We start from the raw sequence: 72,089 nt of genomic DNA, 5'->3' as shown, positions 1-72,089 counted from the left end.
AAATAGTTGTAATTAGTTTAATTATAGCTTATCCTATTTGAAGAAAATGGCGCCTCCCACGGTGAAATTCAAGACGGAGTTTTCAATCCATTTTCATGACGGACTTTGAAGTTGAAGCTTCAAGATGAAGTCGGGCCATACTAGATCACATTTATCTTATGCATGCTTTAAGTTATTTATTGCTTTAAATATGTCTTAATTATGCATGAGATTGTGGCTTGATTATGTTGCATGATTAAGGATTTCAGTTCACTTAAAATCTAACCAACATAGTAAGAGCCTTAAGTTCCAAACTTAAAAATTGAGTTAAAAGGTGTCATGCCAAAATAAACACTTACTTGGATATCATTTACATCAATCTAGTAATAGTTTTCGCTCAGCAAGGTGTTACTTATTGGTCCTAAAGGGGTAAGGTACACAAATAATTGTGAGTACATGTTAGTTTTGGTAAAACTCAACGATATAAGTAAGGAGTCCTTTTATGTCGTGGAAAAATCGATAGGTTTACCTAATAAGTTCTTAGACGTACCTATCAACCAAGAGTAGTTTCTAGACTATTAGCAAAAGGCTTTTGCTTACCTAAAAGATTTTAGAATTGAGTCTAAATACATAATGTGCTTAATTCTTCAATGGATTTTAGGGTCTTGGAATCATTTTATTCACACCTGCCGGAACAATAAATTCGAATAAAATGCTAATAACTTGTTTGAATTGCATGATTGCTTTAGTTTTCAAGTTATTACTCATGATAAATGTTTAGAATTTTCCTGCTTCAATGTATGTTTTAATTATTGTTTATAATTAAAAATCTTGCACTGCAGTAAACCCTTTTAGAAAGGTAACAGTAAATTTCCTCGATTGGTGATGAATCCAAGAACGATTCACGGAAATGAGAGAAAATGAGCAATTTAAAATGTACGTTTCTTTTAGCAACTTTTATGGTTGTTTTCGAATATCAAAATCGAATGGCTAACCGATTTGTGCTTGTGGATTCAAAAATACAATGTAGTTTTGAGATCATAAAGCATTGAGTTTAAACGCTCAGCTTTACCAATGGTTAACAACCTAATATCTTTGTCCATTTAATTCTCGAATGAGTCTAGTCCCTAGACATTCGAATAGATCGATGCTTAGAGAACTTTAGAAGCTTCTGGTAAGATCATCTAGTTGAAACAAAATATTCAACATAAATTAAAATGGTAAGGAACCTTGTTGGTGACATTGGACATGTCTAACAAAGTATAAAAGTCAACACTAAAGAATTCAATTCTTAAGACTATAAGAAAGGGTACAAGAAATAGGACAACAAGGAACAAATGAAATGAATTTACGATTCCGTTTCTACCTATAAGTTTATGTTTAAAGAGAAGTGACCTAGCCATCAAACTTCCTTGGTATCATATACCGCTTGAGGTTCTTACTTCGGTAATAACTCAAACAATGGAACTAGGCTACACTAATGGCCTACAAGTGGGAAATGAAGCATGGAAATTTTGTAGGGGTCATCTAGTTTGTTTTAAGTCCTTTCAAAGGCTGGAACTTAATGGATATTTTGTGCCATAATCAACATACCTAAATTTCTGTTTTCAAACACAGAAAGACTCACATTCAAGAAAAACAAAAACAATGTTTGTTTGTTTATTTGAATGAAATGGTCAAGTACGGGTTGAGTCAATATGCTATTAAAACAAACAACTCTTTAACAATAAGAACTTTACTAGGTTCAAATCAACCCCTTGATTTGAGTTCCACTAATCTTTGGCATTGTTGCTTAGACCATATCAACAAGTTAACATTCAAAAGCTCTATTTTGATGGACTTTTGAAAGTTCATTGATTTCTAGATCAATTTAAGACAACTAGTCTTACTTGTTGAAAGTAACAAAAGATATGAACTATTGTTAGAACGCCTAGACGATAGAGTTCAAAGCTAAAGAAAGGTTTTATGACTTTATTATTTCACGTAGATTTGAGTGAATATAGGTTTATTTACTCAATGTGATATAAGGTTGAATCTGTTTGGCTAGTTCAAAGATTCAGAAGTATAAATCCCACTTGGCAAGAAATCATAAAGATCTAGGTTAGATCATGTTGATGATTACTTAAGTCAAGAATGATCATCAATGATTGTGTGTAGTAAATTCACAATCTAGCTCCATAAGATATGGCATATCGAAGTTGGAATGATCGAAGTCAATTAGTACTTGATTCGATCAATGATGAATCATAAAGAATTTTCCTATAATTTCTAAACAAAATGCTCAACTACCACCAAACTAAACCAAATTCGTCAAAGCTATTGAAAAGTAATTTCAGGATATCTTTTCAATTATATATATCTAAAGAGTTGCTAAACTCAGTGGGAGCTTAGTGTTTGTTATTCAACAAACTAAGGCCCGAGTCTAGATATATGTTTCATTGTGATTTATTCAAATGAGACACAAGGGTATTGTTTCTACCACGAATTTTTGAGAACATAATGTTTGTTTGCTCGAAATAATGTCCTTTTGGAGATTCGTTTCCAAAATGACAAGTGGGAGAAAATAGACCTCGAAAGTCTTCGAGGCGAACAACAAACATAAACGGACATTCCGGAGGCTTTTCGAAGTGCTTCAGAAAATCCGAACTTATTCTTTAAGGACTTTAGAAGTGGCTTTAAAGAATAGACATCTGTTAGAAGGCTTTACAAGTGCTTCAAGGAGAACGGAATATTCAAAGGACTTTCAAGTGGATATTGATATTCTATTGTTTGATATTCTATACCCAAGTAGGCATAGAGTTCAAGTCACTGAAACTATGCAATTCTTCTATTAGATAGTAAAGAAACCTACAACTTGCAGTCAAACTATTATCATGTAGATTAATGAGTTTGTGACCTATAAGAAAGCTATGACGAAACCCAGATTCCCTAAAATGGTTAGAGGCCATATATAGACTCAAATGTTTTAAATGGTTAGAGGCCATAAAACATACTAAATGTTTTGATGACAAAATTGAAATTTTGTTTATTTGCAAGAATAGTTTCACACCTATTGGTTGCAAGTTTGTTTTAAGGATAAAAACCATCAAACATGGAATTATGTTCACACACAAAGCTAGATTAGTTGCTAAAGGTTACAAGCAAATTCACGGCGTGGATTGTGTTGAAGCCTCATGCAAAATCGTAATGCTTAAGTCTATAATTCAAGCAATGATTGCATATTGGTACATATGGCAATTGGATGACAAAATGTATTCCTCAATCAAATGTTGGAAGAAAACTATGTACATGGCATGTCATAGGATTTGTGGATCCAAATAAATGCTTGAAAAAGAAAAGATAGCTTATGAAATCTAAGTACAGAATTTAAGCAAGCAATTGGGAATTGGAAATGTATTTTAGTGAAACTAATAAGTATTTTAGTTTCATAAAATGTACATGATTCTTATAGATATATAAGAAGTTTAGTGGGAGTAAAACTCAATTGGTCCTATGTGTATCACACACATATCTCTCTATTGTGAAATAACATTCAAATGCTAATGACTTAGATTTGAAATTATTCTTCAATGATGGACCATGGCGAAACTTAGTACATATTGGGTATTAAGATCTATTTACAAAGATCTTATAATATTGTTTTAGATTAAGTAATAGCATTTACTAAATCAAACACGAAAGACTCCATTGGAGATATTCGATCCATATGAATAAATCTAAATAAAGGATGTTTGAACTATGTATAAGCATTTACTAAGTTAAACATCAAAGAGTCTAAATGAGATTCTTAAACCTATATTATATGTCATAGAATTTAGCTAGATTCTGTTAGGTTATGATACATATGATATTACATAAATCATGCGGAAACAACCATTAACCCAGGATTACATATTATTTACACATAATCATATAGCATAATTTAGATGCATACTCTTTGTTGCGTGCCCTCCCTAGCTGCGCCCGAACCGAGCAAGAACAAGTCTTTTTTGACTCCAAATGTCGTCCCTCCGTAGATAGTCCACAGCACGTCCGGATCCGCCTTAAGATTGACCAACTAGAATCGCCCTTAAGGTACTAGAATTTTCGGCACTTTTGAGCAAGATGTGTGGCTGAATTTTTCTCTCAAAAACTCACTTTGAATACTTTTTTTAAACTCGTTATAAATTGTGAACCCAGGCCACATATTTATAGGGTTATGGAAAGGGAATTGGAATCCTATTCAGATACAAATTAATTAAACCTAGAATCCTACAAGAACTCTAATTTAATTATTTTATCAAATAGAATTAGGAATTTAATCATTAACCGAACTCTGCACGTTTTAGGAAACGTGCACGAACACAAACACTTACGCACACACACACGGCAGCCTCGATGGGCCGCCCATGCGTGCGTGCGAGCAGCAGCCCACGCAGCGAGGCCTGCGCGAGCCACAAGCCCACGCAAGCACCCGCGCGCGCTGCGCGCGCTGTGCGCGCTGCCACGGCCTGCTGGGCCTGGCCTTGCGCTGGGCCTGGCGTGGCTGTTTGTGTGGCGCGCTTGGCTTGCTGGGCGATGGCCTGGCTTCGTGCTGGGCCCTCGTCCGGCAGGCCTCGTCCGATGCTTATTCGTACGATACGCTTCCGATTAAATTTCCGATTCCGGAATTCATTTCCGATACGAACAATATTTAACATTTCCGATTCCGGAATTAATTTCCGTTTCGAACAAATATTTAATATTTCCGTTTCCGGAATTATTTTCCGATTCCGGTAATATTTCCGATTCTGACAATATTTCCGTTTCCGGCAATATTTCCGATTCTGGTAATATTTCCATTTCCGATAATATTTTCCGATACGTACCATGTTTCCGTTTCCGGCAACATCTACGACTTGGATAATATTTATATTTCCGATACGATCCATATTTCCGTTTCCGGTAATATCATCGTTTCCGGAGTATTCATTTCTTGCCTGTGACGATCTCAGCTCCCACTGAAACCAAGATCCGTCGATTCCGAATATCCATAGATAGAGTATTTAATGCCATTAAATACTTGATCCGTTTACGTACTATTTGTGTGACCCTACGGGTTCAGTCAAGAGTAAGCTGTGGATTAATATCATTAATTCCACTTGAACTGAAGCGGCCTCTAGCTAGGCATTCAGCTCACTTGATCTCACTGAATTATTAACTTGTTAATTAATACTGAACCGCATTTATTAGACTTATCATAGAATGCATACTTGGACCAAGGGCATTATTTCCTTCAGATTCAGTATCTGCTAAAATTGAATGAGCTAAAGTTACATGAATAGAATTCAATTGAGAATAATTCTGCAAAAGAATTTATTATGTATGATATAATATGAGGATCGCCAAAAACGTATCGTATGACTTTAGGCATAACGAACATATACCAATCTCTATTGATCTAAGTAAAGATCTACTAGATTGAGATCAAGAAAAACTTATGGTACTTGAAAAGGTACATAGGAATAGTTCTTGATTCAAGGAAATAAAGATATGCTAAATATTGATGCTACACGCATAAACACTGGAAAAGGATCAAGCAAGATTCCTTTGGAGTTAACCATTGACAAAGACGAGCTAAAGAGCATCGTGTTTTGAAATGGCAACATGGATCGGAGAACATGAGTTGTTACGTGGGAAATTAAATATTAATGTTCTAAGATACAGCTGGAAAGCCTTCCACATATCTGTGAACTGCTTGGATAAGTACACTACTACAAAATAGGCTTATAGCAACGCCTATAAACAGTTACCATAGATCAATTAACCGTTGTAATAGGCCTATAGCAACGGTTTAAAAACCGTTACCAATAGGGGGTGTTGCTATAAGTCTATGGCAACAGTTTCTCGGATTTAGGCAACAGTTACGATAAACTGTTGCCATAATTAACTATGGCAACGCTTTTTATAGGCAACACTTTTAACCTAAGGCAACAGTTATTCAACAAATTAAGCCAACATTTACAGATTTAAGGCAACAGTTTTCGCCAACTTAAGGCAACAATTACTAGTTGGTTGTTGGTTGAAGTTTAAAACTAATGCAACACTTTCTTACACTTATGGTAACACATCTAATTGTATCTATAGCAACGTTTTCTATTGAGATTATGGCAACACTTTCAGTTTTGATTATAGCAACGCTTTTAATAGAGTTTATATATGGCAACGCTTTAAATTGAGCTTATGACAATGCTTTCAATTGATCTATAGCTACATTCTCAAACAGATTTAGTTATTCATACACATGTAATAAATAAGAACTATATATAATAAGATTTTTTTTTTTGAGGGAACATATAATAAGATTTTCATAACAAATAAGTTAAAAAAATGTAAACATCTCAGAGAACTTAAATTCATAAGCATAATATATATCTATTACAATTGTCTGAATAGTTCAAAGAAAATATTGGTTCTAAAACTAGCTCCATTAAAATAAAAAAATCCTGCAATAATCATTAGGAAAATTTGGTAATATTAATCCAACCTTTGGCCGATTTTCTTTTATTAATCCCACCTACGACATATTTTTTTAATAATCCCACCTTTACTACCCGACGACTTTTATTGGGCTTAAGTGGCCGGTAATCGGTGAAAAAGTCAACGAGATGGTGATGAATTGATGATGATGACTGAATATATCGAGAGAGAGTACTGCCATGTAGAGAAATAATGCCGCTTACAACAGTTTTATGACCTGTTGGGCCCAATAAAAGTTGTTGGGTAATAAAGGTGGGATTATTAAAAAATATGTCGTAGGTGGGCTTAATAAAAGAAAATCGGTCAAAGGTTGGATTAATATTACCAAATTTTCCTAATCATTATATGATAGCTTTATTTTTTAAAACCTATCTAGTTATATGCCAAAAGCCCTATAAATCTCCACATATTTAAAGTAGCTCGTACTTCTTGACTATATGCACCATCCTGCACAACAAACAAATCAAGTATAACATTTTAGTAAGAAATTCATTATCAATGAATAAAATCCAAATACTTAAGAAAAAAGAAGCTTAACATGAATGACAAAAGATAAACTTTAAAAATAAAAATAAGGAATATGAACTTGTTAACCAAATATGTTTACAACAGCAGCCTATGATATACAACAAACTAAGATTTTTGAAAAACAAAAAAAAATATCAACTTCATGCGGTCCTTAAAACTAGTTCTATATGCCATTTCACAAACACAGTAGGAACCAATCAACACCCCTCTTCCATCCACAAACCAGCAATATTAGTTAAAGATTTCAGTTGGCCATAAGAACATCAATACTTGCTATATGCTATGTTGTCCTTATATGCTATATGCTATGTTAACTATGTTCTTATACCTCCATAGGAACAAAATGAGAATGTGGTTAGCTCCATAGTTAACATAGCATATAGCATATAAGGATAATAAAATGCGCTCCATTTCAGTTGGGAGAGGCCCAGTAAAGCGCTCCATTTCCAAGGTTGTTCCTCTAAGGGAGGAACCCATATCCGTCCACCAGGATGTTTACTATAGAACTAAACCAACAGATTTATGAGGGGAGAGCTTCTAGCAGTCTAGGCTTCAAGTTCTGCATCAATAATCAAGTATAAGGTTTTGAGCGATACTTGACCATTTTTGTTTTGGATAAACTAATTCATGATAGCTTGAGGGCACGGTTTTATTGTCCTTGGCCCTATTTTCGTAAATGGGTGATTCTTCTACTATGCATTGGTTATTGTGCAATGCAACAGAAATAAGGGGGATGCAAATGAAAGCTGACTGAGAAAGTACCTATTGTATTTCTGTCACCCAATACCAAAAATGGTGTTTCCACTACAGAAGACTAAACTATATAAATCTCTTCCAAGAACAAGCGAACAAAGCACCAAGGTGAGCTACCAAAAATCCAAAATATCTTAAACCACACAAGTAAGACAACTTCAACAAAACTTTGCCTTTGTAGTTAAACTGTATCAAACAAGCCTTAGGCGGATATAATAGAGGCAATAAGCTATCGTGTGCTGAATATTAAGGAGAAAAAGGCATGCTACCTACAAGATACCGTAGATGCTCAAGTGTGAAGCCTTTCGTAGTATTAATATGGTCCATAAGCCTTCCAGGAGTTGCTACCAGTATATCTACTGCACTTCGTGATCTGTTTGTATAATCTTCAGGATCATAGCAGAGCCAGCCTCAAGTCTTGGCACTTTAATTAGTGTTGAAATTTCATCGCAAGTGAAGACTGTCTGACAGCCAAACCAACAGATAAGCCAATGGCTGGAGCAATGTCATCAAAGACTTTTTTGACCTGATATTTAGAAACAAAAAAGTGTGTTATAGCATGCCTTAAGTGTTATTTAAATCCATATACAAAAACATGATTCACTGCAGTAGTCTCTAATATCATGATGTTATCCTAGAATTTCAAGCAACGTCGCCATGGAAAAACGATTATTTAACACATCTATATCCTCTACTTTTAATCCAGCTTCACATCAGCGAGAAAGCAACCTCTATAATTCCATGCCACTTTAGTTGTGTTTTACGTTTCTCCTTTTTAGTGGTTATTTAACTTTTGAATGACCTCAAAAATGTTATGTACTTAATCTTGCAATTCAGATCTAGAATCATAACAAGAAACAATGAAACATTCTTCATTTTCTGTTCTTTTACAAGTGTGGGTTTTTTTTTTCCTTTTTGTTACAATTAATCTGATAATAAATAAACTGAATATATTGTTTGGAATTCGAAGATGAATGTTCACTATGGAGGTATAATGAGAACAAACCATGTTAACTATAGCCATATAGGAACATACCAGTAGGTAAGGAGAAGGAATAAAATGAATTAGAAAACATACCAGTAGGTAAGAAACCTATATGCTATGGACCATTTGAAGAGTCTCCATTACCCAATCTTGAGATTCGGGTAGAAGGATGTACTTGCTCTAAAATACTGGCGTTTTTTGTTATAAATCAAAATATAACAAATAACACAAAAAGGAAAGAATTAAAGTGGAAGATCGAGCTAGTAAAGTAAGACAATAATGCTTACATTCACGAATTCCCATATTTTATCCTTGTTTGGAACTGATTGCCAATTTGTATAAGTCAAGGGAGCCCAATTGTAATCATGATCAATGGTTCCTAAGAATGTGGTTAGCTCTTTCCTCGCCTTTTCAGGTCCAACTGGTTGTCCTTTCTCATTACAATAAAGAGCAATACGTTCTTCCCATTTGCGAACATGGACATCAAACAAATTTGTCGGGCAGCGACCTTTCTTTTTAGGACCTGCCATTAGTATATAAAACAAAGGAAATTTGCAAGAAACATGAGTAAAGGGGGAAACTTTGCAAGAAACATGAGTAAATGGACTGAAACAAGTCTGAACTGAAGTACTCTTGTGTCATTTTTAGAGTCTTCGTATTTGTTCTTGACGATAACGTTTATTGAGAATTTTGTTTCTGTCACAATTTTTTTTCAATCAATCTGACATTTTTCATCTCCATATCAAGCAAGACAAATACCAAGTAATAACAAAACAAATGATCAGTATAACCCAATTCTTCCACACATCACATATTAGTATAACCCAATTAAACTAGCATTACGAAAATCCAAATTGAATTATTAATTCTCAAAAGATGTAAGCCCAAAATTACCAATTAATTAAGAACGCATGTCAAGTTTTACAAGTTTTACCCATTAATTGATTGTGTATGTCAAGTCTTACAATAAAAAATTGATAACAATATAGAGTTGAAAAAAATACTCTGCACCCAATACACCAGAGAGCTATTTCTGTTGAACTGCAAAGTCTTTTAGATGACTCGGCTTGTTCAAACTTAGAGGGATTGAACCACTGAGTTGATTATCATCTAAACAGATCTCTTCAAGGTGAGGGAGGGAACCAAGAGAGTTGGGATGGAGAGTGTAAAAGAGTTCTTAGAGAGGCTGAGGCGGCGAAGGAGAATCAGATTAGAGAGGGATTCAGGCAATGAGCCTGATAAAGAGTTGCCTGACAGGTCAAGTGTGTGGAGGTAAGGGAGTAACCATGTTATGTTAGTGAGTGAACCTGAGTAACCGGCGCCGTCAAGGGAGATCTCAGTGACTCGACTCAATCCTGCAAGACTGAAATCACACCTTATTCCACATGTAAAATTTGGACCGAAAATGTGATCACAGGGATCAACTGAAAAATCCCATGAAAAAACTCTCGTACCAAATCCATTTTAATAAACAAAACCAAACAAGATCAAGCATCCCTCTGCAACAAGGAAACTGAGAGATCCTTAGTTTTTGGTTTGACTTGGAAGTTATTAATTAGTATCCTTAATTACAAAATCTGTTGATTTACTATGAAAGTACTTATAATTTAGTGGTAATGTTGGCTTAAGATGTCATTTGATGATAGCCAAGTGAGAACTTTTTCTTTTGGTTAGTAAGTAATATATTAACAAGGGAACAAAAAATAATGTATAAAGAAAAGCCACCCCAACTTACAAGACAAAAACAAACCAAAAAACACTCACCACAACCCAACTAACAGCAAGCAAACTCACAACAAGAACACATCCAAACTAGTCAACTCATGCCAAGTTGACCAAACAAACAAGAGTTAAGTTAGCAGACCCAACAGCTACATCAGAACCAGACCCAACAGCAGCGGAACGTCAGACCCATACCCAGACCCAGACCCAGACCCAACAACTACACCCAACCAGCTGCAAAACACACACAACCTAGCGGCAACAACACGTGCAAGAGTAACACAGTCTGCAGAAGCAGAAGATGCCCAACCAACTACACAAAATGCACCCATTAGCCTACCACTCCATCAGACTATGCCAACAGCAACACATCACCAAAGAGCTAGCAGCCAACACCTAAACAGAACGAAACCAGCAGCCACACACCAACTAGCAGCATCATATGTGAAGTTGTTTTCTCGTGGCATTAATAATAAGGTTTGTGACTCTATAAAGGTAAACAACGAATTTGAAGCATACTGCAGTAGAATTTAGTATTAGAAATTTTAGACTAAGAACTCAAAGGAAACAAACTTTCATTTAGAAGAGAAATAGATGCAGCTGCAAATATTTTGTTGTACATAGAAGTAAGAACTCAGAGGAAGAACAAGCTCAGAAACCGAAGAAGGGGAAATTAAAGAACAAATAAATTGCAGCGGAATAAAGTACCAAAATTCAGAATAAAATCATCCAAAATAAAATCATTCAAATTTTGTAAATAAATCATACACACTTTTGTAAATAAATCATACACACATACATGAATAAGAATCAACACAATTCCCGAATTAAGAAACCTAATTTAGTAACTCAAAACCATACACAAAAATTCCAATTGTAATCGGTTTATAAACTAGCGTAATTGTGAAACTTAAGACCAAATTCGATGAAATATATACCAACTTACCTTATCCTCCTCGCCAATTCAGAAACGCGATTTGCGAAGTTCTACTTTTCTCCAATGCAAAAACCCATTGCTAATTCAGAAACGCCTATCTCCAATATGCCTTGCTTCGGGAACGATGATGGAGAGGATCGACAAGAACGAAGAAGATGAAAGAGAAGAACAGAGAAGAAGAACGCAATGAAAGAGACGAAGGGTTTGGGGTGAAACAGAAGGGTTTTGGGACATCGGGGGTGAAAGAAAAGGGTTTGAAAGGAGGGAAACCAAAAAAAATTATCCCATATGTTTTAGTTTTAGTTTTAGTTTTAATTTTAATTTTTTATTTTTTTAAATACTTGATAAAAAACCGTTGCAATATTAAATATTTCATCAAAATATTATATAAATAAAAAAAACTGTTGCAATAAAATAATCAATTTATACAATTGTTGCCATAGTTTTTATATAGTAACGCTTTTCCAAAGTCAAAGTCTACTCAAATTAATAATTATTTAACTGTTGCAATAACCATGATATAGCAACGCCTGTGAAACTGTTGCATAAAAGGGCGTTGCTATAACCCTTTTTTCTTGTAGTGGTAAATCCAAACAAAGCATCACTAGAAACCTAAACAGTTGAAGTAAAAGTACTTATTGCCTAAGAAGTAATAAAACAGAGTTGTTTATATTAATGAGTTCTTCATTGAACTTGGGAAGATCACATGTATGTTGACTTAATGGTTCTTCATTGCAAAATGCGTAGAACCACTAATGTAGCAAGAAAGACTAGATCACAAAATAAACAAACTCAAAAGATCTTATCATCATATCTCGAAGACATTCAATGAAAAGGATATTAAGATTGGCAAAGCGTGATAACTAAACCTATGCAACAAGTGAGAAACAACACTCACATTGTGGCACTGGAAATCAAGCATAGCTTTGAATTTCATGAACTGTTTTAAAGATGGGTTTGAGGCCCATGGTTATAAAATATTAGGGTTAAAACATTTATCATATATGAAATGTATTTTCATATTCCATTTAATCTTGGTTTAGTATTAAATGATGAGTCCCTTCAATTTGACGATATATTCAAGATAGACTGTCAGGACCAGTCTTGTGACTAAGAAATGTCTATCAAGTGACCTTGAATGTCAAAAGTTGAAAAAGGTCCCTGGTCGCAGTTTTCTATAAAGATGGACGCATAGAAAACGTTAGACGACTAGAATGCAAGATGACTAGTAGTTCTGTTTCTTGAACTATGTGGACATGGCAATGTCGTAATCATTTGCATAGATACTTACTTTGGGAAGACTAGTATCGGACAGACCTATGAAACTTTACTGTAAGAGATGAAAATCTGTCATAAGTAAATTTCATTAAAATTATTAGACACTAAATCCTCAATACCTGAGTGATTTGAGATTACTTGTTTGAGAACTGGTTGCTTTGACGTTGACCAACCGTCGCACCGTAAAAGGAGGCTATAAAGGCAACGCTCAGGTAATCACCTATCAAACGAAGTCTAGTCTCAAGATCACAAGATTGGGATTGTCCTCCCATAAATCGGGATGAGATGCTTAAAAGTTGTACAAGGCCACTCGGAGAGCTAGAAACTGTAAAATGCATGGCCGTGCTCAGATGAATCATAGGCTATGATTATCTGTTTTATTTGATCAGTTGAACTCTAAAACCGAGAAACACCTCTGGACATAATAAGGATGACAACTCTTACCTTATGTTCAAGAGCAAGCATCGAGCGACGAAGGAATTAGGAAATGCACACTTGTCCCTAAGGACAAGTGGGAGACTGAAGGAAATAGTGCCCTTGGTCCAAGTATGTATATAATATTAAGTCTAATAAATGCGGTTCAGTATTAATTAACAAGTTTATAATTCAGTGAGATCAAGTGAGCTGAATGCCTAGCTAGAGGCCGCTTCAGTTCAAGTGGAATTAATGATATTAATCCACAGCTTACTCTTGACTGAACCCGTAGGGTCACACAAATAGTACGTAAACGTATCAAGTATTTAATGGCATTAAATACTCCATCTATGGATATTCGGAATCGACGGATCTTGGTTTCAGTGGGAGCTGAGATCGTCACAAGCAAGAAATGAATACTCCGGAAACGATGATATTGCCGGAAACGGAAATATGGATCGTATCGGAAATATAAATATTATCCAAGTCGTAGATGTTGCCGGAAACGGAAACATGGTACGTATCGGAAAATATTTTTGGAAATGGAAATATTACCGGAATCGGAAATATTGCCGGAAACGGAAATATTGTCAGAATCGGAAATATTATCGGAATCGGAAAATAATTCCGGAAACGGAAATATTAAATATTTGTTCGAAACGGAAATTAATTCCGGAATCGGAAATATTAAATATTGTTCGTATCGGAAATGAATTCCGGAACCGGGAATTTAATCGGAAGCGCATCGTACGAATTAGCATCGGACGAGGCTTGCTAGACGAAGGCCCAGCACGAAGCCAGGCCCGCGCCCAGCAAGCCAAGCGCCCAACAAGAAAGGCCACAGCCTCGCCAGGCCCAGCGCAAGGCCAGGCCCAGCAAGGCTGCAGGCGCGCGCGGGCTGTATGCTCGTGGGCTGCGAGGCAGCGCGGGCTGCATGCTCGTGGGCTGCGAGGCAGCGCTCACGCGTGTGGGCCGCAAGGCCTGCGCGGTGCGTGCTTCCCTCATAGTCGTGCAACGCTCGTGTTCGTAACAAATCCTAATCCTATTGGAATTCGTGCATTGATTAAATCCTAATCCTAAAAGATTAAATTTATTATTTAGAGTTCTAATAGGATTTTAATTAATAAATCCATATCCTAGTAGGATTATAATTCATTTCCATAAACTCTATAAATATAGGCCTAGGGTCACATATTTAACAGGAGAAATTGAAGTATTCTAAAGGTAAGATTTTGAAGCAAAAATCAGCCAAACACTTGCAACCTATTAGCCGAAAATCCTAGCAACCTTAAGGGCGATTCTAGTTGGTCAAGCTTAAGGCGGATCCGGACGTGCTGTGGGCTATCTACGGAGGGACGACACTTGGAGTCTTAAAGACTTGTTCTTGTTCGGTTCGGGCGCAACTAGGGAGGGCACGCAACAAAGTGTATGCATCTGAATTATGCTAAATGATTATGTGTGAATAATATGTTTCCTGGCTTTATGGTTTTTCCCCATGATTTATGTTTTGTCATATGTATCATAACCTAACAAGATTAGCACAGATCACAACACTGGTATCATAAGCTTCATGTTTTAAAGCATGTTTTAATGTATTTTCATGAATTATTTTTGTCGAACTTTTCTGGTATTCTTTCGGAACTTTTTCGGATTATTGGATGAATCGGTGAAAAAGTTGTTGTTTCGAAAAAGGTTAGATTTTGACATTTCCTTAGTGTATTTTGGGTGGAAACAGATCTCTAAACATGAAAGAATCCCCCCAGAATTCCAAAATTCTGCCTCTATGTTGGACTTTTTGAGGATTTTGCCGGTTCGAAATAATTAAAAATAAATTACTGTTATTCAAGGATTAATTATTTATTTATTTTATTCAAGGATTGGAAACGGATGCTATTCAAGGATTAATTAAAAAATTTAATTAATTAATGAATAGCATCCTTGAATAAAATAAATATAAATTAAAAATAAATTACTGTATGGATTAATATTAATAATTAATAATTAATAATTAATAATTGATAACTGATAATTAATTATTAATATTAATCCATACAGTAATTTATTTTTAATTTATATTTATTTTATTTGTTATTACGTTTTACTTCGTACATAGTACAAAGTATTTAGTTAAAAATGAATAAAAACCATTAAATGTCCTTAAATGTCATTTTATATAGCTACAGGCAAAAGCCAACAACTGATTTTACCAAACATATTTGTAAACAATCAATAGTAAAACAACCAACAAAGACAGTCAACTTAAACAACCAGTCACCGACAACCAACAGCCAACAACCAATTGCCAGACATGGCCTATATGTGTAAAAAGCTCATGAAATGGGCGGGCTTGTATCAGGTTCTTGAAACATTTCCTTTGAGGCCTACCTAGTAGGGTTGTTAGGATTAATGTCTTCATTACATTGTACTTTTGGGTTTTGCTGTTTTAGCATGGTACTCACATTGGTTTTTTTTTTTATAGCACAAAAAACAAACAATCACACAATTATGCCCTTTCTTGCGTTGGTCGCAAGGGTATGGGCTGGGATTACGACCGACCTATCAACTTTTACACACACTACGTAGTCTAGGGAGGATGCCAAGGATACAATGTCCTATATTGTCCTATCACATGATGAATCTGATTATTCGCCGACTTCGGGTTCGAAAGAGCTTGAATGTCTTCATTACAGTGTACTTTTGGGTTTTGCTGTTTTATCAGATGTCTCCAAAGAGACGGGTTTTGCTGTTTTAGCATTGTACTCACATTGATTAATAAAACAAATATTGACCCAAAAAAAAGTTTAGCAACTTAACTGAAAAAAACCGAAAATAAAAGAAATAAAAAGAATAGGGCCTCCAGTTCACATCCAATAGCCCAATAACTTCATTAACCAGCCCGAAACACAACCACAACCATATTCTTCGTATATGAAAAAACTCCCCATAAACCCTTCTTTAAAGTGAGCCATTTCTGTTCTAGGGTTTCCAGTATCCCACATTCGCCGTCGTCACAGCAACCAGCACCTCAAGAAGCGCAGAGATGGGTAAGCCCACGATTTCCCTATTCTCTCCTCCATTTTCGATGAATTCAAGGTTTTCAAAGTAAAACAACTGATTCAATCTTACATTTTGTTGTGTAGCTAGAATCAAACCCCATGAGTTGAGGCAGAAGCCCAAGGCTGATCTCTTGACTCAGCTCAAGGATCTCAAGGCTGAGCTAGCTCTCCTCCGTGTTGCTAAGGTTACCGGTGGTGCTCCTAACAAGCTCTCCAAGATGTAAAATTTCTCTCCCCTCCTGCATTTTCTAGGGTTGTTTCTCTGTTGCATTTTTAGGGTTTTCCTTTAGAATTGAATTAATGGTTTTTTTTCTTCTGGTGTGGTAATTTTGCAGTAAGGTGGTGAGATTAGGGATTGCACAAGTTTTGACGGTGATGTCACAGAAGCAGAAGTCTGCATTGAGGGAAGCTTACAGTAAGAAGAAGTTTTTGCCTCTTGATCTTCGTCCCAAGAAGACCCGTGCAATTCGTCGTCGCCTCACTAAGCATCAGGTATTGTTTTATCTCTCCTGGTGTTACCACCTCGCTTAAATATTTAGCTCATTTGTTAATTATGATGTATATTGTGATATTGCGAGGTTCTGAATCTGAAGTAACTATTTACTTTGTATTGGGCTTTTACAGAGTTTATTGAAAGAAATCATGCATTCTAAATTATAGGGACGGGGATTTTTGAATTTGAGGCTTAAGTAATGAAGACTATTTCGATATTTGATATGTTTTTATTCTGAACTTTGTGTTCTTGGTATGATGATTAATTTTGCACCTTGTATATATTTGGTATCCATTAATTGAATACAATAATGGGGGCCTTTGATCTAAGGTGCGTAAAAAAATAGCTGAATTTGTTGTTTTTGATGAAAATCAAATCAACAAAAGGCAGCAGCGGCCAGACAACCGTAGAGATGGATCCACAGATGGGGTAGCTCATTATTGCTCCTTGTCTACTAAATCCTTCTCACATTTTTTCCTAAAAGATTTTATTGTTTTTGTTTGGAAAAATTTTAATTTTATTATTTAAAATTTGTGGAGCAACAAATCGATTAAAATAGTTTTATTGGTGATACGAGTTTATTATAGTGTTCGATTCTCATAATCCCAACTTCATAATTGGGGTCATACCATGTATGACATTTACCTCTATGACAAAATATGGACGTGTAAATCCTGACTGTTTACAGAGAGTAGGGTGGGAATGTAGTGTGAAGAAATTTAGCTGCTGCATTCTAGTGTTCTTCAGATAATTTAGGCTGGCCTCTAATGAATTTTAAGTAGTTTGGTACGGAGTATTTCAAAGGTGCTCAGCCTGTTTATGAATTGCCACTCGATCGATGATTAGCTCATTTACAACTTGATATAGAGTGGGTTTTGTGTTGTTATTGTTAAATAATGGAATTGTTACTCTTTGGGTTTTTAGCCAGAGATCCTGTAGGACTAAATACCTGTTTTATTCAGGTTGTTTTTACCTCTTCATATTATCTCTTTATAATGTGAATCCATGACCATGAAGTTGTATGGCTTACGAAAGAAGGGAAGTGATTTGAAGGGATTGGAGGGAAGTGGTTCAATGTAGTGCTGATAAGTGCAGCGATCCATCACTTCTTTTCTTTTTGGTGGTCTTAGTCACAGCACTGATAATGAGTGTTCAAAATGAGTTTAGTATGTAATATGCATTTAACCATATTGTATTAATTGACAACTAGTATGATCAAGTAACACTTTCAAAAGTGGAATGTTGTGACAGTACTGGAGTCAAATTTTTTCTTTTTTTGGCAAGAGACTATAATTTTGGTCCTTTTCAAGTGTTTTAGGCAGGGTATTTCTGATGTTAATTATCCTGCTTGTGCATTACCATTGATCTCTTTCGGGTAAAAAATTGCATATGTTTGTAGTGTTACCTGCAGCTCATTAGTGATTTCTTCCCAAATTTGATTAGCTGTCAAAAATGCTGACATATCAAAGTTTTAGTGATCTACTCAAAGCACTATCTTTTATTGGGTGGCAGAGATGTGTTATAAACATGTTTGGTCTTTCATATTATAACCAAAATTTGTTTCTCCAGGCATCCTTGAAGACTGAAAGGGAGAAGAAGAGGGAAATGTACTATCCCATGAGGAAGTATGCCATCAAGGTCTAGGCTAGTTAATCCACTGAAATTTTGTTCAAACGTTTGTTAAACATCTAAAAGTTGAGCTTCAGCTTATGACATTAGTCAGTTTTTTTCAAATGTATTGCGACCATTTTGTATTCTTGAGAACTGTGGTTGAGATCTATGAAGACATTTTTAAAGAAAGGTAGTAGATGGTTTTAACGTCTGCTTGTGGAGTAGGTTTTGCTATACTTTTACAGTTGTTGTAGAAGTGTTTATTTTGCGATAGATCATATGGTAACGATAAGCCTAGTGTTTATTCCGGAATTGTTCCATCCTTGTTTATTGAGGTGTTGTGCAAAACAGAATGAACCTTGCAAACTCAGCCTGATTTTTATTCTTTATTTTCTGTCCCGACTCCTGAGAATTTCATGTACTTCGTATAATTGTCTATTGTACTATAGACATAATTGCTACTCCCTCCGTCCCTTAATACTCGACCTGTTTTGACTTTTTACACTATTCACATAATTCACTTTGACCCTATTTTATTTCTAGTATATGAAAACACATGTTAGTATATAATATATTGTTGGCTTCATCTTAATATGTATTTTCAAAATATTAATATTTTTATAAGTTTTTATAATATATAGTTAAAGAAATCGGTGGTCAAAGTTGTGTATTGGCAAACGTGTTCGGTCAAAACAGGTCGAGTATTAAGGGACAGAGGGAGTAACATATAACGGTTTGTCTATTTCTTTCCTAGATATGATCTCACTTAACTCTCAAGAATGGTTGTAGAAGCACTAAAGACAATATGAACATGAAATGGAATCATAATCATGCCGTAGAATCCATTACTCTTTGAGAATTGAGACAACTTCATATAAGTCAAAAGCTTATTGCATGTGATTCTACAATTATGGTTATGATCCTCTCCATTTCGATGTGAATGCATAGAGGGAAAAAAGATAGAAATTGATGGGAAGAAATGGAGAGAATACTTACACTTGTTCAAAGACAAATATTTAACAAAAAAAATCAAATTTATATTTGTATTCCATTTTGGGAATGCTCAAGTAAACCATCAAGTACATATTTGTGTTTAGTTTTGAGTTGACTCAAGGTGCTTTAAGATTTAGGATAAGCATATTCAAAACTGATCATTAGTATATTTTTTTTATTAATCTGATGATAAATTGATAGTTGAGCATATTTGATTCAATTTACTGTTGGATTCTAGAGAATGAATTAATTTAGGTCTACCTCGACAAATGGATAGAATTTAAGACGGGGGAGGAAGAATTGAAATCGATTCATTCTATTCTGATCATTTAAGGTCTAATCCGGGTTAGACATATTCCAGTTAGTCAAGTTTCAGAACCAGATCAATAATAATTAGGGGTCAGAAATAAAAATAAAATTAAATAACATTAAATCTAGTTACTACTTTAAGAAAATTTCGTTTCATTTTAGATTCCATGTTGCTTCCAGCCTTTCAGGTCTTAAATCGGGTTATTTAGGCCAGAGCATCCAGTAACGAGAGACTCTTATTTTGATGGCTCTTACGCCTCTTAGTCTCATATTTCTCACCTAAGATTTAGCTATTAATTTTTTATTCTCCTTAAAAGTCACATAAGACTATAAGAGCAACTCCAATTGTGAGCTACAAGATGTTGTGGCTAAGTTTGCCATATCAAATTTCTAACTACAATTGATTAAAATTACAAATTATTACATTGGTGGGCTACAATATTTTGTAGCTCCCTATATAGGAAATACTTCCTTATTCTATTTTATTATTGTTTTAAGTTATAAGTTTGTTAGAAAGTGGTTACAATTCAGTTACACTTTTAGCTGATGTGGCACAATTACATTGTATAAAATTCTGTTTGCGTTGTATATAAGCTGATGATCAGCACTCAGTATTTTGTGAGCTCATAATACAATATTTGGAATCAGTTGATTTCTTCTAAATTCTCTCAAATTGATTTGAGTTTCTTCATGGTATCAGAGCAATAATCTCTGATTTGACATTGAGGTTTGCTCATTTTGAGATAAATTCGATCTGTTTTTCAAATCAAAGCTGGGAGTATCTGTTAACAGGAATTTTATTGCGAAATTTTCTTGCAATTCACGAGTGTGATTGCGAAATTTCTTGCGATAGTTGAGATCTTCTTCGACAATTGTTCAAGACTCTTTGTTTGTTCGAGTGATTTGATCATCAGAAATGGCAATTCAAGATTCTGAAAGCAATAATTCACATAACAACAACAACAATGGAGGTAACACTGATAATTGTGATCCGTTTTTCATTGCTAATTCAGATAATCCTACCTCTTCATTAGTTGTTGCTGTGTTTACTGGTACGAATTTTATGAGATGGAGTAGAAATGTTAAACGTGCTTTAGTAGCTAAGAACAAAGAAGGATTTGTCAATGGTGAGATAACAAAACCTGCTGTAAATCATAAAGACTACATGAAATGGAAACGTGCTGATTTCATGGTGGTTAGTTGGATTTTAAGCTCTATGAATCATGAATTAGCAGATGATTTTGGTTATATTGACACTGCTGCTGATTTGCGGAGAGAATTGAATGAGAGGTTTGGACAGTCCAATGGTCCACTGATTTATCAATTGAAGAAAGAAATTGAAAGTTTAACTCAGCAAAACATGACAATTGTTACTTACTATGGGAAACTGAAGAAACTGTGGGATGAAATGCAAAATTTGAGAGCATTTCCTAGCTGCACATGTGGTGTTATGATGCAATATAGCTGTCAGTTTCTGAAGAAGATTGCTGAGTTTGAAGAAGAAGATAAAATGATGAAGTTTCTTCTTGGACTGAATGGTGGATTTGATAGCACTGTAACTAATGTTCTTTCCATGGATCCCTTACCTAGCAATAATAGAGTATTCTCAATTACTCAGCAAATAGAAAAACAGAAAGAATTGAGTGTAGCAGCTGTGGAATCCAATGCTATGACCAGTAGTGCTATGGCTACTCAAGCTTATAGAGGAGGACAAAATCAATCTCAGGAGTATGCTGCTGGAACAGGAAAGAAAGACTGGAAAGAAATCAAGAAGGAGAAAATGAATAGGTTTTGTAATCATTGCAAAGGCAAAGGTCACACTGCTGATCAGTGTTTCAAGCTTATTGGCTATCCTGATTGGTATAATTCCATCAAGGCTTCTAAAGGAACTGGCTTCACTGGAAATAGGCTTGCAGCAAATGTTGGCTACACTGCTGATGATGCTGATGAACCTTTGGGAAATACTGACAATGATAAGGTGAACAATGAAATGCTGAATGCTATCTGTCAAGAAGTTATGAAAGTGATGAAAGGCAAACAATCTCAAGTGACTGAAACCAGTGGTTCTCATTCCTCTTTTGCAAGTTATGCAGGTATAATCTCTCATTCTTTCAACTGTGCTGTAACTAAACTGCATGATGCTTGCTTATGGATAGTTGACCCAGGAGCTTGTGATCATATGACCTATGATGAAACCATCTTGACCAATATCAGAACTCTGTCCAACCCTATTAAAGTTGGTCTACCAGATGGTTCTCAACTGACAATAGATACCATTGGTGATACTTCTTTGACCAACAAATTGGTGTTACACAATGTTCTGTTGGTCAAGGGTTTCAAACATAATTTGTTATCTGTTGGTAGACTGATTGAACATACTGGTTTACAAGTCTTATTCAATGGCACTGGATATGTTTTCCAGGACCCTACTAATTCTGAATTGCTTGGTGCTGGAAAAAGAACAAATGGTTTGTATTACTATGTTCTGCCTTCTCTTGCTGGTTCCATCAAAGGTATTGATTCACACAATTCCAGTTGCAATAATATAGATATTGTGCCTGATGATAATGTGGATATTCTGCCAAATAAGACTGCTACCAGTGCTGTCTGCTGAACATTTGGCAAAAAATCCTGTTTTTCATGATAAAACAAAGCATTTGAAGAGAGATATGCATTATGTAAGGGAGCAAGTGGAGGCTGGTTTCATTCAGACTGCTCATGTTTCCAGCAATCAGCAACTTGCAGACATTCTTACTAAACCATTGGCTTCATCTCAACATCAATCACTTTCTTCCAAGCTTGGACTTATTTCCAAGGTCCAGCTTGAAGGGGGAGTATAGGAAATACTTCCTTATTCTATTTTATTATTGTTTTAAGTTATAAGTTTGTTAGAAAGTGGTTACAATTCAGTTACACTTTTAGCTGATGTGGCACAATTACATTGTATAAAATTCTGTTTGTGTTGTATATAAGCTGATGATCAGCTCTCAGTATTTTGTGAGCTCATAATACAATATTTGGAATCAGTTGATTTCTTCTAAATTCTGAGTTTCTTCACCCTATAATATTTAATTCAAATAATTTATTTATTTGAGCTACGTAGCCCAAAATAGTTACAAAGTTTTAACAGCTGCTTATGTCATTGTTATACCAATTGTGGACTACTTGCTCACATGTTCATTTTTTTTTGTGAGCAGGTCCTTTTGTAACTATTGAAGTTGCTCTAAGAGTCTGCATTTGAATGGGTCACCGGTCGAAGTTCGGTAATTTTTTTTTTTTTTTTTATAATTTTTAAAAAAGTGTATTTTATGAGGACTGCAACTGCAACCAAACCGTTGCCAATAGGGGTAATGTTAGAAACTGATTCGTAGGTGAGTTCGATAGAATACAAAGCCACAACGGAAATAGTGGTGCACACCCCCCAACTTACACGACTCGTGTAGGAAACCCCCTCCCCTGACGCTCAACGTGTATTTGCGCAACTGACTTGAATCATATTTTTTTTCCAGTTACAATTTTACACCACCTCTTTCCGCCATTAATTCTCTCTCCTTCCTTCACTTTGATCTTAATCTCTGCAACATATTCCAGCATTAAATTATAGAATACAGAAATATCCCATCAAATTAACTGACCCCACCCTCTTTTCTCTCTCCTTTTCCGCCATTAATCCTGTCCTTCCTTCACTTTGATCTTTGTCTTTGCAGTATTAATTACACAAGGGATAAACATAGGACTATCATAGTATTCCTAGAAAAAAGTGACGTCACCTCGTCTTTTCAGTCTCTTCTTCGATAAATCTGCCGCAATTTTAATGGGTGTTCTTCAAATGTGTTGAAACACCTTTCGATTTCTTCAGTTTGCAGGATTCCTTGACGAAACATTTCTTTTGGGTATAAGCTAAATTCGGTTTTTGTAAGTTTTCTCCATACCAGTTTCTCTTACTCACTTAGTTCCCTTCGGTTTGCAATTCAGCCGATTTTTTTGTTCCATTTTTATTGTTGAAGGTGCAGCTTTTGATATTTTTGGGTGAATTTCAATATATTGAGTTTGATTGATTGTAAGGCGAAACGTTTCTTTTGGCCATTTTCATGTTGGGTGTTAAGCTTGAAAACATCATTTCAATGGCGCCAAAATCCATATAGAAAGTTTTTGTGGGGTAGCCCAGATGGAGGAAGACCATCTTCTGCCATTGTTAAGGAAGCAAGTACCTCCACCACCTTTAACTTTGTCCTCTCTTCCTGAATATGAAGAGCTTTCACTCGCTTTAACTCCTTCTGAGTTCAAAGATCGACTCATTTTTGGCTCTTTTCCGTCCTCACCTAAAGACCCCTCAATCACAATTCAATCCCCATCCTCTTCTTCTTTCTTGGAAGCCCTGTCGCTTTCGGCTTCGCCTTTGCCATCTCCGCGTCCGTCTTCTGAATACCATCATCTGTCTTTTCTATTTGACCCACAATTGTCTCAGCAATGTCTAGAATTCCAACACCAACACCAGCACCAGCAGCCGCAGCCGCCTCAGTCGCTGCTGCAGCAGCAACATCAGCAGTGGTTGATTGATCCAAATTACCATGGGAAGAAAACCAATCTGCACAGGTCAAAAACTGCTCCAGCTATGGCTGTTTTAAATAGAGGGGATCAAAAGAAAGGAAGTGATAATAAACCACAACCTAGTTCTCAGTCAGTTGTTATACAAGCTTTTGTGTTGCTTGTGATATATTTGTCATTTGGGGTTCTTATATATTGGTTCAATAGAAGACAGTTTTCGGTTACGGAAACTCATCCAGTAATTGATGCATTGTATTTTTGCATTGTGACTATGTGCACTATTGGGTATGGGGATATAACCCCCAATTCTACTACAACTAAGTTGTTCTCGGTTTTGTTTGTGTTGGTTGGGTTTGGATTTATTGATATTTTGCTAAGTGGGATGGTTACTTATGTGTTAGACTTGCAAGAGAATTATCTACTTAAGACTGTTAAGGCCGGGAAACAAGAGAAACAGGCAAAGTCGGTGCTAATTGATGTCAAGAAAGGGAGGATGAGGATTAGAATGAAGGTGGCATTGGCATTAGGTGTAGTGGTTCTATGTATTGGAGTTGGGGTGGGTGTTATGCATTTCGTTGAGAAACTTGGTTGGGTGGATTCCCTTTATCTCTCTGTCATGTCAGTAACCACGGTGGGTTATGGTGATAGGGCGTTCACATCGATGTCTGGTCGTGGATTTGCATCTGTTTGGTTGCTTGTATCCACACTTGCTGTAGCCCGTGCTTTTCTTTACTTGGCCGAGGCTAGAATAGACAAGCGGAATAGGCTGTTGGCAAAACGGGTGCTTGGTCAGGACATGACCATCTCACAGTTTCTTGCTGCTGATATGGACAATAATGGTTTTGTGAGGTAACAACCTGGTCTTTGCCACTTGTTAAGTTGTTATTATGTTTATGTTTTTTCTTACAATTTGAAGTTAATTTGCCATTTGCATGTTAAACTTGTTATTGTTCTGGTGAAGATTGTTAGCATAAATCCTACTGTAGACACATTTGGATAGTTTTTATGTACTGCTAATGATTATTGTTGACTGTACCTCATGCTTTTGGAGCAAAGTGAGAGGTTGAAATTATTTCTCACCTGCTAGGCATATTGATGAAATTACAAATATTTACTTGTATAATTGCCAATTACTTTCTAAATTTGTGGCTTAGAAACATTCAATAAACCTGTTCTTCAAATAGTTGATATAATGATATTAATGTTGATGTACTTATTAGTAAAAGCCTTCTCATTGCGATACAGAACTTGATTTCTCAGCCACCAAATGCAAAATGGTTGTATTTCCATCGGGCAATTTGAACTTTTCGTTTTCCTTACTTCAACTCCATCACTGCTTTCATGGAACCGACACTTGATTTGCAAATGCTGCACACTTCCTTGCTGATCACAAAAGATGCATTCATCTTTCTGTGACAGCCCTATTAAGCAGTCTGTAAATAAAAACCAGTTAGGCATTAAACAATGGGTGGTATAACCTCCCTATATTGACACTCTCCCTCCACCCAAAGTGCCTCATCCTTCTCACAATTCCATGGACTTTACCTATCAGATAGAGTCTCTCCAAGGGCTCTTCTCCTATGGCCAAACCTTTCTTTTACATAATAACATAGTCATTAAACTCAAAGGTTTCAGCCAAACCATTGAAACTTCTCCTTTAGTTCTTACCTATTACTTCCTCCGTTTCACAATAGATGCATCATTTTGACTTTCTATAATATTTATATGCTAACTTTGACCATCAATATCTTAAATACATACTTCCTCCGTTTAAAAATGGGTGCACCCCTTTTGGCTTTGTGCACTATTCATATATTAACTTTGACTCTTTTTTTTTTGGTAAAATAGTAATATATAAACCAAAGCAATAAGCTCAAAGGTCATACAAACAACAGCTAGTCAAAAGACAACAACAAACAAACCTCGACTCTCTTTTTACAAATATATAAAAAATAAATGTTCTCATATTAAAAAATTGTTGGATTAAGTGTCGATGTCTACTTTTCAAAATATCAAAAAAAAGTATTTTTATTAAAAGATAATTAAAGATATTAACGGTCAAAGTTGTGCATTGACAAACGCGAAAGTGGTGCAATTATTTCTAAACGGAGGAAGTATTAATAAAAGTTAGATAATTTGAAATATGTATTGAGATTAACCCAATAACAATTAAAAAACATAAAATTTGTCTTCAAGTATCAATAATAAATATGGTCAAAGTTAGTAAATGAATTGTGTAAAAAGTCAAAATGATGTATATATTGTGAAACGGAGAAGCATTATGGTTTTATCCATTTATTTCAAAAGAGTAACACTTAACTCTTACCTGTTGACAAAACCATTCTGTTTGTCTGTGAATTAATGTTGCACATTCAATGTTAATTTTTTTGAAATAAACTGCAGTTTCTTGGGTGAGTGATGCATGTGCAATAAAAAATTTGGGGTTTATTTTAGGTTGAAGGTTTTTGACCCAGAGAAGATAAAAGGTAGGAACTTAGTCTAATTGCAGTTATTCGGGGGTAAGCGGTTGTTTCAACTTCTTTATACCTCATCAACGGGGCATGCTTTGCTTTCTATATGGGTGAACGTTGTCCTTCAGTCCTGATTAAAATAGTCGTTGCAATTGTGGATCATTTTCACAAGCCCTAGGATTGATTTTGAAGATGGTGATTCTACTGCTTTATAAAGGCAACCAAATTAGACCCAAGGCCTTGGCAACCTAGCTTCATGCTGTCTTAGTTCTTGGTTGGCAATCATATGATGCTGTCTCTTGATGTCGTGTGTCTTCTTTGACTCTCTATGGTTCTGTGTGAGAGATTTAGTAAATAAACAAATGTTTCTGAGCTATAATCTTCTAAAGCAGCCTTGAGATTGTTGAGAAGCGTTTCCTGCTTTTCACAGGAATTTAGAAAAATACTTGTGTAATTTAGAGTCAACTTGAGGGCTGGATGCCCTTCTATTTAGCAGATTCTTGTTGTCTTAACATAAACACGTAGTTAAGAGCTCACTTCAACTGGTGAAGCCGACGTTAGATCGTGGGATAAGATAAAGGCTCTATGGTTATTATCTCCTTAGATGTGGCATTGGAGGTCTTGCCACTTCCCTTTTTACTTGCAGAGTGTACAATTTGTTATTGGTTGAAGTGAGTCCACAGGGTGCACTCTGATGTCTTTCGTTCTCTTATTAGATCTTTTTATTGGAATTGGGGGACACTCACATGCTTTGGGTAAGCTAGCAGTGAATAAGAGTCTAATTTTATGCTCCACAATAAAATTGCACCTGAAACAAATTAACCCCAAAACATGACGTTTTGGTGTTTTTGTCAGATTAAGGAGCTTGCGACAAAACAGGGTTTTTTGTTGTTTTTGTCAGGTGTTGCATTTTTTGTGTGCTTTCTAGTGGGATGAGGTGGAAGGGGGAGTGTAATTTTGTGCATGGCAAATAACCTATATTTTTTTTTCTGTACAACTCATCTTTTTGTTCACCGTAGAAGAATTTATTGGACTATTCTTGGATTATTTTACCTTATCCTTGATGACCAAGAAGAACAGTATATATTAGTACATCTACTCTTTCTAAAAGATTGAAATAAAGTGTATAGATGCAAAGTTATTTTTTTCAATTTATGGGGCTCTCTTATGGAACATGAATTCTTTCTTTACCTTGTTTAGCACTGGATGTTTTTGTGATTGACTAAGTTTCAGAATCAAGTTCACTGAATTATTCCAAAATTTGCAACTCATTTATTAGAGAAAGTATGGTAAGCTTTCCAAGCAGCCGGGAGTAAGAAAGTTGTAACAGATATGTTCTGAATAGCATCATACTATAACTGAGTAGTTCTATTAAAATGTTACTTCCTGGAAAGTACTGTTTTTTTACCTACTGATAATTTGGAAACTATCGTCACCGAAATCTGGTAATGAAAACTGCACGTTAAATCAGTAATTGATTTTTTTTCAAATGATGTATGTAATTTAACGTTCTTTCCCATTCTACATTATTCACCCTCATTCGATACTGATGATTCACCAGGGGCCTGTAATTTAATTGTGCACCCACAAAAGTCCTAAATGTCTATCTGTAAAGGGGGTGAGACCACATTATGTGAGAATCATTAGGAAAATTATACTCTTTCAAGTGTTTGCTCATGTTGCTCTGTCAAAGTTTAGCGGTTAGCTTGTCTTTTATTACCTTCTTGTCTGCCACTTTTGGCAGCAATTTATTTGAATGGTGGTTAATTTCTGGCAACAAATAGTACCAATACTGAGACTTAACTTCGTTGTATCAGACATAAGCTGATGTCAGTGGCCCATTCCCAGTGAATGGTTTCATGAACACTGAAATAGGAATATTGTCTTAGGCTTCATTTGTTTTGGAGGAAAACACTTTCCTGAAAAATGATTTTCCCATTTTCTTTTGTTTCTTTTGTTAAGAGTGGAAAACAGTTTTTCCAAAGGAAGAAAACTTTCCCTAGGGGAAAAAAATTCTTTACTTTTAAAAAGAAGGAATACCACATTTGCCTCTCCAATCCCTTACATTTCTTTTCTTTTTCTCTCCTCCCATCCATCTCTCTTTTCCACTTCTATATTCTTTTCTTTATAACTTTTCTTATAGGAAACAAACAAAGAAACAGTGTCTGGTTTTGCTGCACTTGCGATTATTCTTCAAGTCAAAATGCTCTAAACTGTAAATAGGTCATCGGTTAGGGGTAATGTAATAGGTCTTGGACTCTTGGTTGCTGTAATTTCCAATTGTTCTTTGGTATTTCTTTAATTGGGAGTAGAAATTCTCATGCACAATAGATAGAGTGTTTACTATACATAACTCTGGTTTTCTATTTGAGTAATATTGGCTTTCTGTCTCTGATCTTCTGGCACAGTTTTGTCCCATTTTCCCCAGTGCCACTTTAACATACTACAGGATTGCATTGATACCTTACGTGTTTATTTGTTGAGCAAAGTATGGGAAGCATGTTTAATTAATTAGCCACCCTACAAATATATCGTATATATAATAATATATATGTATGCCTTACAGTTTCGCCAATGACGAGTGGCATAATGTTGAGTGGTATAAATAAAAAAGCCGTGAGCTCCAACATCGTGGAATAGCATATCTTTAGAGGGGTCATATATTTACGCTGGGAACTGTCAAGATTATTCCTTCCAATATGAACGTGAGAACTTGCCTTTTTGGGATATTCTATTGAAGAAACAATTGTGGGCATAGATATGAAATATAAGTTTGGACAAAAGGAAAAAGAATATTGAGAAGAAATGTTAACCTATCAGTGTGGAAATTTCCATTTAAATTCTTGGCAAAAGACTAGCATTGGCATTATTGTGCAGAATGGGAAGTTATATTTTGCTTGTGACTTCTCAAATGAAGCCAAACTGTTAACATCATTCAGAATTAACTACCTGGCTTACTGAAATTCTACAAGGGAATATCTCAGCTTATCCTTTTACCTGGAAATTTGTTGCATTTACAAGTTAATGTGATTGCTCGTCTTTTTCAGACTTCCTTTCCTGGTCACCTTTCCCTTGTATCTAAATATCTTTTTTCCCTCATGGGTCTATTGGACTAGGTTGCATGCATCTTGACTTGTCTTTATATTAGATTCAACACTTTGATATTGCTGATTGTTGTTACTTGTTAGTTGGTGGCAGTAGTTATTGGTTGGTTTAATATAACAGAAATATAGTGGTCCCATTGCTTGGGATGGAAAAGGCGGGAGTGATGAGTGACAGTCTAAGAAAAAAGTAATGTTATTATAGTGTTGATGTTGTTTGGTTTTGCAGTAAGTCGGAGTATGTAATCTACAAACTGAAGGAGATGGGAAAGGTTTCAGAAAAAGACGTTCTACTGATATGCAAGAAGTTCGAACAACTGGATGCTGGCAGCTGTGGAAAAATTACACTAGCAGATCTTATGCACAGTCGTCACCGAGATTTATTTTAGTAATCAAAATGAGGCTGAGAAGGTGAAAGGTGCTGGTCTTTTATCTGTAAATACACAACATCAGTTTCATTCTCAGCTTATATTAGATCAAGTACATTATTCTAAAATAATTTTTGGAAATGATAAGTGCTCTTTCCTAAAGGAAAGGAGCTGCGATATTGTATGGTTCGAATGAATGGGTAATAAACTAATAACTAACAAGGCGTCTTAAATCTTAATGCTGTGGAGAAGATTTGTTTATATGACAGATGTCTGAGCTAGGCGAAAGCGTAATAGGTATCAATTTTATTTTATTTTGTTTTTGCTGTTGATTTGAAAGGTTATTTCATCCGTATGATTACTTATTTTTTTTGGTGCAAATGAGCCAAGAATGGCGGGGATGAGAATCGATCCCAGGATCACCTGGAACCGGGAGGGAAGCTCTAACCAACTGAGCTATCCCCCACTCTCGAATGGCCATCTTATTTCATCCGTATGATTACTTATGAATGGCCATCTTATTCTTTGTACTCGTACAAATTACGCTGCTCAAAATTGGAGCTAGGCTTTGACATGTTTCGACTTCTCCAAACCTTCTTGGATAGAGGCATAGAGCCTTGGAAATAAATTACTTGTACAGTTGTATGATGTACAATATGCGTTTCTTGTTACTTTCTTTCCATTTGTTATCTCGTAAATCAAACAATTATCATCGTCACACTATTCCGAAGATTTTGGAATATGAACCTGTAACGTGGCAATTAATATCAGACCATATGGTATAAAAACTTAACTTCCACACCCTCACTTTGTTAACATGGCTAATAGCCTAAAATAGTGTACTAAAAGGTTTTCACCTTTCAGACTATGCAGTTAGCGCAATTAACCCTAATTGATTTCGCCAATTGTAACTTTGCTCCCTAAAGATAAAAATTTAGCATTTACATGATTGGATCGCATTTTTATTTGTTTAATACAACCGGATTGGAATAAATTTTTGGGAATTCGAACTGGATTAAATTGGGAGGAGATGACTACATCAACCCAATGAGTTGTTTATCCAGCTAAAGTGGACAATCTAGTGAACGAAGAAAACTTATGGATAATCATGACATTGGTAACAAAAGGCAGCAAGGCATGGAACTTGGGAATAACTAAAATGATTTGATCCAAATTACTTGTAACTTCCAATCAATACCTACTGGTATTTAAAAAACAAAACCAACATCATTTTAACACACATAAGCAACACCATTTTGAGGATACGTGTCAACCAACATCATTTCAATGACACGTAAGCAACACCATTTTAAGGACACGTGTCCCAACCTTATTAATTTGTTATAAAAAAGTAATGATCATTTATTATTCCACTTTATTGCCATTAGTTATTACGTAGTAAACTACTAATCTCTGTCTCTTTAATTTACTACTCCCTCCGTTTCTTTTTGTTTATTACGTAATCATTTTAGGGTGTTTCACAATGTTTGTTACGTGAGAGAATATTTTTTTTATAAACTTATTATACTATCATTTTTTGTGTAAACTTTTAATTTTAATTGGTCCAATTTTTTCAACTCATTAAATTTGTTTACAATTTCTCAAGTATCAATCTTTGTGCTTTTCCATTATTGGTTCATTTTGATAAATAAACCAATCTTATTGGTTCCCAGGCCTGGGCGCTGAAAATACCTGGTACGTGTTTTTTCCTAATTCCTCGTGGATTAGAGTTCTGCAATTCTATCTTTCCACGAACTCTTTTCTATAAATAAGGCCTTAAGTTCGACGTGAAAAGGACACAACACACAATTATATTTCTGAGTATTGACTCTGAACCCCTAAGCCTAAGCCTCACGCTGCAAAACCGATCACGCGTTCTGTCGCAATCGATCCATAAATCGAACAGAACGTATCCTGTCCCATAATTTGAGATTCGTTAAATAAAAGGAGAAATAGCAAAGTCAAAGTGGTTAGTTTTCTGAGAACCGTGACGCACCTCTCAAGGGTGCGTCGTAATGTGTCCCTTTTCTATGATTTAATTGCTTTCCTCGCCCTTTTATGAATTGTTAAACTAACTAAATATGATTGTTCGATCACGCCTAATAAATATGATATTTTTGGGAAATTGGATTATCATGCTAGGCCCCTTAAAACAATCTAAATAAGATAATCGCGCTCGATCTAGTACTATATGTTGCATATTGTTAAAATCAACTCAGATTAGTTTAATAGTTAACGCATGTCCCTTCAATTATTTATGCTGAGCTAGTAAGGATATCCTGCCTCTGGAGTTATCGAAGAGCGAATACTCCTCTCGGTAGTTACAGTCCCCCGAACCCTCAATCTCTACCCCGTGGGTGTACGTTGAGTGATCCCCACCACCAGGGATCACAAGGGAACCTACGGCCGTCGTGGTCAAACATAATTGCACTCCCTTTATGTCACGATAACCGGGTTTTGTCAGTTTTTCTCATTGTCGTTAAAAACTGAATGGCGACTCCTATATTACTAGTCAATTGGGTGTAAACTCACAGGAAATCCAATTACACTTGATTTGACAAAAAGAAGCGTCACACCCACGAGGGACGAGGTCACGCATTAGCCTCGTGCTTTTTCGACCCCCTCACAGTGGCGACTCCACTGGGGATAGTGAAGGAAATACTCGTGCTCGTAGGTAATCAAAATAGCCGAAGGGTGAAACGATCATACCCCGCGTTTATTTCCCCATCAAGTTGGGACGACTTGAAAATCAGCATATTAATGTGAACGGGCAGAACCGCATAACGAATCTTGGCTCCCTTGGTGTTTCATCTCGGGAGTTGGGACTAAGGATACCCATCGCCAACTGGGGGGTGCATACGCTTCGAATGTTGTCCACTCGGCACCTTCGCTAGTAGTACACCCGTCCCAAACCCAATCGCTCGCCCACTAGGTCCCTCTCGCCTGCATGCCCCATTGGCTTGCACTTGCGGGTTGGCCTTCTGGGACGAAATTCGTCTGTTGAAAGCACTACCCCGACCGGGGCATGTGGTGGATCTGCGATAGAAGCGGTACCAAGCCAGGCGCAAATAACTACCCATAGAAGCCTATCATAAACTACATGACATATTATTATTGCCTCATGATGGAATGTTAGTTATGTGTAGCGAAATATATGATTGTGTGTGACAAACTATCCTAGAAAAACCAACGACCTTAAAAATTGCCCAAACATTCATAAACCAATTTGCCAAAGAGTTATACCGAAATACGTGTTCCGCAAACCCGAACGATCGCCACAAAAATAAGCGACGCTCGGGATGGCCTGTAACGAATCCCACAAACGCTGCACAACGCGTAAAGGACGTTATTAGGCAAGCACGCAAAATCGAAGTCGCATAAACAAAAGTAGACGCAAACAGAAAACGAGAACCAGCCAGGGACGCATTTTCAACGCCCCTGGCTGGGCACCAGAATTTCTCACGCCCTACGCTGGGCGCTGAAGTTGCTGCTTGGCCTCCTGGTCAGGCGCAGCAGCCTCGGTGCCCGCGCAAAAGGAAAATACGTAGCACAAAAAAAAACGTTCGTAAAAAGAATTGCTACGAGGGCGTAAGAAAATTAAAGCACTCAGCGACTCATAAAAAATAAATAACTCTTTGCGTCGTTGTTAGGCCTCCTACGACGACAATGCTCGGCACCAAAACCGAACATGCTAATAATTATGAATGTCACACGGGCAAGTGTTTCGAAAATCCAAAGAATGACAAAAAAAAAGAACTAAAAAGTGTACCAACAAAAGAAAGAGTGAAAAGCCAATAGAGAGAGTCGAAGTCTAGACTAAGTAATACTTGAAACTTTGGGACCTAAACTTTAGCTTATCTTATGCATAGGACTGGTCCTGACACTTGGTGCCGATCAGGAAATCAACGGTTAGTGCGCCTCGAAGATACATCGCCAACACCAGGTTTAGTGACTCCAAGCTCCGTTCGTCATCCCTCATTTCAAGGATCTCCGCTTCCCCAACCTCGATTCGCACCCTCAAACATGTCCATCGAAGAATTGCGAGACCAGATGTCTCAAATGACCCAACTCATGGGCCAACTGAAAATGGAAAACGAAGCCTTAGCGGCTGCACAAGCCAAAAATGACCTCGATAACGAGAAGAGGATTGAAAAAATGGTCCTACAGCAAACCATGGGGAGCAAGTACTTCTCCCTCGATCCTGAACCTTTTCCTGGCAAACTACCAGAAAAGTTTAGTTCATCTGACTGACCAAAGTTTAAAGCCACGGACAATCCCCGTGATCATCTATTGAGCTTTGTGAATGCCATGAACTTGAAAGGCGTGGACAAGTCCATGTATTTACCTGCCTTTCCTTTGTCCTTGGAACCTGTGCCGCTCAAATGGTACTATCACCAGGACCCTAAGCTCTTCCCCACTCGGGAAGACTTTGTCAATGTCTTTCATCAAGAAATACTCGTCGAACATGGATTTTCAAGTCACCATGCGCGAGCTGGAAGTTCTCTTCCAAAAGAAAAATGAGGGTTTCACAACCTACTTTGCTAGATGGAGGGATCAGGCGGCCCAACTAATCAGTAGGCCTCCCGAAACAGAATTGGTCCGAAAATTCATTGACAACCCGGACCCGGCCTACAGACAGCACCTTAGGTACCTGGGACTTGACACTTTCAAAAGAGTTTATGATGTGGGAATAAAGATCGAGGATGATCTCGCAAAAACAATACAAAGTAAACCCGCATACAAAAGCAACACCTACAACAGGGGCAACACGTCCCAAGCCCAAGAAGTCCATGCCGTAGAGGAGACTCCCGCCCGAAGAAGCCTTGGAAGATGGGTCCGAGACCGAAAGTTCGCCCCACTCGGGTCAACTTTGGTACAAGCCTTCGAAAGACTAACCAATCAAGGAAAGTTGAGACCTATAGGCCCCACCCGTGACCCTCCTGTCAAAAGCAAATACTGGGTCGAAGGTACTTATTGCAAGTTCCATCAAGGAAATGGGCATGACACCGAAAACTGCTGGAACCTAAAAAATACAATCCAGGACATGATAGAGGATGAAGTAATACCTCTCCCTAACGTTGGCAAACCCAACAACAACAAGAGCCCACTCGGCTCTTGTCACATCTCTCTCGACCAACCAGAAAATGAGAACTTCGACCCCACGGTGTACATTACGCCTCAAGGTGCACCACTCGTTGTGGTCCCTATGGATCGAATCGAGGGAGAAGTGTGCGGTGTGTGGGATGATGATGCTGAAGATATATACCTATCTCAAGTGTCGGGCCAGGACCTCTTTACTGAAACTTGGTCCGGGTATGCTCACATCGACACCACCCCTCAGGAGCCCGAGGTCGACAACCTCACTCGATCCGGAAGGATATACCAACCAGATATTCGCCCACCTCCTATGGACGACATCCCAGTTAGGTAAACTCCTGAGAATGGACGGCACGCCACCGTCGCAGAAGTCATCGAAAATCCTCTCTTGAAACAACTAAAAAGAACCAAGGCCGAGATTACCATCTGGGATCTCATGTGTACTTCAAAGGAACATCGCGAAAAGCTTATTCGCTCACTTGATCTCATCTCGGTGCCTACAGATATCACACCTGATTCATTGGTTAACCATGTCACGAGAGATGCTGGAGAAAAGGCCATAGTTTTCACTGACAAAGACTTGCCCAAAGAGGGGGGTGCTCACAATAAAGCACTTTATCTAGTGGTTGGATGCAAAGGACAAAACATCCCCCTAGCGCTCGTAGATAACGGTTCGGCGGTTAACGTTTGCCCATTGCGAACCGCCCATTGCTTGGGGCTAGGAAACGATGACTTTCAAACCTCCACGCAAGGGGTACGAGCTTATGATAACTCCCGAAGGCCTGTGTTGGGAAAAATCAACCTTACCATACAAACCGGGCCTGTGGCACGCACCACGGAGTTTCAAATAATCGACGTCAAGCCCACTTTCAACCTCCTCTTGGGGCGACCTTGGCTCCATGACTTAGGAGGTGTGGCTTCTACCTTGCACCAAATGGTTAAACTTAACCATAACGGGGTAATACTAGAAATCCGCGCCCCTCCTCTCGACGTCAGTTGTACTATGGTTGGAACGGCCGAAACTGCAGACGATCTTTACGGGTTTCAAATGGAAGAAACAATCTAGTTCATCGAAGATTATGATCCAGCATTCCTAGACCCGCACGCATCCCGACTCATCCCTAAAATGCTGTTAGCTCAAGGCTATTTCCCTGGAACCCCATTGGGCATAAGGAAGACGGAATGCACATTCCATCCTTTACCCAACAAATCTACTCCCTTTGGCTTAGGCTATGAACCAACGGAGGAAGATATTGCTGACCGCCTGTCTGGGCTACGCCTTAACAAGGCCAAATAAACCACCCTCCTTCCCCCATATCAAAGAACCCTTAACGGGATGTTCGTTCGGGAAGGAGAAGGACACCCATGCTGTGATTTCCCTGAACCCTTCGTTCAGGATGGCTTGCTAAAACCAGGATTTGAAATCTTCCATGACTGCCATACCTTGGATGAGGCACCCCACCTCACCAAAACTAAAACAGCTGAAATATTGGACAACCAGGCTCTATGGACATTGTTTAACGAATCGAGGCCTATGGAGGACGAGACTGTGATGACTACCCTAGCTTTACAAGATGAAGGTTTCGATCCAACCCGGTTAATCGCTCCTGCATCAACACTAGAAGAGATCGAGAACGGATGGGTGAAGACATATCAGTGGGTCAATGCAAAAGGAATAGAATTCAAGATGAGTACCGGTGAAGGACCGAATTTTTACGAGACTAAACCCAAGGCTTGAGCCACATAGAGCACCTTATTAAAAAGCGCCTAGTAGTTCTTTAGATTGGTAGAAAAATAATAAAGACTTTAGATGGTCCTAAGACCCCTTAGAATATAGGTCAAGTTTATTTCAGTGTGTTTTCCTTACTTTCCAAATTAATAAAGGCGTAATATTTCTCCTAAAAATTCTAACACTAAGTAAGCACCAAAAGTACTTGCAAAATACAAACATAAAGAGGCGGCCCACTCTAGGCCCAACAAACGAGACCCATTCGGTCTTGAAATAGTGCCATGGGAACCAATTCCCGAAACCCACAAAATAAACCGCACCATCCCATTCATATCCCCAAAACCTAAAAAGTCAACCAGTGTCATCATAAAAGTCAATCCATGCAACCCAAAGAAATCAAAGGAAATCAAAATCCAAAACAAATGCAAATGTTGCTTAAAAGGGGAATTAATAAAATGTAACCCCATCATATCCTTCAAAAGCGACACGCACCTCAACCCACTCAAAAGCCTACACAAAGATGTTCATATCTTCCACACCCTAACTCCATTTTTAAAGCCGTTTCGAGTCACAGATAGAAAAAAATAATCCGGACAAAAATGCATCTCACGCTAACAGTCAAAAAAGCCTCCGAAATAGCCTCAAAATCAATTTTTATACAAGTACAAAAAGAAGAGCATAGCACTAAAACGAAAAAAAAGAAATAAATGCAAGAACACGTGAAGCAAAGCGTAAAAAACGACCGCCAGAAATCATTTTCAGCGCCCAGGGCCGGGCGCCGAAATCTTTGACGCCCCAGCCTGGGCGTTGAAACTCTCTGCCTGCCTAAATTTTTTTTTAGAAGTGCTGGTCATTTTATCCTCACATAACGGAAAAATAACGAACACTTGGGGGGTACAGCACGTATCCAAATAGGCTCACCAAAAAATATAGCCATACAAAAAGTAGTCGAATTTCATTTTTTACGCGACTTACGGCAAACAAAAAACGGCAGACGAAAATAATGATAATACTTCACTCATTTGACCGATTAAGTAATATGCTACCACCTCAGGGCATATCTATTAAAATCTGGCATCCTAGAACTTATTCTAGCTAGAACTACGCGCGACCTGATTCTGACAAGATACGTAGGCAATCCTTACCAAGGATTCGGTCCAATCAAAAAAAAAAACAAACATACATAAATTGTGCAAAAAGTGTTAGACATATAAAAATAAAAAAAAGAGGAGAAACAAAAAAATGAAAAATAAAATACGCCTTTATTGAAAAATAATAAGATGGAAAACAAAGTGCTAAGGAATGAAAAAACAAACACAACTGAAATAAATAAAGGGCACCTACACCCTAGCAAGAACTAAACTACTCTAGTTCTTCCGGATCATCAAATAAAGTCTTGTAGAGGGCAATATTCGCAGGATCCACCCCCACAGTCTTCTCCGCTGCCCCTATATCAATCTCCATAAGAACCGGCTCCTGGACACTAACTTCCAAAGATGCCAAGGCTTCAGAAACATTCTCAGTTATAGCCCGCTCAGCCTCAAGGGCACAGACAATAATGGGAGAAGGATTATTATCATCAACTAGACTAGTCATTGTTTCTACAGGCGGCTGAGCCTTCCTAACCCATACATTGTTCCGGCGACGATCTCCGCGAGAGCTTGCATTTCTTTTGACAACAGCAGGCCCCTTCATGTTAGGCATCTTTTTTGGCCTGAAACTGGAACGGGGAGGAACTTCCTTTCGCTTTTGATCAGGACGAGCTTTCACAGTCTTAATACCATGGGTACGAGGTTTTGGCAGAATCAGGACCCTCATACTTAACACGAATACGAGGTATCAAAAGCTCATCCGTCTCCCCATTTCGAGCCTCGGTCCTCACAGCTTTATCATCGGAGCTCATCCACAACTTGTAGTTTTCAGAAAGACCCGCAAAGCCATTTGTAGCTACGGCCCAACGCGGGAGACCATCATAATACTTAGCCCACGCTAGAACCCGTGCTTGTGAAAAGGCCGCTACTTTAGGTGGTACAGTATCAGAAAAGGGGATAGTCTGCCTTAAACCTAGAGGTGATCAAATGGCGGGCCGGGCCGGGTTCGGGCGTAAAAAAGCAGCCCGCTATGTCGGGCCGGGCCAAGATTCGGGCCAATTTTTTGTGCCCAAACCCGTTATTTTCGGGCCAGGCCTACCGGGCTTTTTGGGCCATTTTCGGGCCGGGCCAAATTTATAACTAAAAAGTGTATTTTTGTGTTTCCCAAACCCGCCCAAAAAAATAAAATTTTCGGGCCGGGCCCGGAAAATTCTGCCCAAACCCGCAAAAATTTCGGGCGGGCCGGGCCGGGCCGACGGGCCGGGCTCATCTTGATCAGGTCTACTTAAACCGTATTGACGCATGACTCGGTAAGGGAAAATATAAGTGGGCTGAGATAGCCCCAACAAAGAAACATAAACCGACACATCAGAACCCCCCGTCATAATAGTCAAACCCCACCATGGTACCACCCATTTAATAGAACAGATACCGTGAGTAAAAAAGGAGGCCCACTCGGCCTCGTCCTGGCCTCGGTGCAAATATTTTCGGTTACCCAAGGCTATAGGGCGATAATGTTTAGGATCGGCAGGAGTTTCCAAGAGCCTAAGCCGTTCCACGAGCCAAATCTGCAAAAAACGGGTACGATCAAAAAATAATAATAAAAAGAAAACGGTTCCTGGGGCGCAGTTTCAACGCCCAGGACCAGGCGCCGAAAATACCAGCGCCCAGCCCTGGGCGCTGAAACTCAGCCCCAAGGTAAGACGAATAAAAAATATATATGCGAAAAAAAAACGTATACATGCGCAAAGAAAAAAAATCGATTACCTGCAGTAATAGGGGGCTTCCCTTAAAATATTCAGATTTGGCGTCCTTCTTCAACTCATCCGCACTCAGCAAAGTCTCGGCAACCACCAACGGCATAATAGAATAGCAACTTACCATCTGGCTAATCAAGGGGATCAACCTTATGTCACCGAACTCACCATTGTTATTCGACAGCAAATAATGATTCAACAAGCAAAATACAAGGGCTCGAATACTCAATTTCTGTTCGGTCATATTCTTACTAGGCCTAAAGTGATGTTTTACAAGTTTTGCCAAATTAACCTCATCACCTACAACAACTTCAGCAAGCATGTTAGCATCTAGTCCTAGGAAAGCCCCTATGGTTGTTTTACTCTCTTCAATAGTGCCAGGAGTGGCAGGGGTAGCATTAGTAGGATAACCAAGGATCGCAGCAAATTCATCTGGCAAAGGACATATTTCGTTGTCCCGAAAGACAAAAACATGATGATCGGAATCCCAAAAGCTTAGGGCTGCGTGCAGGAAATTATAGTCAATGTTAATTTGTTGTAAGCCTAAAAGTGCCTCTAAGTGGTATTCTTTCAACAAAGCCTTTTCTGTAGGATTAAGGGCCCGTAGCCAACGCCTGACAGCCAGTTGGAGTGAGAAAGTAGGAATCGACATGACGAAAGCAAGGAGTAACTAAAACACAGCAAAGAAAGAAGGAGATTAAGAGTGATGGAAAATAGGGACGTATCTAGCTCCTATATATAGCTGAACGCATCAAGTGACATCCTGATCCCATTCGGAAACGCGTTAAGAAACCGAAAGTCAAAATTCGCCAGGAAAGGACATTCAGCGCCCGAATCTGGGCGCCGAAATAATTAACGCCCAGCCTTGGGCGCCGAAAATGCAGCCCAAGGCCCAGATTTCACAAAACGCGGAACGGGAAAAGACTTAAAACCGCGTTGCTAGACACGAGGCCCTATTGCAATTAAGATCAAGCTCCCAAATAGCAAAAATGAATGGTAAAACTTGGTCGAAACTTAGACTTATCTCAAGAAACATATATGTACACTTTTCAAAACAAATATGAAATATCAAGGTCATTCCTTCAAAACACCAAAAAATGTTGTTAAGTCGTTGGTTTCTCAAATAAAAATGTTTGTCTGTCAAAAGATTAAATCGGGTCAAGCTAAACCGAATGATATTAAACCTCGTCGCCCGAAGACTGAAGTCGCACCCCACGATTTCGCCAAAATAGCACACCACTATGAAAGGTCGCTCGCACATACGAGCACGACCCCGAACATGATTAAAAGACGTTATGAAGTATACGAAAAATGACTAACAAAGCCCAAGTGCTTGGGGGCTCGCGAAAAGTATACTCCAACAAAAAAGCGCGCAATCGAAATCACATTCCCGGACTGCGCTATACGCCGTCCCATGTTTGGATGATCTCAAAAGAACAGGTTCGACCGCAGAAAAGGGTCGTCACGGACACTTGTACATGGTCCTCTGATCAAAGACCAAGTGGTGGCAAAAATCGAGCCATAAAGACTAGCTCAAAACCACGAAAGCAGACGGTCGCAAGACAAAGGTCCGTCTGAACCCGTTGTCAACCCACGTTCAGGTTACAACTAAATTCGAGCATCCCTCGAAAGAATTCGCTCTTGCAAGAATGAACAAAAGAAATTCTCAAAAAAAAGAAATCACAATGAACAAAAAATAGAGACTTGCCCACCTCAATCAGGCAAGATCGCGCCGCGAACCACGCAAGTTCCAAATCAAGGAAAAAACGAATTCAGGGATGTCCACCCTTAGCGGACAGGGCTCGCCCACCTTCAACGGGCGGGGTCTGCGTCCCTAGCCGCGCAGGTCCTAGTTTTCCAAAAATGAAAATTTTAAAATTCAAAATGAAACAGGCTCGCCATCTTCAGCCGGCGGGGTTTACGGCGCAAACCACGTAGGTCCTCATTTTTCAAAAAATAAACACAAAACAAATTTCAAAATAGATTCGTCCACTTCTATCGGACGGGGTGTCCACCCTTAGCGGACAGGTTCGCCATCTTTAGCCGGCGCGGTCTACGTCACAAAACCGCGTAGGTCCTTATTTTCAAATTTCAAAGATAGATTCGTCCACTTCTATCGGACGGGGTGTCCACCCTTAGCGGACAGGCTCGCCATCTTTAGCCGGCGGGGTCTGCGTCACTAACCGCGCAGTTCCTTAGTCGCTGCAGCGATAACTTTTTCTGGTTTTCCGTTTTTCCAAAAAAGAACGATGTGAGTAGCTTTCCCTTTTTCCAAAGATTGGTTTTCCATTTTTTCCAAAAAAGAACGATGTACTGGATTTTCCTTCGTTTTACGTCCCATAAAAACAAGGGGGTTTTCTCGTTTAGCTAACCCTGAAAATGAGAATCTTTTAAAACATTTTTTACCTCGTGATTGGGCTTGGCCAGGCCCAATTACACTTTATAGCTTTGATTTCAAAAACATCTGTAGCTACTCCCAATGACAAAGTGAGGGAGTTTCTGCGCACCTTTAGATCCTTCCAATGACAAAGTGAGGAAGTTTCTATACTATCCGTTGACAAATCCCAATGACACGTGAGGGATATGTCGACACTTCAAGTGATGACCCTTAAGTCAAATGTTATCACTCGGGGGCTCGTGAGACCCTCGCCAAAACAGGTCACCATGGCTTGTGCGACGCACTCCATCTAATACTTTGACCATCATCTTACTCCAAGACTCAGTCAAAATGGGGGCTAACTGTAGACACCTACTTTTGTCCCCATTTCCGAAAGGGAAGGTTCGATGATGAAAGCGTAAATCTCCACTTGACAACGCATCTCCTATAAAATAACGAATCTCGATCACCCCTTTTCATTTCACCCGAAACCTGCTATTTATGGAAACCTGCTAAAAATAGTAACTGTCGTAATCGGTAATTGTTAAAAGTGGCAAGTCATAAAAGATAGAAACCTGTCAGAATTAGGTGTTGCACTCCAACATAAATCCTAAATGAGATAAAAATTGCGAGAGAGTCCTATTCCTAATATGATTCTAAAATAAGAGTCACGTATTAATTAAAATCCTAACGAGCCTAGAGTTCGTAACGGGCCCAGACGCATCCCGTCACAAGGTTAATACGCACTAAAAGACTCAATTAAATCTCAAATACTCCGGATTCTAGGAATTCGAATCTGACTAAGAAAAACAGCCCAGATCCTATTTTCAACGCCTGGCTCTGGGCGCTGAAAATACCTGGTACGTGTTTTTTCCTAATTCCTCGTGGATTAGAGTTCTGCAATTCTATCTTTCCACGAACTCTTTTCTATAAATAGGGCCTTAAGTTCGACGTGAAAAGGACACAACACACAATTATATTTCTGAGTATTGACTCTGAACCCCTAAGCCTAAGCCTCACGCTGCAAAACCGATCACGCGTTTTGTCGCAATCGATCCATAAATCGAACAGAACGTATCCTGTCCCATAATTTGAGATTCGTTAAATAAAAGGAGAAATAGCAAAGTCAAAGTGGTTAGTTTTCTGAGAACCGTGACGCACCTCTCAAGGGTGCGTCGTAATGTGTCCCTTTTCTATGATTTAATTGCTTTCCTCGCCCTTTATGAATTGTTAAACTAACTAAATCTGATTGTTCGATCACGCCTAATAAATATGATATTTTTGGGAAATGGGATTATCATGCTAGGTCCCTTAAAACAATCTAAATAAGATAATCGCGCTCGATCTAGTACTATATGTTGCATATTGTTAAAATCAACTCAGATTAGTTTAATAGTTAACGCATGTCCCTTCAATTATTTATGCTGAGCTAGTAAGGATATCCTGCCTCTGGAGTTATCGAAGAGCGAGTACTCCTCTCGGTAGTTACAGTCCCCCGAACCCTCAATCTCTACCCTGCGGGTGTACGTTGAGCGATCCCCACCACCAGGGATCACAAGGGAACCTACGACCGTCGTGGTCAAACATAATTGCACTCCCTTTATGTCACGATAACCGGGTTTTGTCAGTTTTTCTCATTGTCGTTAAAAACTGAATGGCGACTCCTATATTACTAGTCAATTGGGTGTAAACTCACAGGAAATCCAATTACACTTGATTTGACAAAAAGAAGCGTCACACCCACGAGGGACGAGGTCACGCATTAGCCTCGTGCTTTTTCGACCCCCTCACAACGTTAATAAACGTGCAACAGTCCAAACGTAACAAACAAAAAGAAACGGAGGGAATAAATTTGTACCAAAAATTAGGATTGATACTCAACTTGATTATACCTAAAAAACCGTCCCCTACCCCTCTTTCCCATTCTTCACCTTCCCATTAACTCTCCAACCTTAATTATTTTCAATGTCAATTTAATTCAATCCCCAAATCTTCTCCCCTTCTCCTATAGCATTCATTCAAAATTTAACCTCTCACCAATAGACTTTTTGACTAATCTGTTTTGAAACGGTAGGAGATTATAAGGTGCTTTAATTCAATATTTCGTGTTTATTTTCATGCACGCAATTCAAACTGTAGTATCATCTCCCCCTCCCCCTCCCTCTCTCTTTCTAAGCACGTTGTTCGTGATTTTTCTTAAGCATATTGGAAGTATGTTGTTTATTTTTCTTTCTTAATTAATTGCATTTCATTTTGCAGAGAAGAGAATCTTATAATGTATGATTTCCATGCAAGTGATTAAAGGTGGGTGAATTGTCATCGACATTTTGAGACTTTTAGGTGGGTTTTATTTGTATATTTTTGTTGTTAGGGAACTTACAATTAGTTTTAGTTCTCCTGTAAAAAAAGTTTTATCAAAAGTTTTGTTAAGCCTTTCCCATAATTGGATAACATGAGTATAGTCGTAAACTGTAACAGCGCAAAATTGTTTGGTCTTTGTACAAATGATATGTTATTGGATGTAATAGGTGATTTAAAGTGGATCTATTTTTTTTCAGGGGAGATGAACATAAACAGAAAAATGTAATGATTAAAAAGACAAGACTTCATAGGTCGTAACGTTTTATTATTGTCAGTTGGTTTAAACCCCTTCTAACTGTAGGATAATATAGATGCATAAAGCGAAATTTCATGAAACAATTTCCCAACATCTATCATAGTATCACATGCATAACATTATAACAATAATATAAATCAGATTTACGGTGGAAGAACAATAACCTTTGTAGCGTATTCTGCCCTTTGTATGCAAGCTTCGAAGATTTGAGAGCCCCAAGTGTTGCTTCTCTATTTAGTCCACGAACACCAGTTGAACACCAACGTCTGCTAGAATGGCAGAGAAAAACTTGCTTTTGATGGTAGTCTAAACGGCGTTTCCAAGGGAAGGGTTTTGCGGTTTTCTTTTGTTTCAAAGTTACTGATTAACTGTTGTCATACGTAAAACCCAATATTATATCACATATATAATATTAGAGTTCTAGGTTAATTAGGAGAACTAATTCTCCATCCCTTTTCCCTTTAGGGTTGACCGGTACAAGACCCATTAATGGGCTTGTTTGCTTTTGTTCAACTAGTGTTGCAATGTGTGACCTCATAGGATTAATATATTTTAGTTGTAGGCCCAATCAATATTGTCCTACTAATCACATTTATTTTCTAGCAAACAAATATGATTACTAAAATAATTAACTTTTATCTTCATAATTAATTCCTATTTATATTTAGTAATTGCCGAAAATATCTAAGGACATGAAGGAAATAATGCCCTTGGTCCAAGTATGCATTTAATACTAAGTCTAATAAATGCGGTTCAGTATTAATTAACAAGTTAATAATTCAGTGAGATAAAGTGAACTGAATGCCTAGCTAGAGGCCGCTTCAGTTCAAGTGGAATTAATAATATTAATCCACAACTTACTCTTGACTGAACCCGTAGGGTCACACAAATAGTACGTGAACGGATCAAGTATTTAAGTGAATATATTATTCATTAAGTACTCCATTTATGAACATTCGGAAACGACGGATCTTGACGGAAATATAAATATTATCCAAGTCGTAGATGTTGCAGGAAACGGAAACATGGTTCGTATCGGAAAATATAATCGGAAATAGAAATATTGCCGAAATCGGAATATTGCCGGAAACGGAGATATTACTGGAATCGAAAATAGTGTCGGAAAAGGAAATTATTTCCGGAATCGGAAATATTAAATGGAAACGTAAATATTTGTTCGAAACGGAAATGGATTCCGGAATAGGAAAACGAATCGGAAGCTCGACGAGCAACAAGCCGGCAAGCGAGCCGGCCCATCGCTCGACAAGCAAGTAAGCAAGGCAGCAACTCCATGGGCCTCGCCAAGCAAGCGAGCAAGGAAACAACCATGGGCCGCGCCAAGCAAGCGAGCAAGGCAGCAGCCATGGGCCGCGCCAAGCCAACGAGCAAGGCAGCAGCCATGGGCCGCGCCAAGCCAGCGAGCAAAACAGTGCAGGCCCGCCAAGGCAAGGCCGCAACACGCTAGGCCTTCGGCCAGCTGCGGCTGTGGCTGGGCCTAGGCAGGCACGCGCACCAAAGTGGCTCATTGTGGCTGCGTTGGGTTCTTTTGTCTTGGGCTCCAGGAAAGGTTCGATTGCTTAATTCCCAAGTAACCTTGGATTAAGTATTCCTAGTCCTACTGGAATTGATTTAATTAAGAGTTTAATTAATATTGCAATTCTAATTGAATACGAATTTTAATCCTAGTAGGGTTGGTAATTCTATTCTTAGTAAGACTCAAATTCCTTATTTTCTACCCTATAAATATGAGGCTAGGCCCTCATAATTATACACATCAATTACATTGAAAACCATATTCTTTATTCCCATTATGTTTAAGGGAGAACATAATACAGCCTAGCCCGTACACATAAAACCTTAAGTAAAATCCTAGTTGGTTAAACCTAAGGCGGATCCGAACGTGCTGTGGACTTTCTACGGAGGGGCAACGTTTGGGCTCTAAAGACTTGTTCTAGTTCGGTTTAGGAGCAGCTAGGGAAGGCACGCATCACATTGTATGTAACCTTAATTATGCTAATTGACTATGTGGCAATTAATTTGGATTCTAACTTTATGGTTTTTCCGCATGAATTATATTATTGTATTATTCATAACCTAACAGTGGTATCACGAGCCTCTAATTAATTCCATAATCAATATAGTTAACATGGATTAAATTTGATAAATTTGCAATGAATTAAAGGGGTGATTAATTTCGTGGATGTAATTGATTGCAAATTCGTGCGATTATTTGATTACATGTTCGCAGGATTTTTCGGCAGTTTTGTCAATAACGGTCAAAATCTTATGTTTTTATAGTTAATTTCGTATGTAAACGACGTGTTAAAATTTTGACAAAAATCATAGATTTGATGCCGAACCCAGAATCCTCAAATTCGAAGCATAACTATGACTTTTTAGAGGTTTTAGTTTTTCGAATGCAAAATTTGAAATTTTTATGATGTTAAATTAAATATTTGCGAATCTTGTATGTAAATCTTGAATCTATGATTGACCTACTGTATATGTTTAACAATTTTAAGGTCTAATTTTGTTAATTATACAACATAATTTGTAATTATAATTAATTCGTTAAATTTCAAATAATTTAGAATTTGTTTTGAATTTCATAATTAATTGATAATTGAATTAGGATCCTATGATTAAAAACCACCATAAAATTTGTTTAAATTGAAATATTTAAAATTTTATGACCTAGATTTTAATCCCTAAGAAAATATGTAATCGGAAATTAATTTGAATAATAGGTTTTCGATTTTTTCGCCTAAATTTAGTGAAATTAATATGAATTAGTATTAATTTGTCGTTAAATTTGAATATAAAAGTTTTGATTTTTATAAATCGTTCACAAACTTGCACGAATGAAGCACTGTAAGCTAAGTGTTACCCTTAAGGGGTGTTGCAATAGTACGGGCGTGCGACGACGAGCAAGGGAGCTCGTCGCCCACGCGGTGCTAGCTAGGCGACGTGCAAGCACGAACGTGCACGCAAGGCCTCTGCCAGCGCTGTGCACGTCGCGTGCAGTGAGCAATGAGGCGAAGGGCCAAGGGGCATGGCAAGGCAAGCACAAGCAAGCAATGCTCGCACCAGCCCCTGCCATAGCTTTGCTCGACGACCAACAACAAGTAGGCCATGGGCGCTGCTGTGTGGCTTTCTTGGGCGAGGCGTGGGCTTCGGCATACGGCCTTGCCTTGGCACGTTGGGTCGTTCGTTTAATTTTCGGTTGAGCGTCGATTTTAATTAAATTTCGTAATTTTAATTTTTCTCAGAATTTAATTTTGATTAATTTAATTATTATAAATTATTTTATACTAATTATTTTAATAAAATTAAAACCTTGGTAAAATTATAATTAATTAATTTTAATCAACTGAAAATAATATAAAGGGATTTAAAATTATTTTATGTGAGCTTTAAATTTTAATTAAATTTGTAAGTTTCCGGTTGGACTAGGAAATACAATTTTATGTTTAAAATTTGTAAAGCGTATAAATTCTTGGTTTTAGTGGGAGCTTTTAGTCATTAAACTCTTGATTAGGTCTTTATTCCTCTAAGGTTAAAACAACTCGATTAGAACTAATAAGGTTGAATAATTTGTAGATTGTTGGAACATTTGATTAGTTGCTGCAAATGTTTATGTGATGCATGATTTTTCTACTAACTTGCTATGTGGGCCATTCATTGATAAAATGAATGGATGAATGGTATATTGTAAATGTACTATTTTGCAGGTTATGGAAAGTGACTAGTATGGCCCAAATAGGATAGTAAATATGGTCTGCGTACCATTAATTTGAATGTAAAATTGGTTTTATGCACCAAAGTTTTTATTTAAATATGGTATGCGTACCATCAAATAGTTGTAATTAGTTTTAATTATAGCATATCCTATTTGAAGAAAATGGCGCCTCCCATGGTGAAATTCAAGACGGAATTTCCAATCCATTTTCAAGACGGAGTTTGAAGTTGAAGCTTCAAGATGAAGTCGGGCCATACTAGATCACATTTATATCTTATGCATGCTTTAAGTTATTTATTCACTAGTAGAAAAATATTGATTTGAGGCGTCACTTTTATATTGATTTGCGGCGTTTTAGGCGTAGCAGCAAATAGAGTGGCAGCAAATGAATGGTATTGATTTGCGGCGTTAAAAAACGCCTCAAATCAATCATTCATTTGCGGCGTTATTAAGCAAAAACGCCTCAAATTATATGAATTGTATGGCGGCGTTTCTACCTGAACGCCTCAAATTTTTGTAAAATTGCGGGAGTTTATACGCCGCGAATAATTTGTAATTTTTTTATAATAAATAATATATTTTTTGTGAATTAAACAATCGCAAAAATATAGAACCTGTACTCACGCCACATTTATACAACGTTCAAAAGTGTCATCAACCACCAATAACTTCCAAGAAACTTTGATTTTTACATATAAGTTAACCATCATATGTTTACAAAAATAAACCACCTAAATAGTTTCAAGTCTATAATAACTATATCTTTTACACTTCATACGTTACAAAATTGCACCATAATAAGGCAATTATATATGATTTTAATAGCATGAAACATCCACAAAAAGAGATCGATGAAGCGTTAATTACACACAATGTTCGGTGAAGTATGATGCCCATTTGTCTCGTATTTCATCAATTTGCTCATCGGTGAAAGGATCTCCAAATATTGGTGTGCAAACCTAACAAAATAATATATATATCATAAAATTAGTTATCTTCGGTTAGATGATCTAAAAAGTTGTTGCCTCCTAGGTCCTCGAACCATGGCTAAGCATAGAAGGGCGAAGCCCTTAGAATCAAGAACCTTGACAACATGACAACAACATTATTCATGACAATAAAGGAACCAAAAATTGTTTGTCTTTCCATCAATAAAACTTAGTCCACTGAAACAATAAAGGTCATATTTTGACTGTTATAGTCATATTCATGACAATAAAGGTCATACCCATTGAACTTAGATTGGTATTCTAAACGCTTTAAATTTTTAATATAATTAGTATTAGGTTACTTAGACTCATTCTCATCTACTTTGGTCAAGTTATGCACGTTTAAGGCTTTATTGATCATTATAGGTCATATTTTGACTGTTATAGTCGTTTTTGCTTCCAACTCTAACCCGTGAACTTAGATTAGTATTCTAAACCCTTTAAATGTTTATTATACTTAGTATTAGGTTACTTAGACTCATTCTCATCTACTTTGGTCAAGTTATGCGCGTTTAAGGCTTTATTGATCATTATAGGTCATATTTTGACTATTATAGTCCTTTTTGCTCCCAACTCTAACCCGTGAACTTAGATTGGTATTATAAACCCTTTAAATGTTTAATATACTTATTATTAGGTTACTTAGACTCATTCTCATCTACTTTGGTCAAGTTATGCGCGTTTAAGGCTTTATTGATCATTATAGGTCATATTTTGACTGTTATAGTCGTTTTTGCTCCCAACTCTAACCTGTGAACTTAGATTGGTATTCTAAACCCTTTAAATGTTTAATATTCTTATTATTAGGTTACTTAGAATCATTCTCATCTACTTTGGTCAAGTTATGCGGGTTTAAGGCTTTAATGATCATTATAGGTCATATTTTGACTGTTATAGTCGTTTTTGCTGCCAACTCTTACCCGTGAACTTAGATTGGTATTCTAAACCCTTTAAATGTTTAATATACTTAATATTAGGTTAATTAGACTCATTCTCCTCTACTTTCGTCATCTACATGTTTAATTACTTAGTATTAGGTTTCTAAGACTCATTCTCATATTTTTTGTCAAGTTATGCACATTTAAGGTTCGTTTGTTCGTTACATGACATATTTTGACTATAATGATTGTTTTCGCTATTGTATGCTCTTTAAATGAACATTGCAACCAAACCAAAACAGAACCAGAAGCAAAGTAACCAAACCAAAACAGAACAGAAGCAAACAGAACAAGACAGAACCAAAACATAACTAAATTAAATTCCAAAAATAAATTAAACAAATAACAAGGATAACACCCTTACCTTCTCTAAATCTGAAACATCATTGCAGCCGGAGACTAAATCAAACATGTACCACATTACGTAAAATCCACGCTCAAGGCCTCCCTTTTGTTGAGCGCACTAGAAATAAAAAATTAGAATTTAGATTAAGTAAAAAATAAATATATACAAACTATAAATATCAAATCTTATTTACGTGGAAGTTACCTCCACACTGCAACGCTGGTCAACTTTGACCAAAATCTCAAAAAAGTCAATCCTGGTCAACTTTGACTAGAACTAACATGTAATAGAATAGATGCGTGTGTTCTGTTGTGTGTGTGTTCTGCTGTCAGTGTTACCTGTGTTGTGTGTTTGAGTGTGTTGTGTGTATTTTAGGTGTGTGTGTGTGATGTGTGTGTGTTCTGCTGTGCTGTGTCAGATAAACGTACAAATAGCTGGAAAAAAAAACAGAAGCTTGCATCTGATCAAACCTAAAAGTCTAAAACTGATCAGAACTGAAAGTCTAATAAGAAAAAAGCTTGAACTGATCAGAACTGAAAGTCTGAAACTGATCAGAACTGAAAGTCTGATCAGAACAAAGCTTGAACTGATCAGAACTGAAAGTCTGAAACTGGTCAGAACTGAAAGTCTGATCCGAACAAAGCTTGTGTTTTGTTTCTTTCAACTGCGCCGATATGAATATCCTCCCAGGAACATCATTCCTTCTTATCTTTAACATTTGAGATTCTCAGGTAAGTAAAAATATTTTTTTTACCAACTATTAAATACTTTGCAACTACAAAAAATCTATTTGAGGCAAAACGTACCCAAGAAACAATGGCTACTCAAGAAATAAACAAAGCAATCCTCTTCAAAATTTCAAGTGGCAGCAGCTAGTTCAGGAATCGGCTGAATGCCAACAACGTTATAGCAGCGAGGACAAAGAGTCGGATGCTCGGTGAAGGAACCAACTTGTGTTGAGTAATTCCAGCATCTCTCACATTTTGAGCCTTGTGCTCTTGACACACCAATCCAAACCTTTTTATCACTTCCTTGAACAACATACTCCCCGGTATATGGTATCCCACTAGGAATGTCCTCTATACACGAAATAATCTTGGCCTGTACATATAATCCAATTAATAACTGGGTAAATAAATTTGAAACTTTAAATTACACAACAAAACAAGAGAAAAGAATATCTACCCTATAAAGATGTGAAAATTACCTGAGAGGTAATAAAGAGATGATGAAGTGAATCAGCATCGATCTCTGTTTCACACATCTCATGTAATCTGTTGGAAAGGCTTGCATCCGGGGTGTGAATATAAACCTTTGCTTCTAAGCTCGGCCCAATTAACTTCTCAGTTCGTGCAAATTCCAGTACCTTATTTACCTTAGTTCTCAACTGCAAATATTCGTGTTCATTCTCAGATATTAGATTGTTTAGGTAGAAAATAAGAACACACATACACATGATGAGTTAAAAAGTATAAAACACGGACATAATGAAATAAGAGTAGCTCAAACATGGTCACCGAGTCATAGAACTCAGACCCTTAGTTTTCTTGTGTTGTATGAGTATTAAGTCACTGTTCTCTTCACCTAAAATGAAATTATTTTTACTGACTAAAACTAATTTTTACTTACTTAAATTGATTCCCTAGTCTTTTGAATGCCAAAGTAACAACACAAAAACCCTATAGATGATCATAACAAGTTTATAAAAAAAAAAGATGATCATAACAAAAAATAGTTTCCATTTCAGAAACTAATGGGTCTAAATGAAGCAATCATTCGCAGAGAGCATAAGAATGATAAAAATTAAGACTGATTATTCGAGAAGTTGTCGCTTAACATCGTTGGAAGAGCATTTTTATCTTTTCTTTCTCTCTCCTCCCATATTGGAAACTCAAACTCAAACACTCCTCCCTTCCCCTGCTCCACCTCCTGCAGTAGCATCACCGCCACTAAAACCACTTTCACCATCCGAAAATAGAAAACATCAAAACAATCCCTTTAAAAGACAATGTTTAGCCTATATTGAAACACTGCATCAGAAACCAAAGCCGGATAAAAGTTAACCAGTAGCTAATTTCGGGTTACCTAATAAGTGTATAAAAGATTTGTCTGTTCCATAGAGGTGTTACCAATCTCCTAAATTAAGCGATTGGAGAAGAAAAATAAACGAAACCTCGAATAGCCTTCTCCAACGACATCCATGTTGAAAATAAATCAGAAAAACTAGCTCAACAGATAACTCTGAGAAGGGCAGCAGCATCAGCCATCTACTCATACACATCAAGACGACGCAAATACTGTGATAAATTTAGAACAGTACAGAACTGTGATATTTTGCTGTACAATGAGATATAGGTAAAAAATTGGTATGTCTGGATTATACATATACGATTTTCACCAATCCATTAATTAGTTGGAAAGACCAGCTGCACCGGGTACTCTTCAATTTATTCTAACATGATTCTTTCAGTCTTTTATTGCTTAATGGTAGTTTATATAGAGTAATAGGCAGAGTATTTGTTTTGTTGTTGGAATTTTAGAAGCAATATTGTTTCTGAAAATGGGACTAAAGATAGAAGAACATATCAAACAGAAAGAATATGAGGTTGCAACAACCTCCATGTTTTTTCAGACCACAACAAATCAATAAATTTAATTAAAAAATTCACCTTCTGAATTATCTTCTAGATCTTGAGGTTGCAACATCCTCCATCATTTCTGCACTCATTTCAAATCAAACCCAGAAAATATAAATAAACAATTCAACAATTAAAGTAAAACTCACAAAATTAAGTAGAATTTTAGCAAGAAAAAATATGTCTTACTAGAATAAAACTTGTGTTTTTCTCAAATTTGTGATATTCTTTCTTCGAAGCACCTCACCTAAATATAAAATTTGCAAAAGAAATTAGACATACGAAATTACCTTACCTCAACTTCGAAGCTATTTTAAGGTTCTTCTAAGCCAAAATTTGAATTTGATAATTAGGGTTTATATTTTCGGTGGAGAGAGGAGAGGAGAGAGCAAGAGAGATTCGATGACTCATACACAATTCATGTTAATTGAGAGACTGAAACAAGGGGAATTGAACCGAAAAACGGCAAGGATGAGGAGGAGTCAGTGGAAGCACAATTTACCTTAAGTAAGAACGAAAGTAGTGGAGATGAGGTAGAAGGACAAACAGTGACGGTGGAGATGAATCTGAAGCTTCACTTTCCCGGTGAATTCGGTGGTGGAGATGAGGCGAAGGACAGACGGCGATGGTGGAGATGAGGTTGAAGGAAGAAGAATGTGGGTATGTGAAAGGACGAGAAGCAAAAGAAAGAACCTAAACGCGGGTGAATATATTTCTGTACGACAACACTTTGCGGCGTTAAACGTGATGACGCCGCAAATTAAAATGGTTTGAGGCGTCATAATTCAAGATAACGCCGCAAAGGAAGAATTTTTCACCTAATTCATCTATTTTGTCATTTAGTTAGAGGCGTTCTCAAATTAACGCCGCTAAGTCATGGCAGCAAATCAATATTTTTCTACTAGTGATTGCTTTAAATATGTCTTAATAATGCATGAGATTATGGCTTGATTATGTTGCATGATTAAGGATTTTAGTTCACTGAAAATCTAACCAACATAGTAAGAGCCTTAAGTTCCAAACTTTAAAAATTGAGTTAAAAGGTGCCATTCCAAAATAACGCTTACTTGGATAACCTTTACATCAATCTAAGTAATAATTTTCCGCCATAGCGAGGTGTTACTTGTTGATTCTAAAGGGGCAACGTACACAAATAATTGATTCTAAGGGGTAATAGTTTTGGTGAAACTCAACGATATAAGTAAGGAGTCCTTTTATGTCGTGGCAAATGGGATAAGTTTACCTAATAAGTTCTTAGACGTACCTATCAACCAAGAGTAGTTTCTAGACTATTAGCAAAGGATTTGCTTACCTAAAATATTTTAGAATTGAGTCAGAATACATAATATGCTTAATTCTTCAATGATTTAAGTATCTTGGAATCATTTTATTCACACCTGTCGGATCACTTGAGTCGGCTAGGTACGCCAATAAGCGAAAGGATGGCTGTCTCCATCTTACTCAATTCACTTCATGAAGGATTTAGATGCTTCAGGGAGTTCTATATGAGTGAACCAAGAGAAGAAACAATCCGTGAGTTTATTCGGCTGGTCAAAAATGCTGAAATAGTTCTCGACTGTGAAGCCAAAGATTTACTCAATAGGGAGACCTTTCAAGAAAGGTGGAAAGTGTAAGGGGAATGCTGAGTCAGTTCCCAGAAAGAAGACAAAGCAGGACAAGTCCACATCAAGCTGTCTTTATTGTGATGGAATCGACCATTACAAAAGAGAATGCCCCAAATATAAGGAAGATCAGAAGAACGGAACTGTCATTCCATCTTCAGGTATTTTCGTTATAGACTGTATACTTGCAAATTCAACTTCTTGGGTATTAGATACAGGTTGTGGCTCACACTTATGTTCCAATTCACAGGGACTAAGAAGAAGTAGAAGGTTAAGCAAGGGTGAAGTCGACCTACGAGTGGGAAATGGAGCAAGGATTGCTGCATTAGCTATAGGAACTTATTATTTGTCGTTGCCCTCTGGGCTAGTTTTAGAACTGGATGAGTGTTTCCATGTTCCAAGTCTTACTAAAAACATCATTTCTGTTTCTTGCTTAGACGCTAAGGGATTTAGCAATTTTGACAAAAATCATAGATTTGATTCCGGATCCAGAATTCCCAAATTCGAAGCCTAACTATGACTTTTCGGAGGTTTTAGTTTTTCGAATGCAAAATTTGTAATTTTTATGATGTTAAATTAAATATGTGCGAATCTTGTATGTAAATCTTGAATCTATGATGACCTATTGTATATGTTAAACAATTTTAAAGCCTAATCTTGTTAATTATACAACCTAATTTGTAATTGTAATTAATTTTTTGAATTTCAAATAATTTAGAATTTGATTTGAATTTCATAATTAATTGACAATTTAATTAGGATCCTATAATTAAAAACACCATAAAATTTGTTAAAATTGTAAAGTTTTAAAATTTTATGACCTAGATTTTAATCCCTAAAATAAATGTAATAGAAAAATAATTTGAATAATAAATTTTTGATTTTTCGCATAAATTTAGTGAAATTAATATGATTTATTAATTTGTCGTTAAATTTAAAATATAAAATTATTAATTTTTCTAAAACCGATCACCAATCTTGCACGCACGAAGCAATGGAAGCTAAGTGTTACCCTTAAGGGGTGTTGCATAGTGCGGTCATGCGACGACGAGCAAGGGAGCTCGTGGCACATGCGGTACGAAGCAATGAGCAAGCAAGGCATGCACGACAGGCTAGGCCCTGTGCCGTGTGTGCTATGCGGGTAGTCGAGAAAATTGGGCGACGATGCATCATAGTGCAAGGCACGAGACAAGGCAGCAGCAAACGAGCAAGGGAGCTCGCGTGTCGCTGCGCATGCCACTGCCTAGCGCACAGCCTACGAGCAGCAGGCAACAGGCAAATCACGAAGCTGATGCGCTGCTGTGGTGCATCACTCGACCAGCAGCTACACGGTCCCTGGGTGCTGCCTTGTGCACGCGGCCCATGGGCGCTGCGGCGTTGGTGCTTGGGCGAGGCATGGGCTTCGGCCTATGGCCTTTCCTTGGCACGTTTGGGCCATTTTGTTTATGTTTCGGTTGAAAACGATTTAAATTAAATTTAATTTCGTAAATTCATTTTTTCTCGGAATTTCATTTTGATCAATTTAATTATTATACATTATTTTACTAAAATTAAAACCTTGATAAAATTTAAATTAATTAATGTTAATCAACTGAAAATAATATTAAGGGATTTAAATATTAATTTTATATGAGCTTTAAATTTTAATTAAATTTGTAAGTTTCCGGTTGGACTAGGAAATACAATTTTATGTTTAAAATTTGTAAAGCATGTAAATTCTTGGTTTTAGTGGGAGCTTTTAGTCATTAAACTCTTGATTAGGTCTACATTCCTTTAAGGTTAAAATAACTCGATTAGAACTAATAAGGTTGAATAATTTGTAGGTTATTGAAACCCTTTGATTAGTCGCTGCAAATGTTTATATGATCATGATTTTTTCTACTAACTTTCAATGTGGGCCATTCGTTGATAAATGAATGGGTGAATGGTATATTGTAAATGTACTGTTTTGCAGGTTATGGAAAGTGACTAGTATGGCCCAAATAGGATAGAAAATATGGTCTGCGTACCATTAATTTGAATGTAAAATTGGACTAATGCACCAAAGTTTTTATTTTAAATATGGTTTGTGTACCATCAAATAGTTGTAATTAGTTTTAATTATAACATATCCTATTTGAAGAAAATGGCGCCTCCCATGGTGAAATTCAAGATGGAGTTTCCAATCCATTTTCAAAGACGGAGTTTGAAGTTGAAGTTTCAAGATGAAGTCGGGCCATACTAGATCACATTTAAATGTTATGCATGCTTTAAGTTATTTATTGCTTTAAATATGTCTTAATTATGCATGAGATTATGGCTTGATTATGTTGCATGATTAAGGATTTTAGTTCACTTAAAATCTATCCAACATAGTAAGAGCCTTAAGTTCCAAACTTTAAAAATTGAGTTAAAAGGTGCCATGCCAAAATAACACTTACTTGGATAACCTTTACATCTATCTAAGTAATAGTTTTCCGCCATAGAGAGGTGTTACTTGTTGATCCTAAAGGGGTAAGGTACACAAATAATTGTGAGTACATGTTAGTTTTGGTAAAACTCAACGATATAAGTAAGGAGTCCTTTTATGTCGTGGCAAAAGAGATAAGTTTACCTAATAAGTTCTTAGACGTACCTATCAACCAAGAGTAGTTTCTAGACTATTAGCAAAGGCTTTGCTTACCTAAAATATTTTAGAATTGAGTCTAAATACATAATGTGCTTAATTCTTCAATGATTTAAGGATCTTGGAATCATTTTATTCACACCTGCCGGAACAATAAACTCGAATAAAATGCTAATGACTTGTTTAAATTGCATGATTGCTTTAATTTTCAAGTTATTACTCTGATAAATGTTTAGACTTTGCATGCTTCAGTGTATGTTTTAATTATTGTTTATAATTAAATATCTTGCACTGCAGTAAATCCTTTTAGAAAGGTAACAATAAATTTCCTCGATTGGTAGTGAATCCAAGAACGATTCACGGAAATGAAGAAAGTGAGCAATTTAAAATGTACGTTTCTTTTAGCGACTTTTATGGTTGTTTTCGAATATCAAAATCGAATGGAAAACCGATTGGTGCTTGTGAATTAAAAATACAATATAGTTTTGAGATCATAAATCATTGAGTTTAAACGCTCAGCTTTACCAATGGTTAACAACCTAATATCTTTGTCCATTTAATTCTCGAATGAGTCTAGTCCCTAGACATTCGAATAGATTGATGCTTAGAGAACTTTGAAGCTTCTGGTAAGATCATCTAGTTGAAGCAAATCAACATAAATTAAATGGTAAGAACTTTGTCGGAGTGACATTGGACATGTCTAACAAAGTATAAAAGTCAACACTAGAGAATTCAATTCTTAAGACTATAAGAAAAGGTACAAGAAATAGGAAAAAACAAGGAACAAGTGAAAGGAACTTACAATTCCGTTTCTACCTATACATTTATGTTTAAAGAAAAAGTAACCTAGCAATTAAACTTCCTTGGTATCATATACCGGTTGAGGTTCTTACTTAAGTAATAACTCAAACAATGGAAGCTAGGATACACTAATGACCTACAAGTGGGATATAGCATGTCAATGCTACATTAGTTGTGAGTCATCTAGTTTGTTTTAAGTCCTTTCAAGGCTGGAACTTAATGGCTATTTTGTTCCATAATCAGCATACCTAGATTTCTTTTTTCAAACACAGAAAGACTCACATTCAAGAAAAACAAAAACAATGTTTGTTTGTTTATTTGAATGAAATGGTCATTTACGGGTTGAGTCAATATGCTTGATTAAAACAAACAACTCTTTAACAATAAGAACTTTACTAGGTTCAAATCAATCTCTTGATTTGAGTTCCACAAATCTTTGGCATTGTTACTGAGACCATATCAACAAGTTAACGTTCTAAAGCTCTATTTTGATGGACTTTTGGAAGTTGATTGATTTCTAGATCAATTCAAGACAAGCTAGTCTTACTTGTTGAAAGTAACAAAAGATATTAACTATTGTTAGAACGCCTAGACAAAAGAGTTCAAAGCTAAAGAAAGATTTTATGACTTTATTATTTCACCTAGGTTTGAGTGAATATTGGTTATTTACTCAATGTGATATAAGTTTGAATCTGTTTGACTAGTTCAAAGATTCAAAAGTATAAAATCCACTTGGCAAGAAATCATAAAGATCTAGGTTAGATCATGACGATGATTAATTTAAGACCAAAAATGATCATCAATGATTGTGTGTTGTATTTTCACGATCGAGCTCCATAAGATATGGTATATCTAAATTGGACTAATCGAAGTCAATTGGTACATGATTCGATCAATGATGAATCATAAAGAATTTTCCTATAATTTCTAAAACAAAATGCTCAACTACCACCAAACTAAACCAAATTCGTCAAAGCTATTGAAAAATAATTTCAGAATACTTTTTTAATTATATATATATCTAAAGAGTTGCTAAACTCAGTGGGAGCTTAGTGTTTGTTATTCGACAAATTAAGGCCCAAAGTATAGATTTATGTTTCATTGTGATTTATTCAAATGAGACACAAGGGTATTGTTTCTACCACGGATTTTTGAGAACATAATGTTTGCTTTTTCGAAATAGTGTCCTTTTGAAGATTCGTTTCCAAAATGACAAGTGGGAGAAAATAGACTTCGAAAGTCTTCGAGGCGAACAACAAACATAAACGGACATTCCAGAGGCTTTTCGAAGTTCTTTAGAAAATCCGAACACTTATTCTTTAAGGACTTTAGAAGTGGCTTTAAAGAATAGACATCTCTTAGAAGACTTTACAAGTGCTTCAAAGAGAACAGAATATTCAAAGGACTTTCAAGTGGATATTGATATTCTATTGTTTGATGTTCTAAACCCATGTAGGCATAGGGTTTAGGTCATTAAAACTATGGGATTCTTCTATTAGATAGTGAAGAAACCTACAACTTGCAGTCAAACTATTATCATGTAGATTAATGAGTTTGTGACTTGTAAGATAGCTATGACAAAACATAGATTCCCTAAAATGGTTAGAGGCCATATATAGACTAAATGTTTAATTGGTTAAAGGCCATAAAACGTACTTAGTGTTTTGATGAAAAAATTGAAAATTTGTTGATTTGCAAAAATAGTTTCACACCTATTGGTTGAAAATTGGTTTTAAGGATAAAAACCATCAAACATGGAATTGTGTCTTCACAGACAAAGCTAGATTAGTTGCTAAAGGTTACAAGCAAATTCACGGTGTGGATTGTGTTGAAACCTCATGCAAAATCGTAATGCTCAAGTCTATAAATCAAGCAGTGATTGCATATTGGTACATATGGCGATTGGATGAAAAAATGTATTCCTCAATCAAATGTTGGAAGAAACTATGTACATGGCATGTCATAGGATTTGTGGATCCAAATAAATGCTTAAAAAGGAAAGCTTGCTTATGAAATCTAAGAATGGATTTAAGCAAGCAATTGGGAATTGGAACTGTATTTTAGTGAAGCTAATAAGTATTTTAGTTTCATAAAATGTACATGATTCTTATAGATATATAAGAAGTTTAGTGGGAGTACGTAAAACTTAATTGGTCCTATGTGTATCACATACATATATCTCTATTGTGAAATAACATTCAAATATAATGCTAATGACTTAGATTAGAAATTATTCATCAATGATAGACCAAGGAGAAACTTAGTACATACTGGGTATTAAGATATATTTGCAAAGATCTTATAAAATTGTTTTAGATTAAGTAATGGCATTTACTAAATCAAACATAAAAGACTCCATTGGAGATATTCGACTGTAGACACCTAATTCGTGTCTCCCCTTTGGGATGATGACGATACCATTATCCTTGTTAGGTGATTGGAGTAACTCGAGGCGGAAATCCCAATTGCTAAGAACATTTCCAAATTCAAGATCCAAAATCCAACCCCCGAGACCGTTCCCTTTTCGGTTCTCGGTACAAAATACAATCTTCCAAAATAAATTTCAAAATCCAAGTACAATCTCATCTAGTAGACCATCCCATTGGTTTTACTAGTCCTTTTCCACCCAAAATCATATAAGGCAAGTCAAATTCGGGCGCCGACCCACAAAACCGAGCAAGCCGGGCCCCGTCCCGTAAAACCGGAATTCAAAAACCCGAGAAAGGCTTGTTTTTAGACGCTAAACGATGCCTTACCCTCCAAGAAAATACAAAACGCCAAACCTAGTACTATTCGTACAACAGGTACAACACTACAAGACGAAACAAGGACGATTCCCCATCCTTGCTTTGGCGGCATTCAAGCCACGTCACCAGCGCCCAGCTGGTCCAGCGCCCTTTCAATATTGCAATTTCAATATCGCACTTTCAATATTGAAAGGCCCTGCGCTGGTGACGTGGCTTGAATGCCGCCAAAGCTAGGACGGGGAATCGTCCTTGTTTCGTCTTGTAGTGTTCTAGGGGGTCTTGTATTTACTAATTCTGCACTTTATTTAGTATTGTGATGTTGCTTTATTTGCTTTATCGCTTTCATCACCAACATGCTAAATACAACAAAATACAAAGGTTACATCACGCATAACAAAGATATTTTTTGACAAACCGGCCTTAGGTTCCTTAAATCAATCTTTAAAGCAAAGTGACCACCATAAAATTAGAGATTCAATTTGCTTTTAATGCAAACCCACATAGTCTAATCTAGGGTTTATTTTCGAAAACAATGTTGTGCCAACGTACTTCAATATTTCTAAAGCTCGCCGAATAAGCATTTTATTCCTGTGCCCGGATCTCACCCATCCGTTTCAAGGATTCAAGGCCTTATCCAACATAGAGTCACTTGCGGTCTTTCCAAACGAGACTTTAAAAAATGTTTGGTGGCGACTCCTTGGAGGTACAAAAATTCTACGGTTCTCTAAAGAACCGCCCCTCTTGTAGAACGGGAAACAAGTTTTTTGACACAAAAAAACCCCTACAATTCTAGCGACTCCACTGGGGAATTTGCTGATTTCAATTCGAAAATGCGGGCAGATTTCGAGCAACAAGCCACTGATCTGCTTAAGTACTGGATGCCAGCACTGGCGCCAGGCGCAACCCCTGCGCCCAACGCCACTACCTGCATCCAGGACAGTGGCTCACAGTTGCTTGTTTCCCACTTTTGCTCAACTTTTCGTGTTCGGAGTTAGTCTGTTTTTGAATCTGGAAGGACGCAAGCCTCGTGAACAAGTGCCGAAAAACGAGCTTTACAAATACAAATTCAAGTACGATTTCAATTTCAATTTCTAGGCATTTCATGCATTTTTCGAAAACCATATTGTGCAAAATGAATTTCTACCCTTTCCCAAACGGATGTGTTCTACATTCGGGCTAGCCCCGGGGGCAACGAAATGGTGACTCTCCATACGGTTCCAGACCAAAGTGTGTGACCATTTCCGCGCCTACCGAAACTTGGTATTTACTTGACATTCCCGATGTCAAGTATGGAGGCCGTCTGCCGGCACACACTTCCCTTAGGCGGATGTGAATGCTTGTCGCCGGATCCGTCTCTTAGCCAAGTACCTTTTGACACCCAAAGCCGACCACTTGAATCATACAGAACTTAGACCAACCTTAGGTTGAGAACTTTGCATGTCGCATTCATATTCATGATTAGTGTGACAACGTGCTACTTGTGCATTGTGTGCGCGTCTTTGCACGCGTGAATGGCTAACCTCGAGTTCTAGCTTGCCAAAACCAATTAACCTCCAACTAGGAAACCAAACCCCTAGGAGCATCATTCAAACCTCATGCATCTAAGTCGCCGATTTTAGGGTCCTTAAGAGTGTCACTCCATTTGATTCCAGACCCTTAAACACGCCTCACGCACAAAATTTAAAATTCAATCCAACGGCGTCATAATGCCGGATTTTCGAGTCCAAATTCCAAGCTCCAAATTCAAAATTCAATCCAACGGCGTCATAATGCCGGATTTTCGAGTCCAAATTCCAAATTCAAAATTCAATCCAACGACGTCATAATGCCGGATTTTCTAATCCAAAATTCAAGTTTCAAACTTCAAATCCAAAACCTCAAGTTTTCAAGTCAAAGTTCAAATCCAACGGCGTCATAATGCCGGATTTTCTAGTCCAAATTTCAAGTTTCAAATTCAATCCAAATTTTCAAGTCCAAACCTCAAAGTTCAAATCCAACGGCGTCATAATGCCGGATTTTCTAGTCCAAATTTCGAGTTTCAAGTTCAATCCAAATTTTCAAGTCCAAACCTCAAAAGTCAAATCCAACGGCGTCATAATGCCGGATTTTCTAGTCCAAATTTCAAGTTTCAAATTCAATCCAAATTTTCAAGTCCAAACCTCAAAAGTCAAATCCAACGGCGTCATAATGCCGGATTTTCTAGTCCAAATTTCGAGTTTCAAGTTCAAATCCGAATTTTCTAGAACCTCAATTGTTCAAATCCCAATCCGACGGCGCCATAATGCCGGACTTTCTAGTTCAAGTTTCGAGTCTCAAGTCTCAAGTCAATACTCAATCCAACGGCACCATAACGCCGGATCTTCTAGTCAAAATTTCCATTTCCAAACTCAAACCTCTAATCCAACGGCGCCATAATGCCGGATTTTCTAGTTCAAATTTCAAGTTTCAAGTCCAAATCCAACGGCGCCATAATGCCGGATTTTCTATTTCAAACATTCGATTCTTAAAACCTCAAACTCAAGTTGCCAATTCCAACCTCAAAGTCTCAAGTTCAAATATTCGAGCCCATACCGGCATAATGCCAACTTGCCAACTCGACCTTTCAAAATTTCAAAGCTTCAAGGATCAAGTTCCAAATCCACACCGTCGTAATGCCGACTTTTCTATTCCATGTTTCAAACCTCAAGGCCCTATACTTAAAGGTTCCGAGTCCACGGCGGCATAATGCCGGACTTTCAAGTTCCTAAATTCAATGTTTCAAATCCACGGCGGCATAATGCCGGATTTTTCAAATACAAAGCCCCATACAAAAGTGCATCCTTTCCATCTCAAAGTTCAAATTTCAAGCCAAATTCAAATTCCAAGAAATCTTGCTTTCCATTGCTCCCCAATACAAAATTCAAAACATTTCCAACGGGTTGAAAATCCCCTGAAATAATACAAGCTCAAATTCTATCAACGGGTTGAAACTCCCCTAAAATAATACAAGTCCAATCTTCCGATGGGTTGAAACTCCCCTAAAATAATACAAATTCGAGTTCTCGAGCGGGTTGAAATTCCCTACAAATATTCCAAATCCAACGGGTTGAAACTCCCCTAAAATATTGACGGGTTGAAATTCCCTTGAAACAATACAAAGTCAATTCCCTTTTCAATCGGGTTGAAACTCCCTTCAAATACTCCAAGTCCAATGGATTGAAATCCCCCTGAAATATTGACGGGTTGAAATTCCCTTGTAATAATACAAAATTTAATTTTCTAGTACAGTCCAATTTCCAAATTCTCGAGCGGGTTGAAATCCCCTTCAAACAAGTCCAATTTCCAATAGGTAGAAATATTCTTTTTCGACATTCCAAGTTCAAGTACAAAGAGTCAATCATTACAAAAGAATGAACGCTCCTCTCAAACATTTCCAACGGGTTGCAAATCCTGAATACAAGTACAAAATCCAAAATCCCGAATCTTCGGAGTGGCACTTAGGGTCAAGTCTAGGTCTCATTCATTGCATGCATATCATATCATGTGTCCGGAAGTCCAAGTTCTAAAATCGTCTGGCATGTTCTAACTAGGAGTCCAAAGATCCTATGGGTTCGCCGAAGAGGAGAAAGGTTGAAAAGAAATCCATCAGCCCTAGCTTCCCTCATAGCCGGCATCGAACGAGCAGCTAGTTCATCTCCTATAAATCAAACTCCCAGTCCCATTCAAGAAACAATCCAAATGTCTGCCTCTGATCAACTCGCTCAACTCCTAACGGCTTTCGCCAGCCTCAGTGCCAATGTGGAGAGCATAAGCAACCGATTGGGTGTTGTGGAACAGGGCGTGCCCACTGATGACTTAACCAAGAAGATCGAGAGTCTTGTCAGTAAGGTTACCAATCAAGAGAACTACTTTGACACCTCAATGGAGGACAACCTCAAGGGGAGGGCGAATCTGCCAGACAAATTCTCCGCCAATGACATTCCAAAGTTCAAATCAACTGACAATCCCAAGTACCATCTCAAGAATTTCAGAGCTACAATGGCCATCAAGGGGGTCGAACTCGAGCTATACCCAGTAGTATTCCCTATGTCTCTGGAACCTGTCTGCCAAAAGTGGTACTATTCACTCAAGGAACATCAAACAAATACATGGGAGGCAGTCGCTCGAGCAATCATGGAGCAATATCAACCCAACATTCAACTTCAAACAACTCTAAGGGAACTGGAAGTTCTCAGGCAAGGGCCTCAGGAAGGCTTCACTACTTACCTCAATCGGTGGAGAGAAATGGCATCCCAAATGGTGACCCGGCCCTCCGAGAGAGAATTAGTCAAGATTTTCATTGCCGGTCTTCTCCCAAATTACAATGCTCACATGAAGTACCTAGGCCTGGAAAGCTTCAAGAGAACCTACGACATCGGGGGGCGACATAGGGGATGACCTGATGAAAGCACCCGCAGCCCCAGCTCCACAAACTAACAAGTGGAAGGGAAAGAGACCTGAGGCAACACACAAAGTTCATGAGGTTAACGCCCTAGAGGCTCCTCAAGGTCCAAAGTCAAACAACTTCAAAAGCAATGCTAATTAGCGCAACTATCAAGGCAGACCACAAAGAGTCTTCACAAACCTTGGGATGTCTTACAGTGAGGCATTTGATCGGCTGGTCGAAAAACAAGTCATAGCACCAATCGGTCCAACACCCGATCCTCCAGTTGACAAAAGATCTAAGAGTTGGGATCCGGCAGCTCATTGCAAATACCATCAAGGGAAGGGTCATGACATCGAGGACTGCTACAAGCTCAAGCACTTGATCCAGAACATGGTGGACAACAAGACTTTACCCTTACCACCCGGGGCCAAGCAAACCCCCTCTGTACAAGCCATCTCCTATGACTGCGAAGATGAAGAAGAGGAGTTTCCATGCAATATGATCTCCACAATGTGCAAGCCAGGATACGAGCTGATGGTTCCAAGCTTTTGCCATCTACTTCCTAGTGCTCAAAACTGGGTGATCCCCGAACCTAGGGTAACCACCGACATTCAAGAGAACATCTGTCCACTCACCACCGTGAAGGCTTTAGGGTTCTCCGAGTACGATCTCATGCTGAGTGCCCAACAAACTGTCAAACTCCAGGGTGTCACATACAAAGTCTTGGGAGTCCTTGAGCTGGTTTTCTCCTTTGACACCTATTACGATAATGATGAGTTCCTGGTAATCGATGTGCCTACTAACTTCGACCTACTATTCGGAGAGCCTTGGTTCGAGGAAATACTAGATGGCCCTGCCTGCCTTACCCTCAAAGGTTCAAGCTTCCGAGACGCACTCATCAAACAGAAGCCAGCTGTATGTCAGGAAAAGGATGAGTGCATTCAAGAATACTACCACAGATGGGCAATCTCCGCTCGTACAATTCAGCCCGAGCTGCCAGAGGGAAAAATGGTGAGAATGTTCCTCTTAGGGCTCAACACTTCATGCAAGGGCAGCTTCGCCGCATTTCCTTACAACACATGGAATCAAGTCTGGGACCAAGTCCTGAAAGTCTGTGCATGCAGCCCCGTCTTCGATGATTATGACGATTATGGCGCAGATGTCTGGGAATACCCTGAGAACTATCTTTACGATTAGTGTCTTTGTCCAGGTCCAGAGTCTGTTTTTCAATTTCCGAGTCTAGCAATGAGTCTAAGTGTCTAGAACTAGAGTCTTGCATCAATCAAGAGCCTCTAAAGGCCGAGCTTCAAGTTGAAACAGTCGATGTAATGATTGTAGATTTCAATAACACTTCAATTTCTACTTACTCTTCGAGCCCTAATTCAAAACACAATCCTAATCCAAACAACTTTGCTTTACAAGAAACTGACTTTGAATTTCTAAAAGCTATCGAAAATCATGAAAACAGGACGCCCATAATTGAGGAAACAAAAAAAATCAACCTTTCTAACAACGGTGACTCAAAACTAGTTCAGATTGGTTTAACTCTTTCTCAAGCAGAGCGGGACGACCTTATCAAGCTACTTTCAGAGTATGTAGACGTCTTCGCATGGTCCTATCATGATATGCCAGGGGTTGACCCAAGCATCGGTCAGCATACAATTCCTCTTATTCCAGGTTCAAAACCCATCAAGCAGAAACTCCGTCGCATGAAACGGATGTTTCCCTCAAAATTCAAGAAGAGGTCTCCAAGCAGTTAGAGGCCGGGTTTATTCGAGAAGCAAAGTATCCAGAATGGATCGCAAATGTTGTCCCAGTTCCAAAGAAAGATGGCAAAGTACGAATGTGTGTGGACTTCAGGGATCTAAACAGGGCCAGCCCTAAAGACAGTTTTCCATTGCCTCACATCGACATCTTGGTTGACAACACCGCAAATCACGCCTTACTCTCTTTTATGGACGGGTATGCAGGCTACAATCAGATTCCCATGGCAGAGGAAGACATGGAGAAGACAACCTTCATCACTCAGTGGGGTACATATTGCCATACAGTTATGCCGTTCGGACTAAAGAACGCAGGAGCAACTTATCAAAGAACAGCCACAACCATCATGAGCGATATGATTCACAGGAAAATTGAGGTATATGTCGACGACATGATTGTCAAATCCAAAGAACGGCATGAGCATACCTCGGTACTTCGAAAGTTTTTCAACAGGCTCAGACAATACAACATGAGGCTCAATCCTCAAAAGTGCGCATTCGGGGTAACGTCAGGCAAGTTACTCGGATATGTTATCAGCTCTCGAGGCATAGAGGCTGACCCTTCAAAAATCAAAGCAATTCTCGAGATGCAACCACCAACGAATGAAAAGGAAATTTGGGGTTTTTTCTCGGCAGACTACAATACATCAGCAGGTTCATTTCAAGACTCACAATGATCTGTGAACCAGTGTTCCGAAAGCTCCGAAAAAGCGAGCCCAAGGTGTGGGATGACGGCTGTCAGCATGCATTCGAAACAATCAAGAGCTACCTTTCCAACCCACCAGTACTAAAGCCAGCCATGCCAGGGATTCCCCTCAGGCTCTACCTCACAACAACTGATTCAGCAGTGGGGGCTATGCTTGCTCAGGAAATTGAAGGCAAGGATAACGCCTTATACTACATAAGAAAAAAGCTGATCGAGTACGAGAGCAAATACACTCAGCTCGAGAAACTCAGCATCGCCTGGGTTTGGGCCACAAAGAAACTACGGCACTACATGCTCTCCCATACAATACATGTGATTAGCAAAGCGGATGCTCTCAAGTATCTATTCGAAAAACCAGCACTCAACGGGCGGTTGTCCAGATGGTTGGTCATGCTAGCAGAATTCAACCTCAAATACATTCCACAGAAGTCTATCAAGGGTTCAGCAGTCTCAGATTTCCTAGCCGATTGTCCTGTCGAGGCAGAAGAGGAAGATTACGACTTACCCGACGAGCAAATCTTAATGACCAGTGATGATAGTTGGTCAATGCATTTTGACGGTGCTTCCAACTAGAACGGATGTGGTGTTGGAGTAATCTTAGTAGCTCCAGACGGCACACACATTCCGATATCAGCAAAACTACAATTCAACGTCACAAACAATGCGGCAGAATATGAAGCATGCATCATGGGCCTGGAAGCCGCCTTAGCATTGGGCGTCCTGAAACTTCGAGTGTACGGGGATTCCTCCCTAATCATCAATCAAATTTCCGGAAAATGGAAAGTAAGAAGCGAGAGCTTAGCTCCATACCAGTCCTATCTCGAACAGTTGTCTGAACAAATAGAAGAGCTTCGCTACACCTACCTCCCGAGAGAGGAGAATCAATTCGCCGATGCACTGGCAAAACTGGCTTCAATGATCAACATTCCAAGCAGCATGGCTGAAATGCCACTTACAATTGAAACACGTCAAGAAGCAGCATATGTCCATGCTATTGACAGCGTCGAGCAAGACGAAGATGAATCTTGGTTTACAGACATTCAAAGGTATCTACAAAATTCAGAGTATCCCCCACACTTTTCAAGCAAAAATCAAAGGGCTCTACGATTACAATCAGCCAATTTTGTCATAGAAGGCGGCGTTCTATACAAAAGGTCCCTTAGCGGTCCTAACCTCCGATGTGTTGACAAGCACGAAGCTCAAAGAGTCATGGACAACATACATGCTGGAGTCTGTGGCACCCATATGAATGGGAAGATGCTAGCCCTCAAGATCATTAGGGCACGATACTATTGGACTACCCTCGAACGGGACTGCTACTTCTTTGTCAAGAAATGTCCTACATGTCAGAAGTGTGCGAATCTGAAGCACATTCCTCCATCACTACTATACTCTCAATCATCACCGTGGCCGTTCTCAGCCTGGGGTATCGATGTCATCGACAAAGTCACTCCAACAGGCACCGGGGGTCATGAGTTCATACTGGTCGCCATCGACTATTTCACCAAATGGGTCGAGGCCAGGTCATTCAAAGTATTGGGTTACAAGCAAGTGGCCCAGTTCATACAAGAAAACATCATATGCAGATACGGTGTTCCTCACGAGTTCATCAGTGACCAAGGAACCCATTTTCAAGGATAGTGTGAAGATCTATTCACCGAGTACAAGATTCAACATCATCGCTCTTCACCTTATCGCCCCAGACCAATGGGGCAGTCGAAGCAGCCAACAAGAATGTCAAGACCATCATCATAAAAATGACTACCAATTACAAGGACTGGCCCCAAAAGCTGCATTTAGCATTATGGGGATATCGAACTTCAATTCGCACTTCAACTGGTGCAACTCCGTTCTCATTGGTCTATGGAATGGAAGCAGTACAACCTATCGAGCTAGAGATACCTTCTCTAAGGATAGTCCTCGAAAGCAAAATCTAGAAGCTGCATGGGTACAAGCCAGATATGAAGAGCTAGTCATGCTCGATGAGCGGCGGCTTCAAGCCGCTCACCATGTACAAGTCTATCAGCGCCGAGTGGCCAGACATTTCAATAAAAGGGTCAGAACCCGAAACATCAAGGAAGGCGAGCTCGTCCTGAAAGCCCTTCGCAAAAGCACCATGAACCCAAGGGGAAAATTCAAACCCAACTGGGCAGGCCCATACACTGTCAAGAAAATCCTCTCCGGGGGAGCAGTCGAACTAACCGACATCGACGGAACAGAATTCAGATCTCTGACCAACCTCGATCAACTCAAGAAGTTCTATGTCTAAGTTCCATGTTCAAATTCAAGAATCCAAGTTCAGGTCCTGTAAGGTAGTCAGAACTACGTCCGGCCTGATTCCCTAACGGGACACGTAGGCAACCTCATTTCGAGGCCCGGCCACTTTAATACAAAAAAATTCAAAATTTCCTCAATTAAGGGCATCCTAAAAATCAAATCAAATCAAAATTCAAAATTCAAATTGTTGTTGTTTTTATTCCAAATGTGCCAATTCAAAGCAAAGCATGTTCAAGCGGAATTTAACACAATAAATCTTTCTTTGGCCCTAAGGCCTTCAAAGCTAATTCAAATACAAAGTCAGGATCAAGTGAAGCAAAGTTCAAAAGCCTTTTCACTTCCTAAACATATCTTCCAAACACAATTCATTCCAAACACCTTCCAAACACAATTCATTCCAAACACATTTAGCCTACAAAGATCTAGGGTCGGGCGACTATGCTCTCGAGTCTTAGCACCTTGAGTACTATCCCCTGACTCCTCCCGCAATCAATCATCAATCTTCCCCTTGCCCAAGCGGCGGGAGAAGGAACTTGCAAGCCTTCCAAGACGGGAGGACGACGAACCTCCTTTGGATTCCGAACGGTCAAGCACCGGATGGGCCACACTCTCGTCACCTTCCTCATAGTCAGTTGATGCAGGACGTCTAGCTCTAGAACCTCGGACTCTAGCTGGTCCGGAGAAAGAAATGTCCCTCTGGCTTATGCCTCTCATCCATACAATATACCCCGCAGACAGAGTAACTGACTCAGGTGGGAACTGGATACTCAAGAATGATTTGGCAACCCAATACCGCCTCCAAACTTCAAGTCGACTCGCATTCAGCACAACAGGTTTCGGGTTCTCTTCAGTACAGTCTGGGATCTCCTGTTTCAAGCCATATTGTCTCATCACTCGAGCAAGCGAGTAGAAGACTAGCATTGTGAGGCTTGGCACCCTCAAAACACTAGAACCAGGGGCATGTCTCATAGCAGCAATTCCCCACCAAGGAACTACCCACTTTATACAAGATTCAATCCCAGAGAGTGCACACCGCCACTCATCCAATGAAAGCCGGCCATACAATGTGGGTCGCACAGTGAATCCCTTTCTATTATAGCTCGCCATGTTCTCCGGTGGTGCCACCAACATGAGCCTCTCCATAAGCCAAACCTTGGGGAGTATGAAGCGCATTTCAAAATTCAACATTCAAAATTCAAATACAAGTACAAATTCAACATACAAGAGAGCTCCAGACCCTTACTTGGAGTAACAACGGACTTCCCGATGGCAAGGAAGAGGGGTCCGACTTCAGCATATCAAGGCCCATGAATGTCTCTCCATTAGAAAATTGCTCTACAATTTTTATTAGGGAGGCATCACCATTGCCAAACCCCTTTTTCGAAAAGACAAAGCGAGCGAAAATACAAAAACTCAAAGCTCTCAGGCGGAATACTTTGGGAACATCAAGCCCAGCAAAGTAGGTGACAAAGAGGGACAAATCCACCCCTCTGCCATATACAGCAGCACTCAAAAGTGGGGGCTTCAAGCCCAAATACCTTTCAAAACTCGAGAAAAAGTGTTCTTCAACACTAGGCATGCAAGGCTCCAGCATCAAGGGCCACCCTAATATAGCACTAAATTCCTCAGGGAGGGGACATACCTCATTATTTCCAAAATGGAAGACATGATGATTCGGATCCCAAGCCTCCAGAGCAGCAAGAATGAAGTGCAAATCCAATTTTACAAACCGGAAAGAGACGAGCACCCCAAGATGCATGCCATCAAGCTCCCTTTTCTCCAATTCGCCTAGCGAACCAAGCC

The 72,089-nt window shown here is 38.1% G+C and overlaps 3 protein-coding genes and 1 non-coding gene across 4 annotated transcripts; all 4 read left to right on the top strand.

Moving 5' to 3' along the window:
- Positions 1-15,979: 15,979 nt before the first annotated feature.
- LOC110796579 (60S ribosomal protein L35) lies at positions 15,980-18,443 on the top strand. Its single transcript, XM_022001639.2, has 4 exons — positions 15,980-16,138; positions 16,235-16,370; positions 16,486-16,642; positions 18,213-18,443. Exons 1-4 carry the CDS (start codon positions 16,135-16,137, stop codon positions 18,285-18,287), a joined length of 372 nt encoding a protein of 123 aa, XP_021857331.1. The 5' UTR covers positions 15,980-16,134; the 3' UTR covers positions 18,288-18,443.
- Positions 16,977-17,116, top strand: LOC130462317 (small nucleolar RNA snoR143). The gene has a single exon (XR_008922413.1). It is a non-coding gene; the product is annotated as a small nucleolar RNA snoR143 (small nucleolar RNA).
- Positions 18,444-20,472: 2,029 nt separating the features above from the next.
- Positions 20,473-22,396, top strand: LOC110796585 (uncharacterized). The gene is made up of 2 exons (XM_056829687.1): positions 20,473-22,069; positions 22,158-22,396. Exons 1-2 carry the CDS (start codon positions 20,473-20,475, stop codon positions 22,394-22,396), a joined length of 1,836 nt encoding a protein of 611 aa, XP_056685665.1.
- Positions 22,397-22,994: 598 nt separating this feature from the next.
- LOC110796580 (two-pore potassium channel 3) lies at positions 22,995-30,402 on the top strand. The gene is made up of 2 exons (XM_022001640.2): positions 22,995-24,953; positions 29,906-30,402. The coding sequence occupies exons 1-2, from the start codon at positions 23,725-23,727 to the stop codon at positions 30,063-30,065; spliced, it is 1,389 nt and encodes a 462-aa protein (XP_021857332.1). The 5' UTR covers positions 22,995-23,724; the 3' UTR covers positions 30,066-30,402.
- Positions 30,403-72,089: the final 41,687 nt, after the last annotated feature.

The sequence above is a fragment of the Spinacia oleracea genome, chromosome 5, assembly GCF_020520425.1.
Source record: "Spinacia oleracea cultivar Varoflay chromosome 5, BTI_SOV_V1, whole genome shotgun sequence".
NCBI lineage: Eukaryota > Viridiplantae > Streptophyta > Magnoliopsida > Caryophyllales > Amaranthaceae > Spinacia > Spinacia oleracea.
The sequence above is the reverse complement of the archived record's forward strand: the minus strand, read 5'-3'. Positions and strand labels throughout refer to the sequence as shown.

Bases quoted from the DNA above. Each gene is read 5' to 3' on its own strand.
- LOC110796579 (XM_022001639.2), top strand. The intron at 16,371-16,485 runs GTAAAATTTCTC...GTAATTTTGCAG, and splicing joins CCTAACAAGCTCTCCAAGAT to TAAGGTGGTGAGATTAGGGA. The intron at 16,643-18,212 runs GTATTGTTTTAT...TTGTTTCTCCAG, and splicing joins GTCGCCTCACTAAGCATCAG to GCATCCTTGAAGACTGAAAG.
- LOC110796585 (XM_056829687.1), top strand. From the start codon at position 20,473: ATGGCAATTCAAGATTCTGAAAGCAATAATTCACATAACAACAACAAC. The intron at 22,070-22,157 runs GTATTGATTCAC...GACTGCTACCAG, and splicing joins TCTTGCTGGTTCCATCAAAG to TGCTGTCTGCTGAACATTTG.
- LOC110796580 (XM_022001640.2), top strand. From the start codon at position 23,725: ATGGAGGAAGACCATCTTCTGCCATTGTTAAGGAAGCAAGTACCTCCA. The intron at 24,954-29,905 runs GTAACAACCTGG...TTGGTTTTGCAG, and splicing joins GACAATAATGGTTTTGTGAG to TAAGTCGGAGTATGTAATCT.